The 72,089-nt window shown below is 40.9% G+C and overlaps 1 pseudogene; it reads left to right on the forward strand.

Annotated features, from left to right (window-relative positions):
* Positions 1 to 30,215: 30,215 nt before the first annotated feature.
* On the forward strand, positions 30,216 to 31,383 carry LOC130858229 (tissue alpha-L-fucosidase-like; annotated as a pseudogene).
* The last annotated feature ends 40,706 nt before the right edge of the window (positions 31,384 to 72,089 follow it).

A 72,089-nucleotide genomic window follows, 5' to 3' on the forward strand; every position in this document is an offset into this window, starting at 1 on the left:
CCTTAGAGTCAAGCTGTGACTGCCAAGCTCAAAACTCAACCTATAACCTCACTGCTGTGAAAATTCAGACCCAAGTCGCATGACCTGGGCAGTTTAGATACTTTCTCCAAGCCTCCCTCTCCTTATGTTTAAATGCGGATCATCTCATAAACCCTTTCTACTCGATAGGGTTGCTGGTGAGAAAGAATATTCTAGAATAGTATCTCGACATCTACGTGGCACATGATAAGGGCTTCGGAAATGTTAACGGTCATTATTATTATTATATAATCACATTAATATGTTATTATTGAAGGTTACCAGCCACCCTACAGCCATCCTAGGTGCTGGCCATACGGAAGTCCTTGCTGTTCCCAGACCACCCCCCTGAATCAGGCCTCTGCTCCCATTGCCTTCACCTTTGGAATGCCTGTTACCCATCTCCAGGTGTCTGAATCCTATCCGTCCTAAAGGGCCGTCTCCTAGAAGTACTTCCTCTTCTGACGTGGCATAAAAATCTCCTTTTAGGGCAGGGGTTCTCAAACTTTAGCAGACATATCAATCACTTGGCGGATTTGTTAAAATACGGATTCCTGGGCCTAGCCCTGAAGATCCTAATTCAGTAGGTCTAGGGAGGGACCCGAGAATTCACATTTCTAACCAGCTCCCAGGTACTGTTGACCTTGCTTATTCACACTGTAAGTAGCATTGTTTTAGGGCCCTGAACACCTTACAACTTCTATTGAAGTTATTTGAGTACAAATTTCTTTGCCAAGGAAAGTCTAAGTTCTCAACAGAAGGGCCACATCTACTTTCCCTTCTATCTGGAGGAGGCAGGCCTTGGGCTGGGACTTGAAGGTTGGCCAGGGTTGGGACCCCTGCAACGAGGAGCCCAGGACCAGGAACAGGAAGTGGCTTGGTTGTGAGATGGTGAGCTGATGGGATATGAAGGCACAAGGGGAAATAAGCCTAGAGAGATGTGTCAGGTTGGATTTTGAGAGGTGGTATGGAGGAGAACCTTGAAAGGCAGGCAGACGACTGTACATTTGAGTTTCCAACATACAGAAGCCAAGGGCTGAACTGCATGGTGTCATGACAAGGGTGCCATCCTGTTACCAGAGCTGCGTGGCGCTCTGACTTACTCTTGGCATTCCTAGCAAGGTGCATCTTCTAGAGGCCCCACAGATGTTTGCTCTTCTAGCTCCCACAGTCTGTCATTCTGCTAACGCCTCTTGTCCATGAAAACATGGACTGTGGCTCTGGATGTGCCACCTGATCCTGCATACCTAGACCAGACCAGAGCCTTGAGGCCACTGTGACTGGTACCCCCTCCCACAGATTCTGGCTCATTCCTTCTCTGAACACAACTTGTGCGGGTTTGTTTGGAAGTTCCTTGACCAAGAAGCCAGAAACATCATTGCCTCTAGAAATTAGGGTCTTTTCTCACTTTCAGCATAAGCTTGGTTTAAGGAGATAATCATGGGGGGGGGGGAGAGAGAGAGAGAAAGGGCCACCTCAAGGCAACAGATCTGGGCTCAATGAGAAGCCCTTGGTGCTGTTCTGCAGGTTTTCTGCTCTGCCTGCCTCACAGAGTACTGATGAGGTTAAATAATTAATGTCTGTGAATGTACTTTGTAAGCTCTAAAGCACTGCAGGAATATAATTAATTATGTTTATAATTACAGGTAATGTAATTATAGTTGTAATTACTTTGTGGGTGGAAGCAGAATAGATCTATCCCATGCCCGTTCTCTAGTAGGATATCCTTGGTGGGTATCCTTGGTGAGATCATCAATTTGTCTATTTGAGCTTGACTCACTCTCTCTGACTTTATTTTCAACATTGGGGATATATGTGAGACTTTGGCTCAAGGACTTCTGGCTGTGTTTTAGAAAATGGGGAAAAATGCATAGAGTGAAGCTGGGAGACCCAAAACCTCAGTGGTAATATTCTTTGGCACTTATCTATCAGATAAAGTTAAGGCAATTTATTTATAAATTTACCTATACGTAGGGATCCTATAGCTAAACATAAAAAACACACATACACACATGTAATTTGTATAATTGATATACGTTAGTAATTACTCAAAGTGGCAGTTATTTCCAGAAACCCACTAGAATCCAATACAATCTAAAATGACCATCCTATTGCTAAATTATGTCTGCTGTATATATCAAGCAATGCTTATTCATACTAAGCTGAAAAATGTAATATGTTATTCTATTTTGTTTGTTCAGCAAAATGAATAAGCTTGATAGAAGTGACAGGTAGTTTACTTCCTCCCATTAACATGCTTAATCTTAAAAAGTGATGGCGTTTGGGCTCATATTCTGGAGGCAACAGCTGTATCTGTGCCTGGGAGAGATGTACCAAGGCTAGGAATTCTCAGAGGTCATCAGAGAAATCTGTACTGTTGAGACGTAAGACCACTAGAACCATTGCCTGTATTTTTCCCCATTTGAAAGATCAGTATAATGGCAACATATTTAACAGGGAAAATGCTCCTGGTGCCTCCCTCCTTGAAACGGCAAGATTCTGCCCGAGAAGCTAAATCGTATTTCTTTGGCGTCTCTGACCTTCTGCCTTTGTTCCTATGCACTGTTAATTGTTGTTAATTTCTAACACCTCATTAATTATTTCCATTAAAGATGTGGGAGAGGGAAATGCCCTTCACTCATGGGTGGTCACACAACTAAACCATTAATAATTTTAAAAAGTGTGTTACTTTAAAAGTGAAAAGTGAATTTGAGCCATTTGTGTAAGAGTCGTGTGTTTCTGATGGCTGGGGTGTGACACTCTGAAATCCTGCCACTGGCAATGTGGGTGGGGACACCCAGAAGGATATAGTCATGGCTGAGGAAGAAGATGAGGCTCCTTTTGCTTCCCTAATGACTGTAACATTTGGCCTCTAGAGCATAATGTACTTTTCAGAGAACAACTTATCTTTACAACTTTTTCTTCCTTTGCAAAAGGAGCCCAGAGGTTGAACAGTTTTCTCCAATGTCACAGCCCAAGTCAGTCACACAATTAGTACTTTACGTGGAGTTCCTGACTCCCACCCCCGTTGAGCCCACCAGACCATGCCGGGAGGTCAGCACCGGGGATGTGACGACTTCCACTCCCACCTCAGGCTTTCACAGAGATGGAGCCAAGACCATTTCACTGACATTGGGCTGTCAATCTTTGAAAAACTGCCATGATTGACATTTAGTGTTGAGATTTTTATTTAGTGCCTATCTTGAAAGCTGAGGCAAAAGGTTCTTCCCACAAGTTTCTAGGAGTGTTGAGAATTAAACATTATATTGGAAAAGAAGCATCGAATATGGTCTCTAGGTTTGACCAACCAGTGGAAAATTGTAGGATGTGGACAAGATTTGGGAAAGTGGACGAAAAATTATTTTATGGGTGAAGATTTCAACAGTGAAAATCTAGACAGCTAGATTAAAAGTAGATTCGTTGCAAGGATAATATTGTGAACTTAAGGGTGGATATAATTCTTCTAGTTGAACCCCTTGTTTTGCTAATAAGAAAATGGAGATCCAGAAAGGACCGGGAGACCCCTTAGCTGTGAATGTGGGAAATAGGAGAACTGGTTACTTAGGGGCTTTTATGGCTTCCAATTTTGATTCTGCTCTTCATCTGGACTGTGACCTCAAGAGCAAGGAATGACATCTCTCTTTCTCCTCTTCTTCCTCCCCTCTGCCTTCCTCTTCTTGTTCTTCTATGCCAGCATACTGGGGAGATTAGAGGGAACAATTTTCTACTTCCTGGAATAGACTGACAACTATAGCAGGCAGCTTGGTGTATCAGATGACATCATGGACAAAAGGCCAGGTTGGAAGTATAAACATCAGGCTGGTTTTGAGAAACCAGGACCCTCTTCCTTCTCATCTGTAAAATGAGGCACTTATATTTCAAGTCTTAAGTCTTATCAGGCAGTTGGATTCTAAATTTCAAATTCCCTTACAATTTCTTTCTGTTGTTTAAACAATGTTTTTTAATAGCTCTACAGGATGGGAGGGGAGTTTGGGGGAGAATGGACACATGTATACGTATGGCTGAGTTCCTTTGCTGTGCACCTGAAACTATCACAACATTGTTAACCAGCTATACTCCAATATAAAATAAAAAGTTAAAAAACAAAACAAAACAAAAAAATAGTCTATGGTTGACACAAAATTCCACATTTAATTTATTTCCTCTTCTGTGAATGGACATTTAAGTTGTAAGAAGTTGTTTTTTGGCTTCTTTAGAAATTATGCCGCAGTAAACAATTTCGTACAAATGTCTTTACATATATGTGTAAAAATTTCTCCGGAGTTTCAATTTTACCAAATATTACCAAATTAACCTCCAGAGTAACCATACTAACTTACCAGTTTCATTCCCTCTACCTCTGCTCCCATAAACAGCTACATAGGTTTTACCGTCTTAACCTCTAAATTTAGCTAACAGGATCCAAGTTCTGATTTTTAGGGCTCTAGGTCCCCAACATCTCTGTTCCCATTGCATCCCTCCAATTCTTCCTCCTCCATCAATCACAGGGGTCTTTTCTTTGGTAAGAGGTGAAGAGGAAGAGCCTAGCTTATACTCATGTTTGCTCCCTATTCTTTTGCCTCTGCCCTAACAATAATGTCTTTATCCCTCCAAGGGGCTGTGCTTTTGAAATATGCAAGTCAGGAAGAAAATGCTTCTTCTATTTTATGCAGTTTCATCCCTTCCTTGCACTAAAGAGCAAGAGACATGGTCAACGGCTTGAATAGGGGAGGAGGAAGGTCAAAGAGGAAAAAAAAGTGTAAAAAAAAAATCAGATAATACTTAGAAAATTTTAGCTTTCAACATATGCATTTAACAGATTGCCTTTATTAAAAATAAAAAAAAACTGCATACAATCTGAACTGTCTGAGAAATCTAGTACTTAGGGCCATTGTTACTATAACATTCATCATTTGTATCTTGGATTATGGGATAGTATTTCATTATTTGCATGTGGGTCTTATATTTCCTATAGGAATGGCAATGATCTGGAATTAGGTAGACCAGTAAGATGTATGCCCAGTCAGGGAGAGGAAAAGAGTGAATTCAAGAAACATTTTAAAGGGGAAGCGATTAAACAAAGGGAAGAGTGAGGAGGAGAAGCTCATGATTTTGAGGCAAGGAAACAAGAATGCTTGTCCCTTCGATAAGAAATGGGAGATGAGTATAGCTTGAGATGACAGGTAGAAGTTGATGGATTTGAATTTGGATGTAGACAGTGTGTGCATCCCCAGGAGAAAGTTCATCCAAGAGATATTCCTTTTCTTTAAAACTGAAGCCAAGGGACTTCCTAGGTTGTGCAGTGGTTAAGAATCTGCCTGCCAATGCAGGGTACATGGGCTCAATCCCTGCCCCAGGAAGATTCCACATGCCGTGGAGCGACTAAGCCCATGCGCCACAACTATTGAGCCTGCACTCTAGAACTCGTGAGCCACAACTACTGAGCCCATGTGCCACAACTACTGAAACCCATGTGCCTAGAGCCCATGCTCCTCAACAGGAGAAGCCACCACAATGAGGAGCCAGTGCACCACAATGAAGAGTAGCCCCTGCTTGCAGCAACTAGAGAAAGTCCGTGTGCAGCAATGAAGACCCAACACAGCCAATAAATAAATAAATAAAAGTAAATAAAAATAAATTTATATTAAAAAAAACTGCAGCCAAGGTGGTACAGCACTTTTACTGTATTTCCATGTGATCCATAAAAATACCCTCCTACTGTGCGGAATGTTGTTTTCCTGCCCACACCAGTCATCTTCCTTCAGCCTGCCATGCAGCAGCTTTCTACTTACTCGGTGCTTTCCATTCCCATCACAAGTCCTAGACATCTGAACTTTGCGTGAATGTGTGTGAGCATGTGTGTGTGCACGTGCATGCACACCCCCACACCTCCACACCCACACACACAAATAAGCCTGCAGACTGGAGACACTGGATTCATACTTTTCCCCAGAGGAAGGGCTAACTTCCTTCCATGTCCTTGGAACAGGCTTCCTTGACTTTACCAGAAAGCCTCCTTGAATGGGGGGCAGCCCTGCCACAGTCCTTTCGCATGTCTCTGGAAAGTGAATTACCCCCAACCAGGAATATTCTCCTGGAGGGTCCAACTTGACAGTTGAATGCCTCCCAGCTCCTCCTTCTTATTAAGCCTCTGGTAATATTGCTATTCCTTGCCCCCTTTGAAGTTTTTCAAAAATAAATTACTCAGCAAATTTTATTCCATTTCCCTCCTGTCACCTTCTGCAACATCAAGGCCATAGATACCTTCACTGTACCCTCAGTTCAGCCCAGCCAGAGGCAAACAAAACAAGGACATTTCTACCCAGTTTATTTGAAGCACTATCTTAAACAGACTGCTCTGAGTCATCAGTGATGTTCTGTTTCTAGGACAAAGAATAATTGCTCTGACCTCATAGTCGCTCTTTTCAAGGACTCGGGTTTAAAGGTTATGAGGAGCTATTCAAACTCAATTGTATCTAGTTCCCCTCTCACTTTTCCCACTGCCTTAAATGTAAGATGGAACTAGTCATAGACCAGTTCAAGGAATACATGCTTCCAAGATTATAAAATGAAGATTCATTAATTCCCTTATTTATGATTTCAATCAACATTTCTTGAGGACCCTGACAAGCTAGGAACATACGCTAGGTGCTGAAGGTCAAAGACATCCTGAAAGACACGTTCTGAAGTGGAAGCCAACTGCAAGCAACTGGTTATAGCTAACTTGAAATAAACTGCCCATCTTTTGTGTTGTTGTTTTCTCTACTTTTCTTCTTTTGTCTTTTCTATATTTCTTTATTTTTCATTCTTTCTCTCTCGATCTTTTTTCTTTTGTTTTCTCTATGTTCCCCTTCTTTTTTCACTATCTCATTCTGCCATGTTATTTTCAAAAGGCTGATCTTGTCTTCTTTTGTCTCCCCTACTTGTTTCACAGTACCAATATTTATCAATGGACGAAGGACAAACCACCACTCTGCCCAACTAAGGGTCGTTTTGCAATCTTAGGCATCTGAGATTATACCAAAAGGATGAAAAAAAAATGTGTAAACCATTGAATGAGTGGATAAAGCTATTGGGAAAAAAGATAAAGGTGTTAAGAAGGACCATGTTTTCTGAACAAAAAGCTCCTGGATTAATCAGTATCGTCTGTGTTTTACTGTGGTAGTAAACAGCCTCCAAATGTCAGTGGCTTAATCCAAAAAAGTTTATTTCTTGCTGATGTCCAACATGGGGCTGTGGATGACACGGCTCCACCAAGTCATTTAGGAATCCAGGATACTGGGCCCTCTGTCATCTCAACAGATGCTTCCAAGCTCACTTCTGCAGAGAAGGAGAGAGCTGGAGGGTCTTCTGACAATAAAATGCTTTGGCCTGGAAGTGACACACAGTACCTCTGCTCACAACAGACCAGGCACACGGCCTAGCCACCTGCAGAGGAGCTGAGCCATGTAGCCTCCATACTCCTGAGAGGAGAGGACACCTAAGTCTTTGTGACCCTAGGAGTGTCCAGCACAGCACTCAGGGTCAGCAAGTTTGAAATGAAGACCACGGAAGTCCCAAATGTCCGGCTGCTGTGCCTGAAGGACAAGTGTAGAACAAATAGCTAAGTTAGGTTCCTCAGCAACAGACCTAAGTCCTAGCCCGTCTGGTTGCTGTTTTACAAATGCATCTTTCTGGCTACACAAACTCTTCCCCACCTCAGGCAACCTCTCCCACAGATCCTTGTATATGAAGGCAGCATTTTTAATAAACCTACGTGTGTCCTTTTATCCAATAAAGCATCAATCACAGATTACTAAAATAATTCATCCCTAAGTTTGAAATATTCCTTTTAATTTACTTCTTTAATTAAGGGAGGTGTGGGGTTTGTGAGGCTTGGACCATTAGGAAGCATAACGTTCTGAGCTGAGACTGGGAGGCAATCCCTGGCCTGTGACAGCGTGATGGAGCGAGGCTGCCAGTGAGTCCGGCTGTCAAGGATGACGGGACAGCTGCATCTACTGTGGCCACCAACCTGAATATGTAACCGAGTGCATCACCTCCCTCAGACACATGCTCTCAAAGTGAAATTAACTTTATGGGGTACGCAATTGTAAAGTCTTTTTGGATGGTTTTATGTAATGACCCAGGAGTTTGCAGACAAGTGACTTTGGGGTAGCTGTAAACTAGAGTTAGCCTATACTTCTGGACTTCCTAAAACACCAAAGATTGAGATCCTAAGGGTCATTCATCCAAGAGTGGGTACATGCTCATGACTGATCCCTTAATGAAATCCAGTCTAGAAGAGGAGAAAGCTGACAAAATCAGCTCAACACAATGGAAATTAAGAGCTGAGACTCCAAATCTAGACTGATTCTTTGCATCTTGGCTGCCCAGTTATGAGCTTTGTTTAATCTTGAGCAAACTATAGGTTGTCTTTAAACTTTAGTTTCCCATAAAATGAAGATGAAAATAATACTTGTCTCAGAGACCTGTTGTAAGAATTAAATGAGGTGATAATACTTAGCATAGTGCCTGGTTCATACCAAGAGGTCAGAAAATGTTGCTAGTAGCTATTGTATTACTGATATTTTTCAGGGTAGCAAGCATGTATGGAGTGTGACTTTAAGCAAAACACTGTGCTAGACACTGAAAGGTATGCTTGAATGAATAAATCAGAGTCTGCCTTCAGGGATTTGCAAATGTGTACATGTGCATGTATGCGTGTGTGTGCGTGTGAGAGAGAGAGAGCTAGAGAGAGGGAGAATTGGAAGATGTAGGGGTAGAGTGAAGAGAGAATAATTGGGAGAAGAAAAATACAAGGTAACAAAATAAAAATAAATAATATTTAATTGTGGGCTTACTCTGTAATAGGTACTTTACATAGATAGATTTTTATATAACGAATCTCATTTAATGTTCATCCAACCCTATGGGTAGGCATTATTAATGTTCTCATTTTACTTTTAAAGAAAAGAGGCCTTAGAAAGATGAGGTCAGTTGCATGTGTCAGTTGCGGGTGACGCATGGGGTTGGGGAATTAGAGAGGGCACAGGGCTGTGTGGTCGACTTGACTGGAGCACAGGAGAGGGCTGGCCAACTGGAACATGAGGTAGTAGGTGCTCCAGCGAAGTCCTGCTCATCAGCACAGGTGGTCATTGCCCACACGGAGTCCGAGGCCATCTCTGATTTTGTCCACACAGTCATTAGTGGCATGCTGTTTGACCAAGAAACAGAAGACTGCCTTGATGCAGTCACCACATCTTTGAGAGGCTGGAAGACTAAAAACACATATGCAGCTTCAAATCTTGTGGCAAGCCCAGGACATGCCAAAACAGCCATCAGTGGCAAACCAGCCCCACATGGCAGCCGCTGAAGGCAAAAACTTCATGGTGATCCAAGGCTGACCACTGGGTGGAGCCTGGCTGGACTTGGTAACAAACCTGAGCACAGTGGTTAGAACCCAAACCAACGTCTGTATCGCTCCACCTCCTGTTTGTCTTTCCAACACTACAAGACCAAGATCATCATCAGTATCAGAGTTTTTACTCCACCCCCCCCCCCACTAATATGTTTTATTATGAATTCAGAGGTAAAATATAAAAGTATAAAGAAACTTGGAAACTTCAGATTCTTCTAGACTTTTGCCCCATTAAACACTTTGGGAGGAAAGGTAATCTCCACGTAAAATCTCCATTAAAATAACCTTGTGGGCTTATCTGAAATTAGCACTTCCAGAATTCTTGCTCTGACTCTTGGTTTAGTTGACCTACTTGTGTCTTGATCTTATACTTGATAAGTTCCTCTAATCAGATAAGAAAACAGTTGAGCATTTCTGGACTGTAGACCAACCTTAATGTTATTTGAAAATAGGAGTTGGGCTTGGGGGTTAGGTTTTTCCCTTTTTATTTGTGTATGATTTAGTGTTCATCCTGCACTAGACACTAAAATGCATTGTTTAATTATCTGAGCTCAACACACCATTTTATAATTCATTAGTCAGTTGCTCTTTGCAAAAGCTTATTTCTTATGAAACAAAAGTGGGAATCATGCAACTGGACTATTTATCTCTCTTTAGGGGTTGGGGGTTAATATCTGATAGCTCATAACATCTTTATTATAATGCATTTATAATGATTTACTGGAATCATTCTATGGCTAAGTATCTAATGTCAAAGCCGGGATCTGGCATGAAATAAAATGCTGTATCCTTGGGTAGCTCTAGGGGAAAAAAGGCCTCATCCAATATTTTCTGTGTAATTCTACAAACTGTAATAAGGGTAGGGGTAATTGCTTTAATGTCAATTAAGCTATTAATAATGCCTGTCTTGTCATTCCTAAATATAGCAGAGTCTCAATCATACATTACTGTCCCCTACAAGACTGTACAGAAATGAGATCACAGCTTCTGCATATCAGGAGGTGTCTAGCATCCAGCCTTTCCTCCTTTACATAAAAGAAAGTTTGGAGGTTGATTTACTTGTTTTTGGTGAAAAATTTCTACTTAGACACATATATGTATTTATAAGGGCAAGTGTTAGCAATCCTTTGAGCAGAGACAACCCATCCTTGAAAACTGTTCCCTGTTCTTGTTCTGCTTCTAGATGATCACAGTAGGGTGCTCCTTAGCAGGACCAGTGTTCCAGGGGCCAGGTCCCTGATTGATGGACCAGACAGTCTCATAATAACCGGCCAGGCATTTTAGAGTTGGGAGCATTCATTCTAGCTGCACGCGGTGCTCGGCTATGTGCATGTTGTTCCCAGGCAACCTGGATGCACACAAGTTCCTCAAGGACAGACACACAGCAGGGTAAAGCACATGAGACTGTCACAGAGTAAAGGGTCCTGCGGTCCATCGGCAAATTTCAGCAGATACGGTCAAGGGTAAAGGCGTATTTGGAATAGGGACTAAGAACTGAACTGTGGGCTCTTGGTGAATAGAGATAATGTTGCCAACTCGCCCAGATCAGCTCTAAATCAGAGCCACTTATCTCACAGCAAAGAAGGACCCAGATAAGACCTCCTTCTGTAGTTGGCACTTATATTTCTCCTGGGCTAAGATTTCTGAGCAGCCACTTCCTTTTGCCCCCCTTGTTGGCCATCTTGGTGAAGTGAACTTCTACTTGACGATATTTAGAGCTCATTAATTTGTCCCAAGGAAGCTTATTGTATGGCAGTTTAATGACAGAAAACTGTTTTAATGCAAATGGACATGTAATCCCACTAAGCCACTCTGAGGGTGTAAATTTAAAACAATTGCTAGCAGCTGACACCAGAGTTTAATAAGATGGAGGGCTAGTTCCCAGATCCTGGTACGCCCAGAGGACCCTGCCTGGACACCCAGCCCTGGCAGTTTTAGTGCAGCCGGCGGTTACCATGGTGATCAGAAGGGGGGAGCTTCAGCAAGCCCCTCTGAGGTGATGAGGCTCCAAGCTCTGGAGGAGTGGGTGGGAGTGCAAGGAGAGGGAGAGCTCTGTGCTGGGAGGAAATGAAGGGTGAGTGGGTGTCTTCTGCTCGTTATCCCTCAGGGCATGAGGCGGGGGAAGATGCTACTGAGACCCAGGAGGCAGCTTTTGCCTTGGCTTATAAATGCCTGATCCGGGCAAATCACCACAGAAAGAGCACAAAACATTGCCTGGGACCCCACTTTTTCAGCAGGTAAAGGGGGAAGCCTGCCTCCGGAAGGGGGACAGAAATGAGACTGAGTAGGGGTTTGTGAATATTTGCTAGATTATAATGCTGTTGAGTACTACATCATTCTCCGGAGAGCCCTGAATAAGGTTATTATGGGTGAAGTCATTTTTGTAATAAAGTTGGCTCTAACTCTGGGTCATCAATCACAGGTTCTGGTACTAAAAAAATTACTAAACATGCCTCCGTTACCACATACTGTCCTCCTTTTAAATACTTTGATTTTACTACAAATCCTCCATTGACTGAGATGGGGGAAATACACACAATGAGCAAATGATTCCTTCAGTCCCAGGCAGCAGCCCTGGCGGCATCTGGGCCTCCTGGAATGATTTCCTGAGGTGTGATGTTATTTATGGCGTTCTTTCTCTATCAAAAAGGCAAACAGCATCCCGAGTGACCCTGGAGCATTTGCATCATTGCTTCTCTTGCTAATTGATTCATCCCCTGGCAGGGCCTGAGACACGGGCTGTTAGCTGGACGCTCTCTCTCCGCGGCAGATCCTGTGGATTAAGGTGCATGATAAGCAAAGATGTTAATAAAATTGTTAAATGTCAAAACTGCAAAACCCACACCCATTCAGAGTCCATCAGCTCTCCTGGAATGATTCCGTAAAATACCATCTCCTCCCCTTGTCCTTTTCTCAGTCTAAACTTCATAACCTTTGTTAAGAAAGAAGATTAAGAACTGTTATTAACAACACTGATTGTTTAATTTCTTTCATAACTTCTTCCTTCCAAGGAAGAGTCCAGCACAGAATGAAAAGGAATGTTATCACATGAAGTGCATTTCAGATGTAATAAAGCAGAAAGGAGAGGGTGGCCCCAGTGGCAGTTGTAAGAGGGACAAAGTGTGGATCTCTATAGCTCAGTGGCTGCAAAGCAGAAAATGAAGATTGTAAAAACGTCACATAAAGAAAAAATGCACAGTGGATTCGTTTTGCGATGCCCATAATTCAGTAATGCCTTTAAGTAGCTAGAAGAAATATAATAAATGTTTTTCCACAACATTGATCATACTGTATCAGAGGAAATATTAGTGTGCAGGGAGCCATGATTATACTGGTAGTAATTCTCGGTGCAGAAAACTAGTAGAAGATGGGACCCTTTATAGGCCCAACTTTTATTGGCTGCAGTTATTTACCTTTAAGAATACGCCTAATACATTGTCCTATAGCTAAATATTTTTGTGAAAATTCAAACCAGCAGTATCAGTAAATCAGAAATCCTGCCACCATTTTATAGAATTTATATAGATATTTTCCTGTAGATGCTCTGATATGTTCCAGAATACAAAACCAGCCAATTGACCATGTAAACATTCTAGAATGTCTGTAAAACAGATTCTTCTTCTGTATTCTGAACCTGGATAGGAGCAGACAGGTTTGTGGCATGTGATTCCATCCAAATGCCACCTGTATATATATAACATCTCCCTAAAGAAATTAAACGGAATATTAGATTATATACTGCAGTAAAACTATACCCGAAGCTATAAGCCAGGAGAGGATATGCATGTTGTGCAACTGTTTTGTTTTGTTTTCCTGAAACACCGAAGAAAGCTTTTCAAGGCACGACTTTTCTTTAGGGAAAAAAAAGAAGGGAACTGATCCCTCATGCCAGCCTCTTGCTCCTCGGACTGGCAGGAGCTGGTAATGCGGTGGCCGTGGCCATCTTGGTGTAGGAGGTCCCAGCCTGTCAAGGGGGAGTTTCCACCTTTGCTCTCAAGGGACCCCATGCTTAACTCTAGAAATCTTTGAATCTGAGTCCCAGGGTGCACAAGATAAGAGCCTCCCAGCCAGACTCCTGCAGAACTAAAAGGAGAGGTGAGACCTGGGTGTGTTAATTATCCATGTATTCCCCACAAAGAAGCAAGAAGCCAGAGGCATCTCTAAGTGAAGACACTGGGAGAGCAGTGATAGGAACACGCATTCTTTTGCTTCAGAGCCTGGATAATCCCCTTTGCAGTTCAAAGGCCTTGTAAAAGCAAACAAACCTGGCTAAAGCCTGCAGATTTTCCTGCTGTTTCAATGCGCATCTTCCCTAACTCTCACCGACACAAATGGGAATCGTTTCCCAGACTTGCCTTGCGGAGAGCATCCCCATCTCTTTGTCCTGGTGCTCTCTGCTGAGTGCTCCTCACAGGTTTCACGTGCATGTGCTCCTTCAATCCGACACATCTGCTGTGTGGTTCTTTCTCCTCTGGTAGGGCACAGCGGGGGTACATGAGCTGAAGGGCATTTGGAGATCTTTATGGAATTATGTCTTGATTATCTTATTGGAGTTGGATAGATATTCAGCTTGTTTGTTTGTTTATTCCCTCCTCTAACAAGGAGGATTTGAGAGGGTGCCTGTAAGTTCTTCCCATCTTGAGAACTTTGAAGAGGCAGACAGATGAAGGGAAAGAACCTCCATAAGAGGAGGGAGTCTAAGACTGAGAAACAGCTTGGCACAAGATGATGGTTTCTCTGAAGCAGTGCTGCCTGGGAAGCTGGGAAGCAGTCACCTGATGTGCTCAGCACTGACACGGGCATAAATAATTCACAGGCCGAGGTGACCTAACAAGCTTCTGTTGAGAGTTCTTTCCCAGCATGACAGAGGGGGAAGCCTTGCCAGCATTCTCCTACAAGTGGCACTGTTCTAGGTACCCCAGCAGCAGCTAGTCTCAGATTTTTTTTTTAATGAAAATTATTATTTTTTATCGTAGTTAATTGGCTGGCAGTTGAGGGATTGCAGTTTAAAACAAGAAATTAGGGGGAGGCTAATTATCTCTTTGAATTCCCTCTTTAGATCTATTATTACACATGGACGTATTACCAAAACTTATTAAAGATCAGAGAGTGGTCCTGTTCTTTCTTCTCTCTCCTTCCTTCCTCCCTCCCTCCCTCACTTCCTCCATTCCTTCTTTCCTTCCTTTCTTCCTTCCTTTTTCCTTTCCTTCCTCCTCCTCTTTATTTTCCTTTCCTTTTCTTCTCTTTCCCCTTCTTCTTTCTCTTCATCTCCAATGACTGGGAAAAAATCGTAATGAACTTCTTAGAGCAATTCCACAATGATGAAAATGTTCAGGGTCACAGATGCCTTCCCTGGAGTATTTAACAGTGAAATCAGGTACAGCTTTCATTTCTGCTGTGTCTGCAGCATGCATGCAGTCTCATTTGTGCTTGAAAAAACATCTGAGTGTGCTTAGGATGGTCAGGGAGACCTTTGGAGAGTAGACCCACTATAATTTTAGTAAAATTAAAAAACATCAAAATAACTAACAGAAAAACAGACTTTGGAAACTACTTAGGAAATAAACAGAGTGAATGTTGCTTTACTTGGCATCCAGCCTGACTTATTGACTTACACTGAGGCCAGGTAAAAAATGTAGACCACATTTGACAATACGGAATATTTGATTATAATTTAAAACTTGTTTTATATTTTAAAATGAGATTCACTTGTAATTATCTCAACAACCGCTGGATGTCACTGTTGCATACATCTGGGCAGTAAAAACTTCCCACTTAGACAATCTGAAAGGAGCATTTTAAGAGCTGTCGTGTTACCTCCTTGACACTCTACTTTTTGATTGAACACATGCTATCACGCTCAGACGACTCTCTCCTCCATTCAGTGTAGTCAGCCCAGTTCTCAGTTATGATACTCTACTGGGAATTCTTCTAATTTATACAGGATGAGATTCCTCAAACAATTATTTTCTTCACTATATTTAAAAGACTATGTTACTTTTGTAATAGTTCCTAACATTGTGTATTAATTATAACTAGCACACTCTGGATACCAAATGGAGTGAAGTGAACACGTAACCATAAAACACCCTGGATTTATAAAGTGCCTTTTTTCCCCTCAAAGTGCTTACAGCAGTTTCATATCTATTTGCTCATCTGTCTTCCCAACATCCCTAGGGGGTTACCTGCTTTAATGCTTTTATGAGTCTAAGTTGACCTGTGAAATAAATTGAATGAAGTAATTATTTGCACTGGCATCCCAGGAGTAGAGCAAAAGCAAACACTGAAAATGTGTTCCAGGCAGCTAATTATAGTTTGCAAAAATAACTCGTTGAAATTTTGGTAGTTCTGTTTTTGTTTTTTTTTTTCTTTTTCAATTACTTTAAAAAATTCTTAATTCCTGGACCTTTTACCTGTTCTTTTAAATATGCATTAAAAAATCTGGGCCATCTTGTGCAGCTGACATTATGTAGAAATTAGATCTGGAGACTTTTCCAAACCTGAAAGAAGCTTGGCCCGGTAAAAGTGCTAAACTAGAGCATGACCAATAGAAAGAAATGGGAGAACCAATTGGAACAGTAGTTAGATTTCTCTATAGTTAGAAGTGACCATGAGCTTCACTTTAGCTGTTCAGTTTCAGCTTTTTCTTTTTCCTAAAACCTTGGAGTGGTTTTCTTTAGCTTCCTCTCGTGCCTTTGCACTAGGGAAACCAGAGCTGTTCCTGGAGGACTATTGGCCTAGATTTTAGTGGGGGAGGTGGGGAGGGGAGGCCCCCTCTGTTCTAGTGAATAATCAGAGAGTTGTGTTGCCTGCCATCTATGAGATGCTTTGATCCAAAATTTCAGTCATTGTTTCCACATTTAGGGGCTGGAATGAACATCAAAGAAGTGGGTGTACGGAATTTACTGAATTCCAAAGAAGTACAATAACATACAGAGGATATAAGCAAATCCCAGTGGCAAAATTTGCTGCCAATTCTTGCACATAATAGAGGCCCTGAAGTGACAGTCTATCTTTGACAAACGCATAATGATATCAATGCCAAGGGAAGGAACTAGCATGCTGAAAGGTGAATAAAAGAGTTGGGAACAATTCTGTGGACTTACACATTTCCTTAGTGTGTTTTCACACAACAAGGAAAGCAGATGACACAAGTGCATTAGGTAATAATTGGACAGGGCTGCAAACTCACCAGCAGTTTTAAACTGACCTGGCTTTTTCAGGATGCAGCTCTAAAGATGAAAATAAAATGTGATTAGGAATTACTCATCTTCTAGAGGGGAAAAAAAAAAAAGAAACAAGGAAAGTGAAAATAGCTTGCTTAGTCTGTCTTGGCTAGTTCCAGATTTTAAAGCCCATATGTTGTTTGCTATAACTTCTTCGCCTCCCAGGGCCAATGCATTCCAAACGCTTCAACTAGTGCACTGCACCAAGTAGCTAGGAAGTTAGAGCTCATTTGTATCCACAGTCTTTGTTCAAATATGGATTAATTTTGGTTAATTTCAGTGGGCACACATAAAGTAAAGTGCACAGAACTGAAACCACTGAAGTCAGGCCATCGTGTGATCATCTAAAAACCTACTTTTCAAGCTCCTTTAAGTTTTATTTTTGAAATAAAAACAGTAAAATGACTGTAAAAAGTTTCCAAAAGCATTGACATTATGAGCAATTGCTAACCAAGGCTATTCCCAGAATGATGAAGCAAATTTGGATAGAATTCTAGAAAAGCTAACTGCCCTGCAGTGCTGGCTATAAATATTTCATTCAGAAGGTGATTTGATAAGCATCCTGTGGTATGTGGCTCTTGCCTCCAGGGCCAGGTATCTATGTAGAGGCATATTGTGCTGCTGTCACCAAGGTCAGCGTTGGAGGGCAAAGCAGATTCTTGCCTGTAGGCTTCTATCCTTTTACTATGGAGATAAGTACTTAAGGCCTTCTGGAGGCTGCGTTAAAAAACCAGACTGGGTGTGGATGTTTAAAGGAAGGAGTCTCAAAAATGCCACAGTACATGGAAACAGCTTACAGGGTTCATGAGCACAGTCCGGTAATGAATCGGGTACGAGTAAGACCAAGATGTGTGTGTTCATTTGAAACCCTCCAGGGTTGAGCAAAAAATTGTGCCAGCTGCACATAGTGCCAGCATTTCTGTCCTGTGCACTAGGCAATCAGAGCATATTTGCTTACATACACCAAAACCGTTTCCAACACAACCCCCACAGTTCTTCAGTGTTTCTTACAAAATTTCTCCTACAGCCTTGCACTGCATAATAAAGGAGCTCATAGAAGGATCCTGCTCTGTTTATTGTGCGTGTTAAGTAAATGCAATTATTTTCATTATTTCCAACTCGATAATGAAATGACTGAGTGCCCAGCAACATTAGAAAATGGACAAACACGTATTCAACTGGCTGGATGAACCATGGCTTTCTGGTATTAAAAGTGTAATATTTATGAGTTAATTTAATCATAGAAGAAAATATTGAGTAGGTGACTCAGTAAAATGATGACTGTGTATTATGTTTTTGCCATGCAGCTGGATAAACATATTCAATGACAGACCTTGGTAAGAACTGCAAAGATGCTCTTGACAATGGCATGAGTAAATATTAGGTGCTGCCTAGAATTCACGGCATTTGAGGCCTTGAGCAAAGCCAGGTGAGTTTTAGCAGGAAAACATGAAGAAGCCATGTATGCATGTTAGGGTTATATAAACATTGGGTTCTTTCTCTGCTGCCCAGGAATGGCTCTAACATTCGTTTTCATCTACATCGCGGACAGATTTTTTTTTTTTTTTTTTTTTTTACACACATTATGTTTACACTTCTGGGCATGCACTTTAGTATCAAGACCCAGCGTTGTGTATAACAAAGGGAGTCCAACTCGAGGATGGAAGATGCCTTAGAGGACTGGGGCAGGGAGGGTGGGGGGGACTCGAGGCGGGGGGGAGTCAAGGAAGGGAGGGAATACGGGGATATGTATATAAAAACAGATGACTGAACTTGGTGTACCCCTCAAAAAAAAAAAAAAAAAGACCCAGCGTTGGGGGAAGCTCCTGGTAAGTTTTTCAACAACATGGACTTGGAGGGAAAGAAATACTTTGTCTAGGCTACAAAGAGCTGACAAGATTGTATTTTGTAGTGACCCAATGCAATCTATGTACAACAGTAAATTTAGAAATTCCTTTAGATTTATTCTTGAATTTCCTTAGGACATATGGTTTCAGATTCCAAGAAGGACCATAAGAGAAAACGATAGATGGGCTGACATTTTTTTTTTGGGGGGGTACACCAGGTTCAGTCATCTGTTTTTATACACATATCCCCGTATTCCCTCCCTTCCTTGACGCCCCCCCCTCGAGTTCCCCCCACCCTCCCCGCCCCAGTCCTCTAAGGCATCTTCCATCCTCGAGTTGGACTCCCTTTGTTATACAACAACTTCCCACTGGCTATCTATTTTACAGTTGGTAGTATATATATGTCTGTGCTACTCTCTCGCTTCGTCTCAGTTTCCCCTTCACCCCCCGCCCCCTCCCATACCTCGAGTTCTCCAGTCCATTCTCTGTATCTGCGTCCTTGTTCTTGTCACTGAGTTCATCAGTACCATTTTTAGATTCCGTATATGTGAGTTAGCATACAATATTTGTCCTTCTCTTTCTGACTTACTTCACTCTGTATGACAGATTGTAGGTCTATCCACCTCATTACATATAGCTCCATCTCATCCCTTTTTATAGCTGAGTAATATTCCATTGTGTATATATGCCACATCTTCTTTATCCATTCATTTGTTGATGGGCATTTAGGTTGCTTCCATGTCCTGGCTATTGTAAAGAGTGCTGCAATAAACATTATGGTACAAGTTTCTTTTGGGATTATGGTTTTCTTTGGGTATATGCCCAGGAGTGGGATTACTGGATCATATGGAAGTTCTACTTGTAGTTTTTTAAGGAACCTCCAAATTGTTTTCCATAGTGGCTGTACCAACTTACAGTCCCACCAACAGTGCAGGAGAGTTCCCTTTTCTCCACACCCTCTCCAACATTTGTTGTTTCCAGACTTTGTGATGATGGCCATTCTGATTGGTGTGAGGTGATACCTCATTGTGGCTTTGACTTGCATTTCTCTGATGATGAGTGATGTTGAGCATCTTTTCATGTGTTTGTTGGCCATCTGTATGTCTTCTTTGGAGAAATGTCTGTTTACGTCTTCCGCCCATTTGTGGATTGGGTTATTTGCTTTTTTGGTATGAAGCTGCATGAGCTGCTTGTATATTTTGGAGGTTAATCCTTTGTCCGTTGTTTCATAGGCAATTATTTTTTCCCATTCTGAGGGCTGCCTTTTAGTCTTGTTTATGGTTTCTTTCGCTGTGCAAAAGCTTTTAAGTTTCATGAGGTCCCATTTGTTTATTCTTGATTTTATTTCCATGATTCTAGGAGGTGGGTCCAAAAGGATCTTGCTTTGATGGATGTCAAAGAGTGTTCTGCCTATGTTTTCCTCTAGGAGTTTTATAGTGTCTGGCCTTACATGTAGGTCTTTAATCCATTTGGAGTTTATTTTTGTGTATGGTGTTAGGAAGTGTTCGAATTTCATTCTTTTACATGTTGCTGTCCAATTTTCCCAGCACCACTCATTGAAGAGGCTGTCTTTTTTCCATTGTATACTCGTGCCTCCTTTGTCAAAGATAAGGTGCCCATATGTGTTTGGGCTTACTTCTGAGTTCTCTATTCTATTCCATTGATCTTCCTTTCTATTTTTGTGCCAGTACCATACTATCATGATCACTATGGCCTTGTAGTATAGTTTGAAGTCAGGAAGCCTGATTCCACCAACTCCATTTTTCCTTCTCAAGATTGCTTTGGCTATTCGGGGTCTTTTGCGTTTCCATACAAATCATAAGATTTCTTGCTCTAGTTCTGTGGAAAATGCCATTGGTAATTTGATGGGGATTGCATTGAATCTGTAAATTGCTTTGGGTAGTACAGTCATTTTCACAATGTTGATCCTTCCAATCCAGGAACATGGTATGTCCCTCCATCTGTTTGTGTCGTCTTTGATTTCTTTCATCAATGTCTTAAAGTTTTCTGCATACAGATCTTTTGCCTCCTTAGGCAGGTTTATTCCTAGGTATTTTATTCTTTTTGTTGCAGTGGTGAATGGGAGAGTTTCCTTAATTTCTCTTTCTGTTCTTCCGTTGTTAGTGTATAGGAATGCAAGAGATTTCTGCCCATTAATTTTGTATCCTGCTACTTTACTAAACTCATCAATGAGTGCTAGCAGTTTTCTGGTAGAGTCTTTAGGGTTTTCTATATAATATCATGTCATCTGCAAAGAGTGACAATTTGACTTCTTTTCCAATTTGGATTCCTTTTATTTCTTTTTCTCCTCTGATTGCTGTGGCTAAAACTTCCAAAACTATGTTGAATAATAGTGGTGAGAGTGGACACCCTTGTCTTGTTCCTGTTCTTAGAGGGAATTCTTCCAGTTTTTCCCCATTGAGAACGATGTTGGCTTTTAGTTTTTCATATCTGGTTTTTATTATGTTGAGGTAATTTCCTTCTATGCCCATTTTCTGGAGAGCTTTCATCATAAATGGATGTTGAACTTTGTCAAAAGCTTTTTCTGCATCTATTGAGATGATCATATGGTTTTTATCCTTCAATTTGTTGATATGATGTATCACGTTGATTGATTTGGGTATATTGAAGAATCCTTGCATCCCAGGGATAAACCCCACTCGATCATGGTGTATGATTTTTTTAATGTGCTGTTGGAGTCTGTTAGCTAGTATTTTGTTGAGGATTTTTGCATCTATATTCATCAGTGATATTGGTCTGTAGCTTTCTTTTTTTGTGACATCTTTGCCTGGTTTTGGTATCAGGGTGATGGTAGCCTCGTAGAATGAGTTTGGGAGTGTTCCTCCTTCTGCAATATTTTGGAAGAGTTTGAGAAGGATAAGTGTTAGCTCTTCTCTAAATGGTTGATAGAATTCGCCCGTGAACCCATCTGGTCCTGGGCTTTTGTGAGTTGGGAGATTTTTAATCACTGCCTCAATTTCCATACTTGTGATTGGTCTGTTCATAGTTTCTATTTCTTCCTGGTTCAGTCTTGGAAGATTGTATTTTTCTAAGAATGTATCCATTTCTTCCAGGTTATCCAATTGATTGGCATAGAGTTGCTTGTAGTAGTCTCTCATGATGTTTTGTATTTCTGAGGTGTCCGTTGTGACTTCTCCTTTTTCATTTCTAATTCTGTTGATTTGCATCTTCTCCCTTTTTTTCTTGATGAGTCTGGCTAATGGTTTATCAATTTTGTTAATCTTCTCAAAGAACCAGCTTTTAGTTTTATTTATTTTTCCTATGGTTTCTTTCCTTTCTTTTTCATTTATTTCTGCTCTGATCTTTACGATTTCTTTCCTTCTGCTCACTTTGGGGTTTCTTTGTTCTTCTTTCTCTAGTTGTTTTAGGTGTAAGGTTAGGTTGTTTATTCGATCATTTTCTTGTTTCTTAAGGTAGGACTGTATTGCTATAAACTTCCCTCTTAGAACTGCTTTTGCTGCATCCCACAGGTTTTGGGTTGTTGTGTTTTCGTTGTCATTTGTTTCTAGATATTTTTTGATTTCCTCTTTGATTTCTTTAGTGATTCCTTGGTTGTTTAAGAGTGAATTGTTTAGCCTCCATGTGTTTGTATTTTTTGCAGTTTTTTTCCTGTAATCGATATCTAGTCTCATGGCGTTGTGGTCTGAGAAGATGCTTGATATGATTTCAACGTTCTTGAATTTGCTGAGGTTTGATTTGTGACCCAAGATGTGATCTATCCTGGAAAATGTTCCGTGTGCACTTGAGAAGAACGTGTATTCTGTCATTTTTGGATGGAATGTCCTATAAATATCAATTAAGTCGAGATGGTCTAATGTGTCATTTAAAGCTTGTGTGTCTTTATTTTCTGTTTGGATGATCTGTCCATTGATGTAAGTGGGGTGTTCAAGTCTCCCACTATTATTGTGTTCCTGTCGATGTCCCCTTTTATAGCTGTTAGCATTTGCCTTATGTATTGAGGTGCTCCTATACTGGGGGCATAGATATTTACTATTGTGATATGTTCTTCTTGAATGGATCCCTTGATCATTATGTAGTGTCCTTCCTTGTCTCTTGTAATAGTCTTTACTTTCAAGTGTAATTTATCTGATATGAGTATTGCTACTCCAGCTTTCTTTTGACTTCCATTTGCATGGAATATCTTTTTCCATCCCTTTACTTTCAGTCTATATGTATCCCCTGGTCTGAAGTGGGTTTCTTGTAGGCAGCATATAGAAGGGTCTTGTTTTTGTATCCATTCAGCCAGTCTATGTCTTTTGGTTGGAGCATTTAATCCATTTACATTTCAGGTGATTATTGACATGTGTGTTCCTATTGCCATTTTCTTAATTGTTTTGGGTTTGTTTCTGTAGGTCTTTTCCTTCTCTTGTGTTTCCTACTTAGAGAAGTTCCTTTAGCACTTGTTGTAAGGCTGGTTTGGTGGTGCTGAATTCTCTTAACTTTTGCTTGTCTGGAAAGCTTTTGATTTCTCCCTCAAATCTGAATGAGATTCTTGCTGGGTAGAGTATTCTTGGCTGTAGGTTTCTCTCTTTCAGGACTTTCAGTATATCCTGCCATTCCCTTCTGGCCTGCAGAGTTTCTGTAGAAAGGTCAGCTGTTATCCTTATGGGTTTTCCCTTATATGTTGTTTGTTGCTTTTCTCTTGCTGCTTTTAATATTTTTTCTTTGTGTTTAATTGTTGTTAGTTGGATTAATATGTGTATTGGTGTATTTCTCCTTAGGTTTATTCTGTATGAGACTCTCTGTGCTTCTTGGACTTGGTTAATTATTTCCTTTCCCATGTTGGGGAAGTTTTCCACTATAACCTCTTCAAATATTTTCTCAGACCCTTTCTTGTTTTCTTCTTCTTCTGGGATGCCTATAATTCGAATGTTGGTACGCTTAATGTTATCACTGAGGTCTCTGAGACTGTCTTCTATTCTTTTTATTCTTTTTTCTTTTTCCTGCTCTGTGGCGTTTATTTCCCCCATGCTATCTTCCAACTCACTTATTCATTCTTCTGCCTCAGTCATTCTGCTGGTTATAGCATCTAGAGTATTTTTAATTTCAGTTGTTTTGTTATCCATTGCTGTTTGTTTTTCTGAGTTCTTATGAACTGTTTCTTGTACTTTATTTTGTTATTGAGATTTTGTATCATTTTTACTATCATTACTCTAAATTCTTTTTCAGGCATTTTTCCTGTTTCCTCCTCATTTATTTGGTCTTGTGGGTTTTTTTCCTGCTCCTTTGCCTGCATGATGTTTCTTTGTTTCCTCATGGTTGTCCAAACTTTTGGGGTTGCTTGTCCGGCTATGTCAGGCTCCCCGCAGTCCTTTCTGTTGTCCGAGGCCTTCTGCTGGTGTTCAGCTGGTTCTCTGTGGGAATTATTGCGTCCTTCCATACATTCCCAATGCATCTGTGGAGAGGGATGCACTCCACGTCCCTCTGCTTCGCCGCCATCTTTTCTCTCCAGTCACCCAACTTATTTTTGATACTTGTTAGACACATAAGCCAGAAAGACCTGTACACACTTGTAGGTCTCTTTGGGGTTTTCTTCTTGCCCCCGAATATGCCCAGTACGGGTCGCCCAAAGCCTTGCGACTGCGGACCTGCGCCGAGCTGCCCTGTCTGTTCTCGTGCAGGCCCCCCACGTAGCCTTCTGTCAACGCTAGACTTCTCCCTATGACAAAGTTTCCTCTAAAGGGATGAATTAAAGCTGGTCCTAGCAGGCACTCTGACACGAATAGGTTACCGAGATCCAGTCAACCTTCAGGACAAACTACTGGGTTGACATTTTGAAGAGAGAAGATCAGCAATAATAATAGTCACTTAATTTAAGCATTTGATCCAGGGCAAAGAGAACCAGTGTGCAAGAGAGGATCACAGAAATATGTCTTTGTGGGGTTTTTTTTTGCCACAAGATTGTCATTTTACCAATAAAGAAACTATCTTTTTTTCAGCTTTATTAAAACATAACTGATATGTAACATTGTGTAAGTTTCAGGCATACAACATGTTGATTTGATACACATATGTTGTGAAATGGTTACCACCATAGTGTGAGCTAACACCTCTATCACCTCACGTAATTCTCATTTCTTTTTTGTAGTGAGAACAGTTAAGATCTACTCTCTTAGCAACTTTCAAGTATATAATACAATATTGTTAACTATAATCACCATGCCATACATTAGATCCCCCAAACTTTTTCATCTTATAACTGAAAATTTGACCAACATCTCCCCATTTCCCTCACCCCAGCCCCTGTTAACCACCATTCTACCCTCTATGAGTTTGGCTTTTTTAGATTCCACGTATAAGCAATATCATACAGTATTTGTGTTTCTCTGTCTGACTTATCAATATTTCACTTAGCATGATGTCCTCCAGTTTCATCCATGTTGTCGCAAATGGCAAAATTTACTCTTTCTCATGGCTGAATAGTATTCGATTGCATATATACCACATCTTTTTTATCGAAGTATAGCTGATTTACAATATTATATTAGTTTCAGGTGCACAGCATCATGGTTCAGTATTTTTGCAGATTATACTCCATTATATATTTCAAGATAATGGCTATAATTCCCTGTATATACTACATCTTTTTCTGTTCATCTGTTGATGGGCACTTAGGTTGTTGCTGTATCTTGACTATTGTGAATGATGCTACAATGAGTATAGGAGTACAGGTATCTCTTCAAGATCCTGATTTTATTTCCATTGGATATATACCCAGAAGCAAGATTTCTGAATCACATGGTAGTTTTAATATTTTGAGGAACCTCTGTAACTATTTTCCATAGTGGCTGCACCATTTTACATTCCTACCAACAGTGTGCAAGGATTCCATTTTCTCCACATTCTTGCCAATACTTACCTCTTATCTTTTTGGGAATAGCTATCCTAATATGTGTGAAGTTATAGCTCACTGTGGTTTTGATTTGCATATCCCTGATGATTAGTGATGTTGAACATCTTTTCATGTACTTGTTGCCCATTTGTCTGTCTTCTTTGGAAATGACCTGTCTATTCAGGTCCTTTGCTTATTTTTTAATTGGATTGTTTGGGGGTTTTGCTATTGAGTTGTATGAGTTCTTTCTATATTTTGGACATTAACTTCTTATGAGACACATGACTTGTAAATATTTCCTCCCATCACATAGGTTGACTCTTCATTTTGTTGATTGTTTCTTTTGCTGCTCAGAAGCTTTTTAGTTTGATGTAGTCCCACTTATTAATTTTTGCTTTTGTTGCTTGTGCTTCTGGTGTCATATCCAAAGAAATATTTTCAAGACTAGCGTCAAGAGGGTTTTTCTCTATGTTTTCTTCTAAGAATTTTATGGTTTCATTTTTCATGTGTAAGTCTTCCATCCATATCAAGTTAATTTTTGTGAGTGGTATAAGATAGGGGTCCAATTTTATTCTTCTTAATGCATCTACCCAGTTTTCTCAACACCAGTTATTGAAGAGACTATCCTTTCCTCATTGAGTATTCTTGGCTCCCTCATCAAATACTAGTTGACTGTATATGCAAGGGTTTATTTGTGGGGTCTTTATTCTGCTGCATTGGTGTCTATGTCTATTCTTTATGCCAATATAATACTGTTCTGATTACTACAGCTTTGTAGTATAGTTTGAAAGCAGAAAGTGATGCCTCCTGCTCTGTTTTCTTTCTCAGGTTGTTTTGACTATTTGGGATCTTTTGTGGTTCTATACAAATTTTAGGATTATTTTTTCTATTTTGTGAAAAATGGCATTGCGATTTAATAGGGACTGCATTGAATCTCTAGATGACTTGAGTAGTATGGACATTTAAACAGTTATTAACAAGAAATATCTTTCCATTTACTTGTGTCTTCAATTTCTTTCATCAAAGTCTTATAGTTTTCAGTGTATGTCAAAGTCTTACCTCCTTGGTTAAATTTATTCCTAAGTATTTTATTACTATTGACGCTATTGTGAATGGGATTTTTTTTTAAATTTTTATTTATTTATTTATTGGATGCATTGGGTCTTTGTTGCTGCACATGGGCTTTCTTTAGTTGTGGCGAGTGGGGGCTACTCTTCGTTGCAGTGCATATGCTGCTCATTGCAGTGGCTTCTCTTTTTGCAGAGCACAGGCTCTAGGCACATGGGCTTCAGTAGTTGTGACACATGGGTTCAATAGTTGTGGCTCATGGGCTCTAGAGAACAGGCTCAGTAGTTGTGGTACATGGGCTTAGTTGCTCTGCGGAATGTGGAATCTTCCTCGGGAAGAGATTGAGCCTGTGTCCCCTGCATTGGCAGGTGGATTCTAAACCACTGCACCACCTAGGAAGTCCAATGGGATTGTTTTCTTAATTTCTTTTTGAAATATTTCATTGTGAGTGTATAGAAACACAACTGATTTCTGTATCTTAATTTTATATGCTGTAACCTTACTGAATTCACTGATTAGTTTTAAGAGTTTTTTGTGGGGTTTTTAGGATTATCTATATATAAGATCATATCAGTTGAAGGAAATATATTTTTAGTTCTTACTTTCCCATTTGGATGTCTTTTATATCATTTTCTTACCTGATTTCTCTGGCTTGCACTCTAGTACTATGTTGAATAGGAGTGATAAGAGTGGGCATTCTTGTCTTGTTCCTGATCTTAGAGGAAAAAATTGAGTATGGTGTTAGTGGTGGGTTTGTCATATATGGCCTTTATTATATTGACATATGCTCTTTCTATATCCAGTTTGTGGAGAGTTTTTTCATGAAAATATTAAATTTTCTTAAATGCTATTTGTGCCTCTATTGAGATGATCATCTGATCTTTATCTTTCATTCTATTAATATGGTGTACAACATTTATTGATTTGCGTGTTGAACCAATCTTGCATCCCAGGAGTAAATCCAGTTTGCTCATGGCGTATGATCCCTTTAATATGCTATTGAATTTGGTTTGCTAGTATTTTGTTGAGAATTTATGCATCAATACTCATCAAGGATATTGGTCTGTAGTTTTCTTTTTTTTATAGTATCCTTATCTGGCCTTGTTATCAGAGTAAAGCTAGCCTTATAAAACAAGTCTGAGAGTGTTCCCCCCTCTTAATTTTTTTGGAAGCGTTGGAGAAGAATTGGCATTAATTCTTCTTTAAATGTGGGGTAGAATTCACCAGTGAAACTATCTGGTCCTAGGCTTTTCTTTGTTGGGAGGTTCTTCTTACTTGTTATTGATCTGTTCAGATTTTCCATTTCTTCATGATTCAGTCTTGATAGATTGTATGTTTCTAGGAATGTATCTCTTTCTTCTAAGTTATCCAATTTGTTGGTATATCACTGTAATAGTCTCTTGTGATCCTTTGTATTTGTATAGTATCAGTTGTAATGTTTCCTCTTTCATTTCTGGTCTTATTTATTTGAGTCCTCTCTCTTTTTTCTTTAGTCTATCTAAAGGTTTTAAAATTTTGTTTATCTTTTCAAAAATTGAGCCAGGTTGCGAGGAGAAAAGTTGTAGCTTGAAGACTTCATCTTGGATAATGTCTCTATGCTCTGATGCAAGTTGTCTTACATGTTGTCTTTGCTTCGTACATTTATATTTTTATCTTTGTTTCATGCCTGAGAATTTCCAAATGCAACAACAAAAACATGAAAACATAGTCCTAGCTATCCCCCTATTCCCCTGTTCCTCCTATTCCCTTTATACCCCAGTTTCCAAAATTGAATGCTGTTTCTGTATTAAATTTTTTTCCAAGTATGCTCTATGACCAATACCTGAACACAAAACTCTTATTTCTTGGGTACTATGTTTCTATTCTTTAATTATTGTCTCTAGTATACATGGCATGATGTCTTGAAATACACCCAAAAGAGGTCAGTTAGCAAATTTTCAAAGCTATACAAGGAATCACTGTAAATAGACTTGATGCTATACTTCTCTTAGTACATGTGGAGGGAGACTATATATTACTCCAAAGAGAAAGGAGTTATTTAATATTTTGTATACATAAAGTATTTAGGACAGTATCTGCATCATAGTAAGTCTTTTGTAAATCTTAGCTGCTGTACTACTACTAGTACTAGTACTATTGAAAAGCCTAAGGGTTATGTTGTGATGAGGGGTCAGCTGGGCTGATTTCATTAGGTCTACCAACCCCTGGCATGGACCTAACACATGTGTGGTAGATTAGATACTTGCTTCTCACCTATGAGGGACCTTTGACCCTTTGGGGAGACCATCGTTGTAGATCCACACTTTTTGCCATTGGCTGCCCCTCAGGAACTGTCAGAGTGTCAAAGTGCAACCCTGGGATGTAGCATGCATGTGGGCTGTTGCTCTGAAGCCATGCTTCTCAAACTATGCGTGGTGAAGGATCAGTTTCTTTTTTTATTTCCAATCTGTCACAGCCTGATATTTCGTAAATTGCAATAAAAAATAACTTACAATGGAATAAAAAATCAATACACACAAAATTCAAGTCCCACTTTTTAATTAGATTCAACAGACATAAACAGGCTGCCACATGGCTGTCAACAAGTCTCGGTGCTTCCTCTCAATTCTGTTCTTGTCTCATCTGTGAACAGTAACCAGCAGATTACAGACTGTGGGCCCCACTTTGAGCAGCAACATCACAAAGAACGATGAAGAACCCCAAAGGCCTGTCATTTCTATACTGTTTTCCTTCTGTAGAGCTCAAAGGGCTCTCATCAAAGCAGGGGATGCTACGGGTCAGCAGGCCTCAGGCCCCACCTTCACTGGCACAAAGCTGGTGCCCAAGGAGTAACTGAGACTCCACAAGAGAAAGCTACTTCTGCTGGGTTCTGGCCATTCTCTCAGCTGGGAATTTATGCACAGCTAAGCAGTGGGCTGTTTAGCATGGATGCACAGGTGTGGAAACAGTCTGTGATAGGCAGGTTTATGGCAAATAAACACATTGTATGATATACTGTAATCAACTATATAAACAACTTGAAAATTGTCTATACTTCATATTTCCAGCATTTGGTTTTGTTAATCATATGTCTTCTTGACAGCAATTAAATAACCTTGAGAGAAAATGTACACCTGCTGTCTCCCCTGGGGAAACTACATCTTTTTTGTGAATGACATAAGTTCTCCATAAAACATAAGCAAAGATAGGAGAATTGAATTTGGAGATATGTCTCCTTCCTCTCTTGTTTTATCTCTAGTTGAATTGGAGGGCACGGTTTAATATAGCTTTTTCTGGATCCCTATTCTAAGATTCTTTTCAAACACAAATATTTCCCAGATGAGGAAATTGGAGACAATTAGATAAGTGAGGTTGTGACGAGTATCACTTAGTGGGGAAGGTGCCACATCTGCCTCACTTGGCCTGTGTTTTCTCACACACACACACACACACATACACATCCCCACCTCCTGGACCCCAGCGCTCTCAGTTCTTCCTGATTTCTGCAGCCCATCTCATCTACTTTTCATGAACACCATACTGGTCCCATTTTCCTTAAAACAAAACATAACAAAATGTTTTCTTTGCTTGAGTCAGGTTCCAAACAAGCTCCATTCATTAGGATTGGTGAATTAAAAGTCCATTTTAATAGACAGGTGTCCCCACTTTCAAGATGGGGTGGTGGGCGAGCAGCTGCTGCTGGGAGAGCCAGGAGGGTGCTCAGGGCTCAGCATGGACCAGGCACTGCTGCACCCAGGGTGGGCTGAGTCTGGACTCCGGGCTGGTTCAGTGAGGCAACATCTGGGGCATGAGTGGCCTGAGGCATGTTCTGGGTACTGGCCTGGGGCAGCAAGTGGTTCTAATGGCACTGGCAGGGTGAGCAGATGCGCCAGGACCAGTGCTTCAGGCGCAACAACCACGTGCTAGGCTTCAGCTATGAGGATTTTGGACCATGGCTCACTGCGCCGTCTTCCAGTGGGCTGATGTCTTCCAGGCTCCATGTCTTGACCACAAAGCATCATCAAGGTGTCAAAAACTGGCTGAGCCCTGTGTCATGGAGCTGGAACTTGGAGGACCTGAGTCCCCATTGTGTTTTGGTGAGCTGATGAGTTGAGAACAGCTGTCCTGAAGAGGAGCATTACAGCTATGGACAATATCACTCATTCTTAAAATGGTTCCATCCACTCTATCTACTTTTAAGAAAAATGGCTTCAAAAACACAGCATTTTTCAGTGTGAAAACAATGCCATAGCTATACGACCTAGTTAACAGGTAGAAACCTGACCTGATTTGATCTGATGGAGAGTAAGAATGTCCTGATACTTACTGGAACTCTACAGATTTTCTTTCTTGACTCTACAGTGATAGTCCTGTCAAGGGCTAGTGGTAGTGATTGATGATGGGGTCAGAAATACTCCTGTTATCATGGAGGATACTGCAACTATCAAGATAAATTCAAGCCAGGAAGGTTGCTAGATCACAAGCAGGAGATGTGCACCACCATGGACAAGGCATCCTAGGACTATCATTGGGACATGGTCATGTCTGACATCACAAGTGAATCTGAAAGCATTTCAGAACTGGTTCAGACAAGTTTGGGAGACAACTATCTTCTCAACATTGGATCAGCTAAAGATGGGCTGATTATTATAATCTTCTAAGAAAGGTGTCTTGCTGCTGAGAAGTGGGTGAGCATAATGGGGAGGTTATCAGTGCATCTAAACCATTAGGGGGTGCAGTGGGAAAAGAACAAGGTAATTGTATGGTATACCTTGAAAAGATTAGCTATTTATGTCATTTTACTGCACTGGTAAAAAAAAATGTAGTCTTAAAGCTTCAATCCCCCTCAACTACAAAGGTAAGGATGCTGGGATCCAGGAACATCTGAAGTGGTCCACAGATCTGGGTAAAGCCCTCCTCCTTACTTCGATCTGACCCTCTGCTCTCCCAGCTGAGTTTGCTTGGACTGTAAAGCTGACAGGAGTGGAATGATCATTGGAGTTCAAGAGGAAAGTGTCACTGCTTGTTGCTTGCTGCTTTGATTTTCCTTGTGTAGTACCATCATTATAATAAACTAACTTCTCTTCCCCATCCAAGGATGGCTTTCCCAACACATTTTAATCAAAGGAACTGAGTGCATTACACCAAGGACTCAATGGACCAAGGATCTGAGCTCCATTGCTAGCATACTTCACTCTGGACAGCAAAAGAAGAGACTGAATGATTAAGCTCTGCGTCCATCCATTCCTACCTTTAGGAATTATCTACAATAGAAACTTCCCTCCATCCTCTGTGTTTGAGAAACTTACTTGATTACTCAATGACTATAGTTAAAGAATAAGCCAAGTCACCCTGTTGCTTATGAGAGGAGGTAGAAAGAGTTTGGCAACTTCAACCATATGTTATTTATTTAGCATCAGTCATCACTAATCTCTCCCCAAGCAGCATTCCTCCCCGCTCCACCCCGCCCCTGCCTACTGCAGGAGGGGAAGGAAAAGCCTTGCTAGGCTGCTTATGTTCACTCTTCAGAAATTTGTAATGTAAGCTAAAAGCTCTGAAATTCACTATGTGTTTACAGTGATACTATTAAGAAAATGAATTTATTCTACCCTGCCTTTTCAAATATGATCAAATAAATACATTTGCATGTCAACAAAATGTATAGGTCTCTCTACCATTTCTTTTTCTGTTTTTTTTTCCTTGCAATTTTGTTCGTTTGCTTGTTATAGTTGAAGAAATTGCTGTTTGTCCTGGGGTTACCAACAGTCTGGATTTTGTTGATTGTGATGTTGTTTAATGTGTTCCTCTGCCATTGTAAGCTGTAAATTGGTGGTTAGATCTAGAGGCTTGATAAGATTCAGGTTCAATTATTTTGTCAAGAATATTTCACACTTCTAGAAGTGTTTTGCACTTCTATTAGGAGGTATATAATGCCTAATTGTCTCTTTTTGGTGATGTGAGTAGCCATTGGTGGTCATTGCCCAGATCCATTAATTCATTAGGAGGATGCAAACAGTGATATCCTAATTCTGTCATTCCTTATTCACTTATTAGTTGAAAAAATTCTGTAAAGAGAAAGTTCCCCTTGATTCTTTCATTACTCCAAGACTAGTTTGTTGTTGTTGTTGTTGTTTTGGGGGGGTCTTTGTTTTGTTTTGTTTGTTTTTAAAACACAATAGATTGGTTCTCTAGCATCCTCCAATGGTGATTAATGAGTTTAGGTTTTTGGTATCATACTGAACTTATGGATTTAAATGTACTTGATATGTTTCAACCCATTGCATTCATCATCCCCTACTGATGCTCAAATAATCCCATCTCTGGCCAGTTGAATCCTCTTTAAGCTAGTACCCAACCCCTTTGGACAGAATCCTAGTAGTTTTCCATCACTTCCTTGCTACGCAGTGTGATGATATAGTCCAGATTCATTTAATAAGCTTCCTGCCTCACACCTGGAATCAGTCATCTTTCTAAGAGGTTAGGTTCCTTTTGGTGGGAAAAGTATTTAGAGACACAATCAGGGTTCTGAAGGTGCTCATTACTGTTGGGTTAGCCATTTTTTTGCAGGCTTTTTCAGTGGACAGAACTAGAAAATGAGTACTTCTAAAGCATAAAACATATTATAAATTAGTATTGCTACCTCAGACTCATTTTCAGAACTACATGATTTTTACTTACTCTCATTGATCTTACATTTGTGTCTGCTCTCACCAAAGCTGCAAATTCCAGTTCTCTATGACACCAATATACATACGTTTTTGTTACCTACACAAGTTTCAGAACAACAATACTAATACTACCACAATATGATTATTGAATCAATAGACACAAAAACCAACTAGAAGACATAATGGAAGAAAAAAACATATGTCTGATAGCTAAAAACAAAATAAAATACTCAGTATATGTTTAACAAGAAATGTTCAAAACCTATATGAAGAAAATTATAAGCAATCATGAAAATATAAAATTAACTTCTTTGGAAAGATGAACTGTGTTCATAGAAAAACTCAAAATCATAAAGAGCTTAGTTATTTACTTAAACAATTTCATAAAATTCCAGTAAAAATGCTGTCAGGTTTTTTTCCTAGAGCTAAATAAATTGATTGTATAGTATGTTTGGAAGAATAAACATGAAACAATAGCCAAGAAACCCCTCAAAAAATTGTATAATATTAAAAAGTCATAAACCTCTGCAATTGAAATAGTTTGGTATTAATGCATGAATAGCTAGACAAAGTATAAAATTCAGAGATAGACCTAACTGCATAGAAAAATTTAGTGTATGATAAAAGTGGCATCCATAATTAGTAAAAAGTGGCATATAAAAATTTAGTATAAGTTGGAAGCAGCATCCCTAATTAGTGACTTTTTAATAGTGATATTAGGATAACTGGATAACCATATGCAAAGAGATAAAACTGAAGCCATTCCTTATACGTATACCAGGATAAATTTTAAATGGGAAATTTACAGGTAAAAGATAACATGTTAAAAAAAAAACTGGATGAATTACTCTAAAATCTGGCATGGGAATAACTCTCTAAATTACAACTGAGAACCCAAAAGTAATAGGTACAAAGTCTGACACATACAGTTACATAAAAACAAGTGCTTTACATTTAATCCACAGGAGTTACATCAGGCCCATTTTGCAGATGAAAAATCTGAGACTCAAGAGAAATTATCGTGCCACAGTTTACAGTTAGCAAGTAGCAGAGATAGGAAATTGTAAGTCATTGTACACTGAGCCACTTAGACTTCTGTTCACCCTAAGCACATTGAGAAAATAAGAATATAGACATTTTCCAGATCCCACTCACAACTGGGAAATAAAATCTTATTAATACTAGTAGGCCACGTTCGAGATGGTAGAGTAGAAGGACGTGTGCTCACTCCCTCTTGCAAGAGCACCAGAATTACAACTAACTGCTGAACAATCATTGACAGAAAGACACTGGAACTCACCAAAAAAGACATCCCACATCCAGAGACAAAGGAGAAGCTGCAATGAGGTGGTAGGAGGGGTACAATCGTGTTAAAATCAAATGCCATAACCACTGGGTGGGCGATTCAGAAACTGGAGAACAGTTATACCACAGAAGTCCACCCACTAAAGTGAGGGTTCTGAGCCCCATGTCAGGCTTCCCAACCTAGGGGTCCAGCAATGGGAGGAGGAATCCCCAGAGAATCAGACTTTGAAAACCAGCGGGATTTGATTGTATGACCTCCACAGGACTGGGGGAAACAGAGACTCCACTCTTGGAGGGCACACAAAAAATAGTGTGCTCACCAGGACCCAGGGGGAAGGAGCAGTCACCCCATAGGAGACTGAACCAGACCTACCTGCTGGTGTTAGAGGGTTGCCTGCAGAGGTGGGGGAATAGCTGCAGCTCACCGCAGGGACAGGGACACTGGCAGCAGGAATTCTGGGAAGTGCTCATTGGCGTGAGCCCTCCCAGAGTCCATCATTAGCCCCACCAAAGAGCCTTTAAGCTTCAGTGCTGGGTAGCCTCAGGCCAAACAACTAACAGGTTGGGAACACAGCCCCACAAATTGGCAGACAAGCAGATTAAAGTTTTACTGAGCTCCGCCCACCAAAGTAGATTATAGTTTTACTCAGCTCTGCCCACACAGCCTTACCCATTAGCCCCTCCCATCAGGAAGCACGCACAATGCTCTTAGATAGCTTCCTCCACAAGAGCGCAGACAGCAGTATCAAGCAGTATCAGCAGTATTTCATTCTGTGGAATTGAAAATCACTGCCACAGAGAGACAGAGAAAATGAAAAAGCAGAGGACTTTGTACCAGATGAAGGGACAAGATAAAACCCCAGAAAAACAACTAAATGAAGAGGGGATAGGCACCCTTCCAGAAAAAGAATTCAGAATAATGATGGTGAAGATGATCCAGGACTTTGAAAAAAGACTGGATGCAAAGATCGAAAAGATGCTATAAAAGTTTAACAAAGACCTAGAAGAAGTAAAGAACAAACAAACAGAGATATGCAACACAATAACCGAAATGAAAAATACTCTAGAAGGAACCAATAGCAGATTAACTGAGGCAGAAGAGCAAATAAGTGACCTGGAAGACAGAATGGTGAAAATCACTGATGTGGAAAAGAATAAAGAAAAAAGAATGAAAAGAACTGAAGACAGCCTAAGAGACCTCTGGAACAACATTAAACACACCAGCATTCACAATATAGGGGTCCCAGAAGGAGAAGAGAGAGAGAAAGGACCTGAGAAAATATTGGAAGAGATTATAATCAAAAGTTTCCCTGATGTGGGAAAGGAAATAGCTACCCAAGTCCAGGAAGCACACAGAGTCCCAGTCAGGATAAACCTAAGGAGAAACACGCCAAGACACATAGTAGTCAAATTGACAAAAATTAAAGACAGAGAAAAATTATTAAAAGCAACAAGGGAAAAATGACAAATAACATACAAGGGAACTCCCATAAGGGTAACAGCTGATTTCTCAGCAGAAACTCTGCAAGCCAGAAGGGAGTGGCACGATATATTTCAAGTGATGAAAGGGAAGAACCTACAACCAAGAATACTCTACCCAGCAAGGATCTCATTCAGATTTGATGGAGAAATCAAAAGCTTTACAGACAAGCAACAGCTAAGAGAATTCAGCACCACCAAACCAGCCCTACAACAAATGCTAAAGGAACTTCTCTAAGTGGGAAACAGAAGAAAAGGACCTACAGGAACAAAAAGAAAACAATTAAGAAAATGGTAATAGGAACATACATATCAATAATTACCTTGAATGTAAATGGACTAAATGCTCCAACCAAAAGACACAGACTGACTGAATGGATACAGAAACAAGGCCCATATATATGCTATCTACAAGAGACCCACTTCAGACCTAGGGACACATACAGACTGAAAGGGAGGGGATGGAAAAAGATATTCCATACAAATGGAAATCAAAAGAAAGCTGGAGTAGCGATACTCACATCAGATAAAATAGACTTTAAAATAAAAAATGTTACCAGAGACAAGAAAGGACACTACATAAAGATCGAGGGATCAATCCAAGAAGAAGAGATAACAATTATAAATATATATGCACCCAATACAGGAGCACCTCAATACATAAGGCAAATGCTAACAACTATGAAAGAGGAAATGACAGTAACACAATCATAGTGGGGGACTTTAACACCACACTTACACCAATGGACAGATCATCCACACAGAAAATTAATAAGGAAACACAAGCTTTAAATTACACAATAAACCAGCTAGATTTAATAGATATCTATAGGACATTTCATCCAAAAACAGCAGATTACACATTCTTCCCAAGTGCATGTGGAACATTCTCCAGGATAGATAACATTTTGGGTCACAAATCAAGCCTTGGTATATTTAAGAAAATTGAAATTGTATCAAGCATATTTTCCAACCACAATGCTATGAGATTAGAAATCAATTACAGGAAAAAAACTGTAAAAAACACAAACACATGGAGGCTAAACAATATGCTACTAAATAACCAAGAGATCACTGAAGAAATTAAAGAGGAAATCAAAAAATGCCTAGAGACAAATGACAATGAAAACACAATGATCGAAAACCTATGGGATGCAGCAAAAGCAGTTCTAAGAGGGAAGTTTGTAGCAATACAATGCTACCTCAAAAACAGGAATAATCCCAAATAAACAATCTAACCTTACACCTAAAGAAACTAGAGAAAGAAGAGCAAACAAAACCCAAAGTTAGTAGAAGGAGAGAAATCATAAAGATCAGAGCAGAAATAAATGAAATAGAAACAAAGAAAACAATAGCAAAAATCAACAAAACTGAAAGCTGGTTCTTTGAGAAGATAAATAAAATTGATAAACCTCTAGCAAGACTCATCAAGAAAAAGAGGGAGAGGACTCAAATCAATAAAATTAGAAATGAAACAGGAGAAGTTACAACAGACACCGCAGAAATAAAAAGCACCATGAGAGCCTACTACAAGCCAATAAAATGGACAATCTGGATGAAATGGACAGATTCTTAGAAAGGGTTAACCTTCCAAGACTGAATCAGGAAGACATAGAAAATATGAACAGACCAATCACAAGTAATGAAATTGAAACTGTGATTAAAAATCTTCCAACAAACAAAAGTCCAGGACCAGATGGCTTCACAGGTGAATTTTATCAAACATTTAGAGACGAGCTAACACCCATCCTTCTCAAACTCTTCCAAAAAATCGCAGAGGAAGCAGCACTTCCAAACTCATTTTATGAGGCCACCATCACCCTGATACCAAAACCAGACAAAGATATTACAAAAAAAGAAAATTACAAACCAATATCACTGATGAATTTAGATGCAAATATCCTCAACAAAATACTAGCCAACAGAATCCAACAACACATTCAAAGGATCATACACCATGATCAAGTAGGGTTTATCTCTGGAATGCAAGGATTCTTCAATATATGCAAATCAATCAGTGTGATACAGCACATTAACAAATTGAAGGATAAAAACCACATGATCATCTCAATAGATGCAGGAAAAGCTTTTGACAAAATTCAACACTCATTTATGATAAAAACTCTCCAGAAGGTGGGCATAGAGAGAACCTACCTCAACATAATAAAGGCCATATACAACAAACCCACAGCAAACATCCTTCTCAATGGTGAAAAACTGCAAGCATTCCCTCTAAGATCAGGAACAAGACAAGGATGTCCACTGTCACCACTACTATTCAACATACGTTTGGAAGTCCTTGCCACAGCAATCAGAGAAGAAAAAGAAATAAAAGGAATCCAAACTGGAAAAGAAGTAACACTGTCACTGTTTGCAGATGACATGATACCATACATAGAAAATCCTAAAGATGCCACCAGAAAACTGCTTGAGCTAATCAATGAATTTGGTAAAGTTGTAGGATACAAAATTAACACACAGACATCTCTTGCATTTCTATACACTAACAATGAAAGATCAGAAAGAGAAAATAAGGAAACAGTCCATTCACCATTGCAACAAAAAAGAATAAAATACCTAGGGATAAACCTAACTAAGGAGGTAAAAGACCTGTACTCAGAAAACTATAAGAAAATATGAAAGAAATCAAAGATGACACAGACAGATGGAGAGATATACCATGTTCTTGGATTGGAAGAATCAACATTGTGAACATGACTATACTACCCAAGGCAATCTACAGATTCAGTGCAATCCCTATGAAATTACCAATGGCATTTTTTACAGAACTAGAACAAAAAAATCCTAAATTTTGTATGGAGACACAAAAGACCCTGAATAGCCAAAGCAATCTTGAGGGGAGAAAAATGGAGCTGGAGGAATCAGACTCCCTGACTTCAGACTATACTACAAAGCTACAGTAATCAAGGCAATATGGTACTGGCACACAAAAAGAAGTATAGATCAATGGAACAGGATAGAAAGCCCAGAGATAAACTGTGGTCAACTAATCTATGACAGAGGAGGCAAGGATATACAATGGAGAAAAGGCAGCCTCTTCAATAAGTGGTGCTGGGAAACCTGGACAGCTACATGTAAAAGAATGAAATTAGAACACTCTCTAACACCATACACAAAAATAAATTCAAAATGGATTAAAGACCTAAATGCAAGGCCAGACACTATAAAACTCCTAGAGGAAAACATAGGCAGAACACTCTTTGACATAAATCACAGCAAGATCTTTTTTGACCCACCTCCTAGAGTAATGGAAATAAAAACAAAAATAAATAAGTGGGACCTAATGAAACTTCAAAGTTTCTGCACAGCAAAGGAAACTATAAGCAAGACGAAAAGACAACCCTCAGAATGGGAGAAAATATTTGCAAACGAACCAACAAAGGATTAATCTCCAGAATATATAAGCAGTTCCTACAGCTCAATATCAAAAAAACAAATAACCCAATCAAAAAATGGGCAGAAGACCTAAATAGGCCTTTCTCCAAAGAAGACATATGGATGGCCAAGAGGCACATGAAAAGCTGCTCAACACCACGAATTATCAGAGAAATGCAAATCAAAACTACAGTGAGGTATCACCTCACACCAGTTAGAATGGGCATCATCAGAAAATCTACCAACAGTAAATGCTGGAGAGGTTATGGAGAAAAGGGAACTCTCCTGCACTGTTGGTAGGAATGTAAATTGATACAGCCACTATGGAGAGCAGTATGGAGGTTCCCTGCAAAACTAAAAATAGAGATACCATATGGCCGAGCAATCCCACTGCTGGGCATATACCCAGAGAAAACCATCATTCAAAAAGACACATGCACTCCAATGTTCATTGCAGCTCTATTTACAATAGCCAAGACATGGAAGCAGCCTAAGTGTCCATCAACAGATGAATGGATAAAGAAGATGTGGTACATATATACAATGGAATATTACTCAGCTGTAAAAAGCAATGAAACTGGGACATTTGTAGAGACATAGATGGACCTAGAGACTGTCATACAAGTGAAGTGAGTCAGAAAGAGAAAAACAAATATCGTATATTAACACATATATACGGAATATAGAAAAATGGTACAGATCCACTGGTTTGCAAGGCAGAGATAGAGACACAGATGTAGAGAACAAACATATGGACACCAAGTGGGGAAAGCGGGGGGAGTTGTGGGGCAATGAATTGGGAGAGTGGGATTGCCATATATACATTACTAATAAAAAAAATATCAAATTGTAACTTTAAATATATGCAGTTTATTGTATGTCCAAAAAAAAATAATAGTAGGCCAGTCCCGTTGTTTGATGTAGACTTCATGTTGAGTTGAGAAGAGCTTTAAAAGGCATAGGAATCTGGGGAGAAAGAGCGACTTCCGTGTACTTTCAGGTCAAACCTTAAATACGGTGTGACATTTAACATGGAGATTTATGCCTCTTAGCTTTCATTCTCTGTCCGCAGCTCTTGCATTAGCACCCCCATCTCCTGCTTCCTCATATCTCTGTGCAGTGAAACAGTGCATCAGCCCTAAGAATCCTGTCTTAAATATATGAAAGTTGAAAGAATCTTCAGATATTTTCATTACTGTCAGCAAAGACAGTGTCTTCGCTAAGTTATTTTAACGGGACTAATTCAGCTAGTTGTTGGGTTTATAAAGAAAGAAGGTGACAGCTGATTGAAGGTTTCACTTCCCAGCTGGTATTTTGTGTTTGTGTAAACTAAGCAATTACTACCAACCTTTATTTCTGTTCTTCCTGTCATTTAATTTGTTTAACATTTTACTTTTTCATTTCCTTCCAACATGTCTCATGCCTAGTCAACAAATACTGAATTTCTCTTTCTGTTTCTTCAAGAAACTTTTAAAGCCAACTGTGGTTTCTCTCCATTAGGAATGTGGTTATTTAAAGGGTCTTGTGAGAACAATGCAATTCATTTGTTCATTTCATAAAGATTTATTAAGCATCAACTAATGTATCAGGCATTGTTCTAAGTGTTGGAGATATAAGGAGGATAAGGCAGACAAGTTTTTGTTTTCAAGCATCTTACCTTCTATAGAAGGAGACAGAAGAAAAGCAATGAACAAACACAAAGCCAGATAATATCAGAGTGATTTGTTCTGTGAATAAAACATTAAACACAGTGATGTGAGAGGGACTGGGGCAGGGAACTTCCTTAGCGTGGATAGTCAGAGAAGTCCCTAAGATTTGAGGTACATGAAAACCCAGGCAGAAAGATTTCTAGGCAGAAGGAATAAGTGCAAAGGCCCTGAGGCAGGAATGCAGGTGTGTATAAAGACAAGGAAGAGCAAATGTAGCTGGAGGGGAATGAACTACACTGAACTGTGACCTCCAAGTAGTTAAGGATTTGCTTATTAGTTTATTCATTTATACTCTACCTTGTTCCAAAAAGGATTAAAATTAGCTCTTTGAATGTTGCTGTTTCTTAGAGTGCTTTAGACACACTTTTTATTTGAGAAAAATAAAAGTGAGGCCTTTAACAAGTAAAATCCAACAGCTAGATCTAGGACAGGACATAAAGACGATGGATGCAGGATGTTCACTTTTTTTTAGAGGCTCAAACACCTTGAAATGTCATTTAAGAAATTAGCTTTAGAGAAGATTGTTGCACTGAATTTAATTTCAAATCAACAGGCCCATTATATTCTCTCATTAATCATGGCACATGCTATTTACCAAACTCCTGTAAAAACAGATTTCTTTTGTACACATTACAAAGAAATGTTACATAAAATTAAGCACCAAGTAATGACTTTAATTTGCGGTTACTTAATAATACACAGATGATCACGCGGCTGTAAAGGAAGCCACTAGGGACATTAACAGATATGCTGGCACAGAGGAATTGGAAACAGGCAGACTGTGAGCTCTGGTAATAAAGTCCCGAGAGTTAGTGGACATTAGGTGTTTTGACTCCAATAACAGGCGGAAACCTGCTGAAGGCCTTTGCCCAGAGAAGCTTGTCTGAATGAATTTTAGGTTTCTTCATTGGCTTCTAAACTATATTTTACTTCTTGCCCAGCAAAAAGGTTTTACAAAAGAATGGAATTTTCATTTAACCTGAGCTTTGCTGAATGGCCTTGACTCAAAAGCTCTTCTTTTCAACTTTGCAAGAAGCTATAATTGTCCAAGTTCTATGAGCCACGTTACTTAGCTCATTTCTTGGCACTTAATGATCCCAAGCTAAGACACTCAGACTTTACATTTTTGGAAGTGAAAATAAAATAGAGCAAAGCCCTAATATTTGAAAAAAAACCAATGTTACATTTTTCTGAGGTCTGCAGGCTACGTAATCAATCATATAAAGACACACAAAAATGAAAATTCCCTATCCCATGTTGTAGCAGATGGGCCAGAAAACCAGTGGACCAGAAGAGTTGTGATTAAAATGTATTTAAACTTTTAGGAGGGAGGAATGGAAAGTTGGTAGGAGACTGAAGTGGCTTGCCTTTCTCTTACAGAGCTTTTCTGATATTTTCTCAATTACACTTCTTGCACCCATCTCAAAGCCATGTAAAAGGGGATTTATGCAGTGAAAGATTCATGGTGCCAAGCCTCAAAAGAGAATTTCAGTTCCCTGATTAGCAGAGTCTTCTAAAGGTCATTTAAAGTGCCCACAAATTCATAGTGTGACTCTTATTTGTTGTTTAGTCTGTCCATGTGGCTCTTTTTCTTTGTACATGAAATGGGTATCAAAGAACTATTTACTTCATGGTGATGTTTAGCTTTCTAAACAGGTGACAAACATCCTCATCATCTAGGTTGTGGATTATATCGGTACCAACATTGCTTCTGTCAGCCATCTATGGCTGGTCTCTTTCTCAAGGATGCTGAGTTAAGGCATTCTTATCATTCTTCCTGGAACAAGATGGGAAGGAAGAAGTCTGTATGACTACATCCAGAATAAAGGTTCACCAGATTCCTTACCAGGCTTTGGGGCAACAAGATAATGCACTCACACAAACCGGCATACACCCCATTACGGGACTAATGATGAGCTGAAAATAAAAAGGAAACTTAAAGAAGGGAAGCCTCATAAAGGGATTCATCAACAACTCCAAGGCAATATCATGCTGTGCTTATATTTTTTGCAAATATTGACTTTGAAGAATTAAACATGGGACTAAACTCTATGTCATTGTTCCTGTGAAAGAAAGTGTCTATGTGATTCTTTCGGAACCAAGGCAATGCAGAACACTAGAGGCAACAGGGGCCCCGTACAGTGCTGTAACTTTCCTCCCCTGTGGAGAGGGCATGTATGTGCCGCTACTGAAATGGTGTACCACATGCAGAGAGATGTGTGTCTCCCCACACACATGGAATTTGAACGGGAAGAAGGAGGGAGTTAGGAAGGGACCTCTGTTTCTTCTTCCTTTGAGTTTACAAAGCTGTCATAGACTTCTCCAGAAGTAGTCTGGGACAGGGAGAAAAGTATGAGCCCAGGCGAGTTGAAAATGGGCATGGGATAGGGAGAGAGAAAGTAAACAGAAGGTTCTGGAGCCCAGGCAATTCAATAGCGTGTCATACAAGTCAGAGAAAGAAGGGGTGATTTCTTTAGAGACAAGGCTGCATTGGTTCTGGAAACCATGGTCCCTCACTGGGCAAGTCATGACTGCTTCAAACAAGATCATCCAGGAACTGACCAGGAAGCAAACTGACCAGTGCTTTGATGTGAGCTATTTGTATTATATAAGACACGCATGTGTTCTTTCACATTACCTTCTTAGAGGAGACTGTCTCAGGCCAAATCTTGACTTCCTTCTGATGGCATGTTTACCGACCCTGTACATTTGGATTTGGGTGCATAATACATTAGGTGATTGATTATTCAGCAAATATTCACTCCTGCCCCCAACTCCTGCCCCTCCATACCTCCATGAAGGGCTGTACTTTCCTGCTCTATTGATATTGGGCTTGGCCTTGTGACTTGCTTTGCCCAGTGGAATAGTAGCCGATATGACAGAAGCAGAGACTGGAAATATGCTGGTGCAGTCGGGCTGGCCCTTCCTGTGTTTCTGCCATGAGAAGAAAATACCAAGGCCAACCTAGTGATCCAAAGAGGATGAAAAAAAGCACATACTGCAGATTTTGACCCAATCTGTAGCTTGAAATCAAGGCCAGCTGAACTAAGCATGGACCAGTCAAGCCCCATGCAGGAGTGAGAATAAATGATTGTTCTTTTAAGCCACTGACGTTGGCAGTGGTTTGTTGTATAACATTTTGTGGCTATAGGTAACTGACACGAACAGAACTGCCGACTGAGCAGGTAAAGGAGACAAGGAATGTGTGTTGTATAGGGTTTATAGGGCACAGTGGGTTAGTGGTTTGGTGGTGTCCCTGAGCCATGAGTGGTGGGTGCTAAGATATAGAGCATACCCTTAGTGCACGGTAGCATGATGCTTTAGCTGAACATAGATCAAGGGTCAGAATTTGGTTGCATAGATTGATTTTATACACACACACACACACACACACACACACACACACACACACACACACACACCAGTATGTACCAGTGACTATTGTGGGTACAACTTTGTATGAGTTGGTATCCATGAGAACTCTTATTTTTGGAACAAGGAGACAGAGTGTGCTAGTGTTGTTCCTGGTGGCGGTTTCTTTGTTTTGTTTTGTTTTACGTGGCTTTGAGAGGGGCACAGAGACACGGAGAATTGAAGACATGGCCTAGCCTCTGCCTGCAACTGATTCCCTGGGCTGGGTTATCAGTTGATAGGAGAAGCTGAAGGAGCTATTTTCATGAGAGACTTTGTCACCTGGACCCCAAAGTGGCCCCTCCTGTGCACATTGAAGTGTGGCACAGAATCTGGGTGAGGACCACCTGCCCTTCCTGCTCTGAGGAACCGAGAGAGCTCTGGCTCCTTGCATGTTGGTGAGTGAGGGAGATGTTGCCTGTGTTACAAACACCGTGTTCCCATCATGGGCGTCATCTATTACTGCCATGGTGAGGTTCCCTCCTGCGTGTCATGAGTGGAGGAATAGAAGATGTTGGAGTGCTTGGGGACTTGCATGAAATCTGTGCGAGCTAGAGGAGATACTCCTGGGGGAGTCCCAGGAATATATTGGGAAGTCTTGTCAGGGAGGCTGGAGCCAGATGAGGCTGAGAGAAAGTAATTTGAGATGAGGATGTTAATGGGACCTCATTTGAATGCACATGTTGATGGGCCGCAGGGACATTCCGGTTATTTATGCATGTGCTTGAAAGGTCTAGTTGGCCCAAAGCTCACTGTTAGTGAAGTTCTCTTGATGATGCTGGGGTTCTTTCTTCTGTCTTGGTGATGCTGGGGGTCTTTCTTCAATGGCACATTTGCCTCGACAAACAACCCAGCCCTTCTGGAAGGAGAGCATCACCAAGCTAGTGCCCCTGTGGAAATTCCACTGCATCACTTTAGGATGATAATTACACAAAGGAAAATAGAGAAGAGAAATCAAAAGATGACTGAGAAAGGGTGATGTGGTTGGTGGATCAGTATATTTAGCAGGTATCTCAATACACATTCAGCTGAAGATCTACCGAGTTCTAAAATAGGAAGTAGTACCAGACTACACCAAGAAAAGAGCTTTTCTCTCAGATGCAGACCCCCCTGAATCCTCTGTATTGCTTTCTGTGTCTACATTTCAAATTCCCAGTAGAATTCTCATGTATTGGGTGGGCCAAAAAGTATGTTGGGGTTTTTCTGTGACATGGTATGGAAAAAACCGAATGAACTTTTTGGCCAGCCCAATATTTGGGAGCTTATAGGTACACTTCAGCTCTGTTACTCGCTAGCTTTATGACCTTGGGCAAGGCACTTAATTTCTTCCTCTCAGCTTTATTCATTCATTCTTTCGTTCATTTGTTCATGCATCCATACATCTAACACTTACTGAAATCATACTGTGTCCAGGTAATCTGCTAGGCAGTAAAACAAAAGATACACAACCTCTAGCCACAAGAAGCATAATACACTAGTGAGGGAGACTGCAAAAAAAAAATCCAATAAACAAACAAATAAATTTTAAAGTATGAAGAGTATTATGAAGAAAACAAAGAGCTGAGATGGAGAAAAAGGTACTTGAATTAGATAAGATAATTATCTAATGAGAAGCTTTTTATAGAGGTGTCGTAATCTTGGGAATATGCTTATGCATAAAATTGGGATAACAAGAAAGCCTTCATTGGATCATAGTGAGAGAGGCCTAATTAGATAATGCATGTTTAACACATTTGATTTAGTGCCTGGTACATAGGAAATGTTCAGCAAATATTATTTCTTCTATCCTTAGCATATAGACTTAGTAGATAGTACATAAACTTAGCAGATAGAACTTAACACACGACTTTGTACATAGCAGGGGCTCAATCAATATGTACTGCTGATGGGTTATGAAAAGAATATGGTGGCATGGTGCCCTCACCGTCCACTGTTTCTGGCAACATCAGAAGAGCTAAAATTGCTCTCTTAAGCACATACATGTGACAACAAGGAATACATCAGCCTCTGGACCCCCAGAGTGTGTCCCTGCAGGATAATATTGTTCCAGGCAGAAATCAAGAGAAAGTTGGTGCTGATTTGTGCTGCAGTTGCTCACAGTATAAACAGAAGCCACCAAGGCTGTCCACTCAGCACTTTTTACCAGTCACAGAAAAAAAAAAAAGTTTTTCTTTTTTAAAGGAAAGATGGAAGAAGGGCATTTTTAGTGCAGGCTGCAGCTCTTTACAACATAAACTGCTCAGCCCAGGGGAATTGAAATGGATGAAGTGTATGCAAAGTCAGCTAATGGATGGAGTTTGGGTGAAAAAATGATAAAAGAAATTGCTTGATTTTTATTTTTCTATCCGTAGCGGTGCTTGTTTTTAAAGTGGTCAGTGATGCAGGTCTCATTGACGTTGAGCATTTGGGGGAAGAAAGCAGTAGTACCTCTGTGATCAAACAGTGTATAATAGGATTAAGTATAAAACTTATTTGCAAAATAACATTTCAATTGGATACTGATTGTATGAATTTCCAGGACCCTTGTTTATTAGACAGGAGAAGTAAACCTACCACATTTGCTTGCCCACCAGTAGAACTGGGGAGAAATTACCTTCAGCTCAAGGATGGTATGTTGGACAGATTACTAATGGAGATACACCTTGGAAAGGGGGGAGAGTGCAGACTGAGTGATAGACAGTCCCATTCTGGTCTTGGCCGGTCACTTGCAGACCTGGGCCTCATTTGTACCTCTCTGGGCTTCCTGATTGCTGTGCTCATTGAGGTTACGGGTATATTGGGATCTAGTGAACCCTCAGTGTCTAAGGTCTGGGGTCTCGAGCTGGTTTTCAGTCCAGGACTCATCCAGGGCAGCCTAAGGGCCTCTGACAGCATACCCCACAGTCCCTGTAGATAGCAGATACCATGAGCTTCTTAGCAAGGCACTGAGTGCTCCCAGGAAGGTGCTCTTTACTAAATACCTCAACTGTCCGCTGCAGAACACACTGCTGCCCGTTGTGAGTAGAGGGCTGAAGAGATGCTAGAGACTTATTCCAGGGGCCCGAGGAGAGTGAGGTGTGGCCTAAGCCTGGGCTGAGAGTGGAAGATGGGGAGGAGAGGAGGCCGGGTGGGGCTCTTGCAAGGCATAGTTCCAAAGGCAGCTCTGCATCTCTTTCTTCACACCTACTGGTTACTTAGGCCCATTTAAATATGCCCTTTAATAGAGTCCATGCAGGTGACAGGGCAAGGGCTCTAGCACTGAGTGAACATTCTGCATGTTCAAGCACCTTTCTTTTGAAATCCCTACAACAAAAACATTTGAGTGGATTTGAAATCCATTTCCATTATCAAAAGACATTTTCAACATTTACATCGGTCAGAGAAAATAAAAGAGTTCTTCAACTCTTTAAAGATAATTTCGACTGTTGTAAATTTTTGAATGGCTGTAAAAAATGATTTTAAACTTTTTATCACCTACTTGTGGGAACAAAGTTTTTCATCAATGGTGACTATCAAGAATTTGAAGAGAGATCATTAAAAGACTTGATCAGGACTTACTTGTAGCTATTTCAAAGATAAAACTTAGTGTAAAACAGTTGTGTGCAAGAAAGCGAGCTCAACTTTCTCGTTAAAAATTTTGGAAAAGATTTTATTTTTGGCTTTTATACAAATTCAGTATTCAATATCCATTTCTAATGCTCTATATTTTATTTTTATTATCATAGTAAGACAATATAAAGAAAATGTAATAAATATTTTCACCTAGCCCATGTAGATATCTTCAAGTACCCTCCAGTTTATTCCAGTGTGGTGAACAAGTATTATCATATTAAAAAATGTTTTGGCTTCAAGCAGACATCAAAACACCTGGACACTAATGCTGGTTTGCTGCTAACCTTCTTTGACCAAATCGCATGAACAACTTGGACCTCAGTTCTCCCATCTGTAAAATGACTTGATTAGATTAAATTACTCCTAAGGTTTAACTTGGACAGTCTATTTACTTCTGTGGTCAAGTTATTTTTAACAGTATCTTTACTTCTATCGTCATGACAAGGATTTATTTCTTATGTGGATACATCTTAGCAACTGATCATGATTTTTGAATAACTTTAATACAAAATGGTCAGCTACAAATGAAAGAAACTTGTATGGATAGCACAGATAATGGGATTGGGTACGACTTTATGACCAAAACATTTATTAGTGAGGAAAATCTAGCCATCGCCTTGACTCCAAAGAACTCAATGTACTATGCTAACGCCACAAGCCTATTTGCTGAAGCTAAAATTTCTGCAAGCATTTCCCTTGTTCCTTTAAGTTGGGGAACACAGATCAGTTTGAAGGAAGCCATGGTATCCATCCCTTTGTAGTCAGAAGGCACTGCTGATATGGACTGTGCCCACGTTGATCACTTTTACATCCTAAAATTCTAGCCGTCTCTTTGTACCTTTGAAAACAACTATCTCAGATTGAGAGTGAGGCTGAGGGTCTGAAAGGCAACCACTACTTTTTTTAATCAACTTGTTTTGAGCCAGAATCCTACCTTACCTGCCTTCTTGTTCCCAGCTTCCTGCCCCTCTACAAGCAGACACAGAATTTTTTAAAAAATAAATGAGCCAGATACATTCAACAGCCAAGAGCAGATAAAAGCTCTACTGCAGGCCCTAAAATCAATATACTTTAGGAAGAGGTCTGGAAAAGTATATCACTGAATATCAGAAAACTTTGAAGCATTAAAGCATCCATTACAAAGGAAAGGGTTCAGAATACCCGAGCACATGCTATCTGATCACATATACCATTGAATATGTAAGTGCATGACTCCTAACTGCTCACAGGCACTCTTAAAATTAGAAATTGTGCAGCCTGCAGAAGTCTGAGTCGGAGAAAAAGTTGTAGGTATGTATAGTGATGCCTTATACTCCCTCTGAGAAGCATAGCCAGTTTTTCTAGGAAGACTGACTATCAAAAGCTACATGAAGAAATGATCTAACATTGTCAGCTCATTTGTTCTAAGGATTAGTGTCAACATCATAGAAAACAGGCAGTATAGATTGGAAACAAGAGTTCAGGGTTTGGTCTTTGGGTGAAGAAGATAAAGTCAGAAATTAGTAAGGTCTTAAAAACAATGGGGTCTCTTGGGTTCCAGCAGGAACTCAAGTTACATAAAAGGAGCATTTAGTAAAGATGAAAGACACCATAGAAAACCATCTGTAAAATTCAAGAGCCTATATTGTAAAGCCATGGGAAGGAAATAACATTTATTAAGCACCATATGTAGGGCACTGTGATATGTGCTTTCAAATCCTTCCAGCTAAGTATAACTATAGCATCATTTCCTTTCTAATCGGTGAAGAAACTAAGACTAATAAAGAGGTTAGGAAATTTTTTACAGCTCATACAGCTGGTAGATGATCAAAACCTGCTAAGCTCAGACTTGGTGTTGACTTTACACATGCATGTGATGGATGTGCCTATTTTTTGGCTTAATTAAGGGGAAATTCTCCAACATCACAACATCTTCCCTACCGGTCCCATGGAGTCCCACAGTTGCAGCTCTGTTTCTTAAAATTTTAGGAATTTTTAAAATTTCTGATCTAAATTCAGTCACTCAAGGTATAGGGCACCTTAAATGGTTCCCAGGCATTTATTTGAAAGGGAAGCATTTCTTAGTGAGCTCTACCTGGAAGCCAAGAACGAGTGCTGCTGAGGGGGTCGTGCCACTACAATACTTTTTTTCTACGCTTTTTTTTGGCTGCATATTCTGATTCACTCTTCATATGACAATTCTGTAATATTTACTATAGAAAGAATAGAAAGATAATTTAGTCTTCCCTCTAACAAGAGTGATCAAAATTTGATAGTTTATTATTGATGGGTTAGAAAAGTTCTTTTAAACATCAAAACTTAATGCTGTAAATGCCTTATCTGTGACTTTCCACTGCAGTTACATTCCAAAAACAGGAAATGCTCCAAGGAGAAAGCGAGGTTCTGAAACCAAGCTATTCTATTTCATACTGTGGCCAGGGCCAACTAGAGGCAAATTCACAGCATAGCTGAAGAAGCTGAAACCTCAAGGTCTTTTCCAAGCCTTGCCCACAGGAGAAAGTTGTCAGTCTCCTGAGCTAGGAGACAAAGAACACTGCTTCAGCCTTGGGGCATCACTGCCCTTGCCTGAGGTGATCCTGGGGCTGCTGGCTAGGCTGGCGGGCTAAGCACAACCTCTCCATCTACCTGGCCCCTGATGACAGCTTCTTCTGGCAGGCCACCTTGAGCAGCCAGACACATCCCTGCCTTCAGTGACAAAGTATCTGAACCAGGCGCAGCTCATTACCGCTTTCATCTGGGCTTCATGGCCACCGGGTGCCTGGACTCCTTTCTCCAGGTCAAGCCTGGAGAGGGAGAAGAAGGTGAGGACCTAAGACTGGGGGGTCATAGAGGGCGAGACGCTCCCAGCTCCATGAGAGGGCTACAGTCTCCAAAAGCTATGGCCTCAGATAAGAAGCACCTCTGAGGCAAGAAACTGATAGGGACTTTACGGATACGGCATTGCCAATGAAAAGCGGAAGCAAAAAAGTCACTTTTTGAAACCATCAGTCATAAATACATTTTGATCAACCATGCTAGAGGAAATAAAGAACTATCTTCTTTCTAGAAAATATGACAAAATTGTTATCATAGAAAGAGGCAATCAAAGAGTGTAAAGGCAAAAATGTAGGGGAATAGGCCTCGTAGACCCGTATCAGACAGGAAAAATATAGTGTTTTTTTCTGGATTTTTCGGAAATTTTTGATATTTGTCAGTTTTATAAAATTTCTGATTTAAAGCCATTCCTTTACACGTTCAAATTAGTTTCCTTATTCATACCTGATTTTACATTCATCTTTTAAAATTTCTATTAAGAATATTTTCATACTGTGAAAATTTCACCGTGTGAAAGAGTGCCGCATAAGTTGAAGCTGCAGGTGCCACAAATGAGGATCTGTTCCTGGAACTTCTGCTGGGACACGAAAGGCCATGCCCAGCATCCCTGTGTTCTCAGGGGATACCTCTGCTGATAGGGATGATAGGAATCAGTGCCTAGTTCAGTTTCATGGAAAGAACAGTGGACTGGAGTGGGACTTCAATTCTATATCTGGATTCACTTTGTTCTAATCATGTGCCCCTGGGCAAGAGACTGTAATGCTCTGTGACCACAGTTTCCCATTAATAAAATGGGATTCTAAATAAGAGTCCCACCTCATCGCACAGGGATGTCTTTCCTGCACGTAGTATTACAACATAGATGTTAAAACCTTTGTAGAAGAAGAAGACTGACAAAAAGGAAATAGCCATCGCTCTCATTCCTTGCATATTCCTCTGGCTGGCAGCAGACTGAGGTTACTGGTAGCCTCTTGGTAAAGCTTTACCACCTTAATATGCTGTTCCCACACCACCTTTGAGACCAACTGAAAACTGTCATGTCCCTTTCTAAATTTTCCCAAAGTGTTTTTGGTGGTTGTGGTTGTGGTGGTGGTGAGTTTCTTTTTCTCTTTTTCTTTTTTTATGTATGGAAGAAGTGGAAACACTCATTTCCCGCCTGTTCCCATTTCTCTGTCTTTTTACCTTACTCAACCCTTCCTCTTCCATATCCTCATCAGCCTCCAACACCATCAGTAGCTCAGTGCCACTGCCTCCGCTTCCTGTCGGGTTCTGACCTGCCTATCATCCTCTTCCGGCTCTTCCAGGGGCTTGGGAAGCATCCTGGAATTGGGCTGATATTCCACTCCCCCAGACTGGGCAGGAGATGGTGGAAGAGTAACAGAGGGTTGACCTTGTTCGGATTTAGGGAGGGTCCCGTGGTGATGGCGCCCTCAGTGCTTCGTGTCCCTCACTGGCCACCCAGTGGGGTCACTCGGGCCCCTCTGATCCCTGAAGCAGAAACCCCCGACCTGTATTCCCTTCCTTGACACACCCTCACCCCACCCCAAGCTACTTTCGGCTTCTGAAATGTGCAGAAAATGAGCAGATGAAACAAAGGGGAATAATCCGTAAAGTCAGTGGCTAGTCAGCCACACTTAAATATCTAAGAAAGGAGAACGACACCCTCAAGGGTGTCATCCACCAACGAGAAGGGCAATGAGTTGGTCTCAACTGGAAATTTTCTGTGTCTCTGTAGATTTGTTTCTCAAGGTAAATCACCAGTCTGTCTAGCCACATTTGTTAACAATGCATGTAACTCTTAATGGCATCTCAAAAGCATACTTACTCTCAATTTCGCTTCTCATTCGTTTTTATGATGCTAGAGAAATTCAGATTATATAGGCTTTCTTTGTGCTGAGATGGTAATTTTATATCACTGTAGATTAATAGCATTTTTAGTGATATTTGGTATCACTCATTTGTCTCCTATGGTCGTAAAGATATATATTTTTTCTAATTTGGCTTTGCCAACAAATAAAAAATAAGAGTCTTTTTCTGTTGAATGAGCGAAAACATCATTCTGATCGTGAAGAATTATTCCCTTTTAACGTACCCATAATCCACCATCTAATTGTTTTTGTTATGGCAGCAATACAGTTTCTACAAGAACGTGTGTGCGCGTGCCTGCGTGCACGCACACAGCTTGGCCTGCAGATGAATCTCTCCTTGTTGCTACTTGATCTTCACTCTGAGTTCTGATTACTGAGCCTCCAGCTCCTCTGTTTAGAGCCTGTTCATCCAGGCACCTCTGCTCAGGAAGGCTGAAACCTCCTGCTGCTTGCCCCTCCTCTCCCTCAGACCTGGACTCTTGCAGATCTCTTACTTTGGGGAGCATATTGATCAATGTCTGGAATTCTATTCGAAGAACCAGTCCTGCAGTGCTCACTTGGAGCAAGTACCCATTCCAAGGATGGTTATTCTGGAACAGAAAGGCAGTCAGACTCGGTTTAGCGATCAGCTTTTAAGACCTTCCTCCATCTGCTGAAATGTGCACTGCAGAGTTTCACATAAAATGCTGTTTAGTACCTCAGTGCAGATTCATAGAACGACCCACTCTCTCTCGGTTTACCTCCCACTCTCCTAACTACCTAGTCACCTGTTCTATTGGAAAATTTTAATCATCTCTCTGACATTAGCTTGGCAATTTCAGCGGCCACTTCACAATCTTTCAAATTCTTTCTGCTCCATTTCATTCCTATTTCTTTTCTGCTTGTGTTAATTATTTTTTGCAGCCAGCATACGTGTTTGTCAATAATGCATTACATTTTCCATGTGTCAGTTCCTCGGCCCATCAAAGAACTTTGCTTTTACATTCCGAATCTATTTTCCCCTCTCCCGACTCAGCTCATTTTGCTCTGGGCCTGCCTCTACTCCTCATTCCCAATCCATTGGAGGTTGTGAGAAACTCTCCACTTGCAAAGCAGTCCCCCCGCTTAATGGGGTCTAGTTCTCCACAAAGCATTAAGTTTGGGGCTGCAATGGGCTGCAGGTTGTCCGAAAGCCCCATGACTCCTTCCATCCGAGGTGCTCTCACCTTCTGAGATGCCCACATCTGGACTGTGCAGAAAACAGTTCTCCATTCTCAAATCAAGGACTGGGACATAGATTCCCCATTAAGCTTGAGGAGCATGAAAACCACTCCTGACCCCACTAGCTCCATCCCCAATGTGATGCCTTTGCTTAATGAAAAAAGCCTTCTCTTAATAGCCACACAGAGGGAAACACCTAGCACAGTCCTAGGCGTGTACCAAAGCTCTGTAAATGCCTATACAATCGAATGTGTTGCAAAAGGCTTGAGACCCGCAGGCTGCATTTTGGGGGTGGTGCAGGGGGAGGCGTGTGGCTCCTTTAAAAAAAAATTAGTAGTGTTCTCCCCTCTGTCCCAGTATAACCTATTCTTGGGAATGTTCTAATGGTTGACATTTCCTTTCATGATTAATATCAAGAATACCTACAAGTTGTCATAATCCTAAGATTCTTCTTTTATCGTTGCTTCTGAGAATTACTGACTAGTTCCCTCTCACAGGCCAAGGAAACACCATTTTAGGAGAACTCGCTCTGCTTCTCAGATTGAATGTGCTTTTGGTGAAGGGCACACGCCAGGAAGTTTCTTTTCTTGTTTTGCTTTTGTTTCAGATTCCCTTGGGGGTTACACACATCCTGTTCTAATTCCCCGGTTCCTTGGGGAAGCACTCGGCCTGTGACGTATGGGAAGAGGAGGGGTGCAGGCCCCGGGTCCCATGGACAGGGAGGAGATGGGCTGAGGCTCCTCTGTGTCTGGGCTGCCCGCTTGGTCTTCTCTTTTGCCCAAGTCCGTCACTCACATGCACCGGAATCCTCTGAGTACCACCCACTGACCCTTGGTAAGATTCCATTTCTTACTTCTTTTCACTGTGACATTGCTTGGCTAGCTCCTTAGCTTTTTAACTGCCTGGGAGTCCTTCATGCTCATGCTATGAGAGAATGCTGGCAATGGCCAAGCTGGAGAAAACCGAAGTATGGAAAACGGGAGTGCTAGGAGGGGAGGAATCCTGGCTCAGACTGAAAAACAATACGCTCCCGCATGCTTCAGCATTTTAGGTCATGGGGACACATCTTCCACTGTCAGCTCGTTTCTAACGATCACAACAAATGATCATGTTCTGCTAATTGTCCCACAAGGAACATTGCTTTTCAAGTGTTCTTGCGTGTGCTCTCTGACAGTCATGCTCATCAGCGAAGATGTTGACAAAGGCTGATGAAGGGAGAAGGAGACAGGGATGAGGTAGTCGCGTCATTTTGGTACCCACCCGACCCCCTGACTGCTCAAGCAGAAACAGAGTCCTCTCCTCAGCAGTCAGGTCCTCTCTCTTTATTCTTACATCTTCTTGGAAATACCTTTCTTGGACTTGAAGACCCCTGAAGATACTATTTTTCACATGAGGACTTCTGCTGGAGCCTTTAATTCACAATAACAAGAAGATGAAACATTATTGAGCCACCTCTGGACTCAGGGCCCTTGTATTGGAAGTTGGAGCCGGGTGGCCATTGAGGAAGTGGGACGTCTGCACGTCTCAGCCTGCACAAAATGTGACCTTTTGATCACTCGTCCTACTCAAGATACCTATTGGATCCTTACCCTAAAATAACATGGCAGCCTATCTAAATGTCAAACCCTTACCCTAAAATAACCTGTGATGCCTTAAAGGACAAATATCTCCCCACCTGCATCAGAGTCAATCACATTTCTCGCCTGGCAAATTTAACAACCTTGTTAAAGACTTTTTCTCTTTCCCAGAATACTCTTTCAGTTTTACCTGAATGTGTGTCTCCTGAATTGCAGTTCTTAAGACCGCCAAATAAAGCTCTTTGTTCTTTGCAGCCTTGATACTGATTATTGTTTGACAAAATAAAAATGAATTGTTAGTTTTAGTTCTTTTACTAACTCCTTGAGTCAGGGTAAGCTAAAGAAAAGTATAAGAGGAAATGTGGACAAATTCTCTATCTTTATTTATAGGTAATATCTACAGTTAATCATGCTTTAAGAAAATATTTCCTTGGAACAGTCACAGAGAAGGGTTTTGTTAAGAAAAGTTGAGAGCAGGGGAATTCTACATCACACTCTACTGAAAAAAAAAATTAAAGCTTCCATAAAATTCAGATAACTTTAGTAAGTGATAATCTCACCCAGTTTCCACATGTGTAAAATGGGGATTATGAAATTACCCGTCTCATGGGCTTCTTGGGACTACTTCATATAATTTTTAGAAGAGTACCTAGTCCATAGTAAGTATTCTATAAATGTTAGCAATTATTATTATTATCAACTAATAAAATTCCCAGTTGCTCTTATACTAGATGATCCATTAGGGAGAGGTTGCAAACTAATAGTCCGTGAATAGGATGCCATCTGCATGAAGAGAGTTTTAGAAATTTTTGTTTTAGTTGCTGCATTTTAAAATTGAGAGATTTCTCATACACACAAAAGGTATTTCCAATTTTGCTTTGAAACAGAAGGACCTGCGACATTGGGCCAGCATCCTGCAAGGCAACCCGGGGCAAGAGCTAAAGGGCCTTTTCCAGGGACGTGTATCACCAGTTTGCAAAATCCACACTGTGTCCTCCTGTCGTCCACTGAGCCATTTGCATTTCCCTCTCCTGTCTTACACAGTATCAGGCACTTTCAAAGAGGCTCTTCTATTTTGTTTTGCACAAACTGTAGACAGGAGGTTAGGCAATACTAGCCACATTTTATAGTTGAGGAAACTAATAAAAGAGTAGGTTAAGTGAATTGAAAAATGCTTCACAGTGAGTCTTTTGGGAGACCACCCTCTTCCCCAACAGCATGCTGCTTCCTGAACCCCATGGACAAACTCCGTCCTCAGATTTCCGCAGAATGGTCTTTGCTGTGATTTGTAAGCAACAGGGTGACTTGATGTGCCAGTTTCAAACGGTAAAGTTAAAGTGTGACCTAAGGCGTCTGAGGAATGTCCTCTCCACTCTGCTAATAAACGGGGCAGCCTCTAATTATTTGCATGGAGTTTGGCTCCCAAGATAATTCCGTGTCCGCGTGGCTCTGTTTCACCTCTGCTTATTTCCATTACCTTGCATATTAGCTGTGTCAAGTTGATGGGCCTGCTGTTCCCCAGGGTGGCTGTTATAAATACTGGTGCTACAGGGAAACGCTTCCAGTCTTCTGGAACCTCATTGTAAACTAAGCAAGTTCTCCATAATGATCATTAATGATGTATTGCTTGCATATAAATGTTGGATATTAATCTTTTGTTTACTTTTTCTGTGCCATCAGACTTTTTAGAGGTTCTTTGTAATGCACTCTTAAATGATGACCAGGAGCAGCTTCTCCATTTGGGACTGAGTGACTTTTTTAGCTGACAATGCACAGTGGCAGGTGAAGTCTTGATCTTGGAGCCCTGGCTGATAGACCCACTTCCCTTGGCAGATACAGCTACCTAGTGCCCATTGAGGTTACATATCATTAGTGCCCAGGTACAAAATCTCACCTGAGCTATTTTGTAAGTCTGCCAAGACTGTCTTCTGGTTTATAAGTTTTATGAATTGAGGTCATGCCAAGAAGTTCCTGCAGGGTGACTGGAATGAGTCTAACGGCCAACCCTGGAAGGAGGGACATGGTGGTGCTGGTACATTCTGTCCCTTTCTCACAGGAAGGACTGGACCCATGCTGTAGTGGGTCTCAGGGTTCATCTGGTCTGGATCCTTTGATAAACGTCCTTCTGCCAAGGTCCAGGTTCCAAGTACTGGATTAAATCTCAGAGAGTCTCTCATTACTTGGGACAGACTCTTCTTCCTCTACTGAATTAGACTGGAAGGAATGCCTGCTGTTTGGTTTAGTTTGACCTTATACCATGGGGTTGTACAGAAATAGATTAGCGTCTGTGCAGGCAATGACGAGGTGCCAGTGTCTTCATGGCACAAGGCCATGGAGCGTGGGCTCAGGAGTAAGACAGACTTGGATTTGAGCCCCTGCTCTGCCACCTACTACCTATGAAATTTTAAGCTTGCTTTTTCCGTGTGTATGTCACAGACTGTGTGTTTTTGTCCCAGTATTATTGGGATATAATTGACATCTAACAGTGTACAAGTTTAATGTGTATTTAAGGTTTCTTACATTCTATTTAAGCCTTGGTTTTTCTCTTTAATAGGAATACTAACTACCCACTTCAAAGGGTTTCTGTGAGAATTAAATGACAAAATATCTATAAAACATAGCCCAGAGTCTAGTACAAAGCAGGTGCTCAGTACACAGCTGTAATCATTGTTTGTTTGTTATTCTGTGGGTCCACGCTGATCTCCGCTATAGAGTCCCCTCCTGACCTTACCTATCCTGGAAGAGCGAGGCTGTTTACTGGGCTGTCACCATGTGCCCATCCCTGCCCCGCCTGTCTTTGTGATCAGAAATTAAATGTGATAGAAGCAAAGAAGATCCTGCCGGGTTTCGTTACGTGCAGGATGAGAAAATGGCCCTGTGCCAAAAGCATAAATTCACCAGAGTCTCTTACGGTAAAGAATGCCCACTAAAACCTGTTAGAGGCAGACATGCTTATGACACGCAGACTCATGTCTGAGGAAGGTATGGAGGAGCTCATGGGAGAAAGTAGGATAGATATGAGGCCAGTAAGGTGGGCATGACATGGTCTGGGGTCGTGTGGAGGTTTGGTAGGCCCATGGTTTCTCTTGACAGCAATAACTGTAGTCACGGGTGAGCCAATGTAATTGCCACTGTCCTTCAAATTTTCATCCTCTCTCACTTGAAGGGTATGAAAAGCTATGACTCTGCTCCCTGGCATCATTCTCTTCCTGCTCGAATTCATTCCTCTATGGTGCTGCCAGAATGATCTTTGTAGAACACAGTTCCAGTCATACCCCTTCTCTGCTCAGTGGTCTTTGCTGGTGTCCATTGCTTACCCAAGTGAGTCTAGTGGCCAGAACCAAAGGATCACGCCTTAGACCTATGCACACCATTGCCAGTTCCTTAAGCCTTTGATCCCAGGTGAAGCTGGTGGTCCTACACTAGAGGACAGTGCTAGCAAGAGGTTGGAAAACTCAAGGAAGACTTTCTATCACTCCCTCTAAGTGTTCACCCAGTGATCTGGATTAGAGACAGCTTAAGGGGAGACACACATGAATTTGCCCCCTTTCCTGGAGATTAAATGTTTTCACAACCAAGGAAATGTTTATAGCTTCATATACCTGAAAAGCTGTTCAGTCCCTAACGTTGATTCTGGAGTCTCCCTGAAGATCCACTCTAAAGGACTTGGGACTCAGCTTTTAAAGTTGATTCCTTCTTCCCTTTGGAACCAAGTCTTCGTCTCTGCTGCACCAGTGCCTCTAATGTGCCAGCCTTCTACTTTTCTTTAAATGTGTGCTTGTATATCTGGTTGGGATTCTATGTAATTCCTAGAGGAGCCTTCATTATGCATGGCTTTTTAGTGTTCTCTGAATACTTAAATCACATATAAATAGAAGTTGAGGTTGCTCATCTTCAGAAAAAACTGAGTTTTTCTTTGATAAGTAAAGCAACAACTCCCTTAAACCCAGGAGGATTTGACTCAAAGGCAGGACAGGTCACTTTGGCAGAGGTAGAAGGTACCTGTTCTTTCCCCCATGTTTTGCAATCTCCTAGTCCCCACATCCGCAAACTGGAGAACTCTGCCTCCCTCCTGGGGATTTAGGAGATTGCCTGGAGGGCTACAGCAGAGGTGGTGGTTGTAGCAGCCTTCCTCAGGCCCTCTGACTTTGTTCCAGAGAGGGCCATCGTTGTATGATATGTTCCCATTTTAATACCCCAAACCAAGAGGGAAACATTATATCCAGCCCTTCCTCAATGTTGATCTCACAAAATGCATGGATTGGGAAAGCATTTTTCAAAAGAAATGCTCCTCGCGGGCCCAGATTTACCTGCCTGACACAAATCAGGAACTTTGTCCCTGGTTTTGAGTAAGCCAAAGTGCCTTGGCTTCTGGTACACAGGAGACCCTGAGAGTATGAATGTCCTTTGGCAGGGTAGACTGTTTTAGTACCAGTTACTTATCGAAAAGCTTTATTTATAAAATATTTTGTTTCAAACATTGAATGAAAGGGAGTACTTTAATTCTATATCATGGCAAGCATTTCATAAAGATACAGAGAATAACGATAATATTTCTCCTTATCCAAGAAGAGGGCCTGTGAAATAGCAAAAAAGTCTTCAACTACTTGCTGGGAATGGGAGAACTCGATGATTCGACCACAGGATTTCCATTTGCACAACCATCAGCTTGTAGAGTCAATCAATTATGAGTCTAGCAAAATGGTTCCTAAGATTATTGACCTATGTCCCAGATCAGTTTTTTTAATACAGGGCTGTTTTGCTCCTGTCACCCCTGTTTGTCACTGGAGATATGACCTAAGAAATGCCTGTCATAAAAACTTGTACTCAGAAACATTTCTTATTAAGTTAGCAGTGTGAAAAATGAAAATAGAAGCTAGTGATTTCCTACAGCCCCCAGACTGCTTTGTTTTTCCAACAGAAATGTAGCAGCACATTCCTCCAAAATGTAGACTAGGACCCTTGGGTATTTTACAAGTGAACAATGGCTGAGTCATTTAATTTAAGAAACACAGCTAGCTAAGCACTCATTTATTTGTGCAAAAAAAATAATAATAACTCAGAGGGCTTTTATCATGCTTGCCCAAGATCCAGATATCTGAAGACTCTATAAGTCCATAAATATCCTCTGACATGATGGGCCATTACAGCTCTTAAAGACTCATTGCTGTCTGTTGGATCAAACTCGTGCTTCATGTTGAAGCCTGGGAAGAAGATTTATATGTCAACCATTCCAAATCATATCTCTATTTAAAACTCACTATCTTGGGAATGAACTTTCAACTATTTTTGCCTGCCAGTATGAAGCATTAAGTTCCCCAGCCAAGAGAGTCCTAGGAACATTTCAGTTCTCTAGGCTTACATCTGTGCACACCTGCAACCAAACCTCTTCCCCTTTTCTCCTCCCTGGGGGATGGAACTCAACTTGGTAGATAAGTCTCAGGGTCTCGGACCTGCCACTTAACTCCAACTTGACCTGAGTCACATAAATCATTTAATCTTTTAGAGAGATGACTGTTGGAATGAAGAGCCACATGTCTTACAAAAGGTCATTTATTAAGTTTTTGCTCATGACCAGAAGGAGAAGCAAGGTAGTGCTGCCTCATTAAATGAAACAGAAGACACTTCAGGAAGCCAGGAGTAGCGAGCAGGGTCATGGGGGAGAGAGAGCTTAAAGAAAATGAGAACTCTGAAGAGAGTCTTGTGTTCCAGCCTTTCCCTCACTCCCCACACCCAATAGCTCATTCTGTCTTGTTGATTCCACCTCCAAAGCGTCTCAAACCCAGGCCCTCCTTTCCATTCCTTCTGTTACAGCCTCAGTTCAGGCCACTGTTATTCCCCTACAGGACTGTTTTGTCTCTCTGTTTGCCTACACTGCTGAGAGCAATATCTTTGTATGATGTGGAACCAATCGTATGGCAAACTGGGCCTTCCACAATTGGACGGTGCTTCTTCCACTCTCTTGATGTTCCCCACTTCCTGTCATTTCCTGAAAACGTCTTGGTTCATTCCTGTCCCTCTCACATCCTTGAACACCCTCTCACATCCCTGCTCTCGTTGTTAAAATCCTAAAATCTGAAAATTCACAGCTCCTGCCTCATATGCCAAATCCTCAAAACACTGTCTTTTTAGAACTTGTCATATTGATCTCCTGTCTTGTTCTTTATTTATTTATCTGAGTACAGCTGCCTTTTATCCAGATTGTAAGCTCTCTGAAGGCAGGGATCATATCACACTATATCCAGCACAGGGCCCTAAATGTAGCTGATGCTTGGTAAATATGCATTGAAGAAATGAGTATTTGGGCACAAGTAAGTGAATTTGACAATTGATTTTTGAAAGGGAAGAGTTAATGGAGTCAGACAGAATTCAGAATTCAAGACAGTAAGGTGAGAAGGGGTGGTAGGAAAAGAGAAGTCTGTACAAAATGATATTACAAAAATATGCATGTATGGAGTTTTTATTTATGGAGGTTGTTCTCATGTACTACTAGCTTCTCTCTTCCTGTTTCTCTTGTATCTGTAGCATGAAGAAATCCCATTTCTTATCATTCTCCTATCCAGCACTGAAAAGGCCGTTATATGTATAGTAAGGTCTTTGCCGGTGGTTGCCAGAGGGGAGGGGGATGGGAGGATAGGTAAACAGGGGAAGAGGATTAAGTGGTACAAACTTCCAGTTATAAAATAAGTCATGGGGAATATAGTCAATAATAGTGGGATAACTCTGTGTGGTGGCAGGCGGTAACTAGACTGATCTTGGTGATGATTTCATAATGTATAAAAATATGGAATCCATATATGGTACACCTGAAACTGACACAATGTTGTAAGTCAATTATATGTCAACAAAAAACAAACAAACAGCTAAACAGCAAGGTCTTTGCTGCTCTCTAAGCCTTACAAATCTCAGGTTTGTTTAGTTAATGGGATTGGCATGGAAATATTTCTACAATCTAGTTTCAGTTTTGCTTTATCCAACATTACTGCTGATGCATTCTGACATGTCAGCTATTTTTTTCAATCTTTTTCATCTTCAGAACCTTTTGGAATTATCTCTAGGTCAATTCAAGTCTCATATTTTCACTACATTTCTTATTTTCCCTGCAAATTAAAATGCATTTTACTCTGTCACCTTAAAAAAAAATTGAATGCCAGCATCTAATACCATTTACATTCATTCAGAACCTTTTCTTCTCTCCTGTTTCTCAATGTCACCAATTTCCTGCAAGCACAAAATCTTTCCATTTGCATCACCTTCATCTACATGTTGAAACTCTGCAGGTCCTATGGTCTCCAAGGACCTTCAAACAGCATTGGCAATAACCCTGTGATGACAGTCTGGAGTTGTTCTCACTTTGGTTTCCTTGCTAATAGCCAACAATTACCCTTAGGAGCCATCTGCCCCTTTCTCCTGTCTTTGACCCACATGTACCACAATAGCTGTGACCCATCTCTCACCATATCCAACAACTACTGTGTAAGTTGCCGTGCAATTATTATTATCAACAAACCAGCTTCTAGCATAGTTTCTGATTTACTCTCTCTCACATCCACCACTTTCCTCTATTTATCCCAAAGGATACCCATTCCTTGGCTAAGGCTCCTTAGTGATAAGGAGCCCTGCAACATCAGATGGAGAGTGAGTCCAGCCTACTTCTACTCCTCACCGCTTGCATGTCCTCCACCCCTTGTGTCCTCCTCTAAGTCTTTTTTACTTTTATATGCCTTCTGATGCTTTTCTATAACATCTCAACTCATTTCCCTTTCCTTCTCTCTACATCTCTAATTCATTTCTCTTTGTCTACAGAGTTATTATTTGTAAGAATAGTTAAAAATTATTGAGCTCTTACTATCAGCCAGGCAACAGACTTTGCACTTTATTTGGATTATCTCATTTATTCGTTGTTATAGTTTTATGAGGACAGTACTACTATTTTCATGTCCACTTTATAGAGTGGAGAACTGAGGCTTTTAGATGAATTAATGTGCCTGAGTTTAAAGAACTAGAAAACAATAGCAGCAGACATGAGACCCATGCACTTGCGTTGTGTCCGTTGTGCTGTAAGACCTTGGTCTATGAAGCCAGGGGCAACTCACTGATTGCTGGTGCAGCAGCTCAGGACGGAGATGCTGACATCTTGCCTCCAGTCCACTAAGTCCCAGACAGTCTCCCTGGCAGAGTGCCTAGTGACGGCTGCCACGGAAACGACCTTTCTCTGCACCTGCTCAGGCAATTTCCATCTGGGAGGAGGGCTCCCTGCAACCTTGGCTAATTCTGGTCTGATCCCTTCTTCAACAAACCTGCCTCAGGACAAGGGACACACCAAGGGGCATTAGGCAGCAAGCAGCCACCTGTGGTCCAACTTGCCCTTGGAGAAACAGCATTGAAACAGACTCACATACCTCCTAACAAGAACTCCTGCCTCGCCACACGTTTCCTTCATAGCCTCCTAGAAACATACAACTTATCCACGTCATCCCCCACGATGCAACCCTTGCCTGCAACTTAACTGGACTGCTTATTCAAGGACTGATGAAAAATGTAAATAGAGTAAAAATTGAATCCAGACACAAAAGAGATTCCCTGCAAATTCTTTCCTGTCATCTCTTTCTGGTCTTTGCTTAAATAGACTATTTTCTTAAATGCGTTACTTTTATTTACCCAAATGAAATCTTCGAAATCAATTGAAGTATTTGAAGGTGAATAAAACATCCTGTATTATTGCCATCATCTCGATCAGTTCTGCATATGAGGTAACGAGCCAAATATCAGATTGGTTTTAGCTCCAGCTCAGCTGCTGAACTTCAACATTTAGGATGTTTCCTCCTTGTAAACCTTAACTGCCACCACCAAGCCCACCACCTATCAGAAAGGTTTTGAAGAGCAAGGTTTACTAGATTCTGTCAGGTATTATAATCCTGATTTTAAAACAACTTCTCTGATAAGATCCTCAGAAATTCTTGAACTTTATGTAGAGCGTTAGAAGCTACATTTTTTCTAAATATCTTATGATTTTTACACCAACTTAATTGTATCACTGGCATGGTCTTCCTTAGTAGAATTCAGCACCTAAAGCCACGTTAACCTGGAGATTTAGCACCACTGCTTTTGTGTTTTCAAGCCACTGTTCTCCCACCACTTTTCATTTGAAGTACAACCACCTGGACACCCAGTGCCAGCACGTGCTTTCCCTGCATCGTGCTACGTGGGAACAGGGCAGAGACGGCTGATGGAGGAGGCAGAGGGGGAGCCAGGGCGGAGCACATCTGGGCACGTGGGGGTCGTGTGATAGAATCGGCTGGCTTAGGAGGAGGGGCAGAGTGGATGAAAGGAAGCAGCAGGTCTGAGGCAAGTGATGGTGGAGGGAAGACAGGTGGCTGCCTGGCAACGCTCTCACGGTTTGCCTGTCCCCAGAGTCCAGGGTCCCGTCTCTCCTCTCCACCAGCTGTGCCTACGGAGTTTCTGCTTTTGGTTCTCTTTCTTCCCCTAGTAATAAGTTCCCTGCCTCTCTTTCCTGCTGTGGCTGCACTAAGTCTCTCCTGCTCTTTTCCCCTCTCCCAGACCTCGCCTTCGGCCATGCTAGTGGTGCCCTTTTGTCCTCGCTGCTGGCTCCAAACGCGTTACTATTGCCAAAAGCTACTGCCTATGGGGGCTGTGACCACACTTCTATTTTGTTAAGGAGGGTACAGGAGGTTTGTGAGTCTGTAGTGAGCTGGAGCTTAAAATGTGAACTCCTGGCTGCCTTCTGGGTGCTGCTCCGCATTTACTACACACGCAAACGATGTGGTTAGTGTCCTGGGTCACTTGGTTGCCCTTTAGCCTTGAGAGTATATGCAACAGAGGGCTTACCTTGTAATAAAGCCCTGGAAAGTGGCTCTGGACACGTTGGTTTGTGGAGCAGGTGGGAAGAAGTCGAGTGTGAGCCCTGCATGAAACTTGTGGATCGCGTGTGCCTTCCATGCCCAGCCTCAGCTCCAGGCATGGCCTCTCCGCGCGATGAAAAGTTACCGGACAGGAATTAGTGAATGAACAAATGAAAGAGGGAATGAATGAGTGAAGGGCTGAGTAATGCTGTCTGGAAACAAAGAAGGACTGGAACGTGGAAATCCAGGGAGCGTACAGGCAGTGAAGGAAGGGCACTAGTTTCTGGGCTCCTGTAGCTCGTGCCCGGCACTCAGGGAAGCCACACTGCCAGCGGCAGCTCCCAGGAGCTAGGACACTGCACCAAAGGTAGAGAAGCATATAAACAGGCTGCACTGCTCCACGGCTTAAGATAAATATTCATACTTAATGCTGGTTCTAGGGTATGAATTTTTAGACTAGAATTCTTTAAAATTTATTCCAGTTTTAAACTTAATTGGGTGAAAATATTTATTGGTGGGGGAGGGGATGCAATTACCCAATTATCAAAGCTAGAATGAATCCTAGGAGGGACACTAAAACTATCTTTAAGTACTGAGAGGACTTTATTACAGCAACTCTTCAAACAATAATGAATGTTACGTGTTCCTCTGTCTTGTTTTTTTACAATGGAAAAGGAACACACGATTTTCAAACAGAAAACAGATTTGCATGTGTGAAGACATAAGAAAGGGCTTCGTGCCAATGAATTCTCTTCGCAAACCCCCACCACCTAAAATTGCTTTCTCGTTGAGCGTTAGGATGAAGGGGGTGGGGTGGGGAGGGAGACTCTGGTGAGGTTACAGACAGTGAAAGGGAGATGTGGGAACTAGCATTAAAAATATGTTGGCATTTTCCCCAACAGGGTGTGCTGACAAGTATAATCCTATTACTAAAATCACATCAGCAATGACATAAATGAAATAAAAACACCATCCCCTGAGACCGGAGTGGCTATTTGTCCACAAAATCTCATTGCGTTGTATCAGTCTGTCCCTGCAAAAATAGTACAGAGTCAAAAACAATGTTAAGGAGGCTTTTAAAACACATCATTGAGATTACAGCACCTTTTAAAATAAACAGCACTGAATACCAACACAGGTAAAATGTCATTGTGAGATGGGGATCCCATATTCAACGGCCTGCTTTATGGCTTTCCAGTGTGTGATAAAATCTGTTCACCAGATGTACTATTTGTCTCCTGTGTAGCATACTTGAGCATCCTGTAGGCCTGAGGCCCATTTATTTCATGTAATTGCCTTTCCTGTGCACACCTTAGGGCACCCTAATTCTCCATTTTATTTCAGGCACTGTACAGGGTACCATCTGGTAGTTTAAAACTCATCCCGTTTTATTGCACTACCGCAGTGGCTGTATTCAGCTGTACTGCAGGCTTTCGGTGGGAAGGGACGTCTTACTACCAGCTATTTATTTTTGCCTGAAATAAAGTCGCCTTGAACCATCAACATGCAGGATTCACACGTTGATCATCACTGGTCCATACGAGTTTGACAGAGGTTCCCGGGCAACCTGCAGACTCGAAGCAGTTTCAAATTGCTTCACGCACAGCTGTTAACTTATGGAATTGGGATTCTAAATTCTTCGCCTACTTCTGCATGTAATGATATCTTTTTAGTATCTCATTTGTATTATTTCAGTTCAGACGAGCACAAAAATAAATGTATTCCATCACATCTGGAAAAGTACCTCAGAGAAATCGCTTAATATACAAAGCTGCACACCTCATTACGAGGTTCGTCACTCATTTCCAACCCAACCTTACCTCTGTCCCTCATCAATGTGGCTTTTGTTTCACTGTTGTTTTCATTAAATTGTTAAATCATTTTTCAAGCGAATTTGCAAGATCTTGAAAAGGCGAGTTTGGAAATAATATACTTGGCAGAAGGAAAGTAAATCTCAGAACCTCGCAGCTTTTCTGCAGCAGGTCCCCGATGAGAGTGCCTTCTCCCCAGCTTGTGCGCAAATTAGAGAGGAAGTAACGCCGCTCTCCTGAGAATTCATCTCCCGCCCCACATTAGCCCCCACATGGATGGGCCCACACAGCTGGGCAAGCCACTTCAACAAAGGGTCCCTAATATGCAAGTAACACACACCCAGCTGCACGTTTCCAAATGAGTCATTGTTCACCTGCTGGTTCCTGCCTCACAAATCCCTCTTGCTGCCTATGTTCTGTATCCCCTCCTCTCTACTCCCTTCCCTCCCAGTCCAACAGCTGAGGTCTGTGGGATTCTGGAATGGCAACGAAAAGACTGTAGCAAGAGCAGGCCAGGAGGGGCGGCGGGGCGAGGTGAGTGATGAGTTGGCTTACCAGCCACTGCTGCCTCTTGACATGTGTTATATCGGCGTTGCCTGGGGAGACTACCGGTCTTTGGTCAGAGACACAGAAAGGCTTCCAGTGCACAGTCTGCTAGCTGGCACCAGTGACCTGTGTAAATCAACAAACCAGTCAGGAGATGCTGCTGTTACTACAGGCACCTCGGCCCGTCCTTCTGGAGTTGGGTGACAACAGCTCAACCACAGTTGGGAATGAAAGAATATATAGGGTGGAACAGGGCTGGCTAGAGACCTGTTTGCAGCAAATTCTTTACGTGTTTTGCATTCGTGGCAATGACAAATGTAGCTAAATGCACCTGGCTGTAGCTGTCTACTGTGATCTAAAGCCTGTTTGAGTGAAAAGAATAACTCCCTCTGTTATTTATGGTCGGAAGCAGAGTTTACTTTGCTGCCTTTAACCTCAGCAGAAATCAGCAATGCCAGTTTGAGAGCAAACTGATGAGTTCTAGGCAACAGAGCAAAGAGTTGTTGGTTAGAGTCTTGTAAATCAGCAGAAGACCAGTGGCCAAATAGATTCATATTTATTTTCCTGGAGTTTCCCCCTTCTTTCACTCTCGGGCAATCTCATTCTATAAAAATGTTAATGCTGGTCTGAATATGAAGGGTAATTTTTTTCCCCCACAGTTCTGTCAAACATATCTTCCCAATAATTAAATGTGCATCCTTGGGCCCTAAGAGCAGTCTTGTTGAACAAAGCAACTGCAAATCCAACTAACCTTTGAAGAATGAGGGTGTCAAAGTATAAGCAGATGTTTTAATTTGCACAATGCTGAGATTTTTTGGATGCCAAATGTTCCTAAAATAGTTATTGTATCTCAACAGAGGAAGAAAGATACACTCAGAAATAACCTACAAACCTCTCAGTTACAGCAACATTTTCTCATTCAGCAGAAGTAATATTGGAAGTGTTATTAAGAAAGTTATATATTAATCAGCATCTAGTGAGAAAGTAAGATAATTCTATGATTATAATATATAAGAAGAATAAAACAAGAGAGCATAGCAAAATTTTAAATGCACACACACGTACACACAGTCTCTATAAAGTCCATAGCTAAAGCACAAAAACAAACAAACAAACAAACAAAAAACACCACTCATGCTATCCTTTGTGTATGCATTAAAGGTTTCTAAAATGATTTAGGGGATGTATGCTATTTAAAAAAAAAAAAAAAAAGGAGGATACAGATTCTAGCCATGAAATTATAGCATCATGTTTTCTAGCTAGTTGAACTTGCATTGCTTTAGGGAAATGTTAGCACACGCTTTTCACAAGTGGATGTGTGCAGGAAAGATTTATATTACACATAAGGAAAAATGTCCTGACTTTCAGAAGAGTTGTGAGAAGTCCGAATAGTTTACCCAAGAAGGCTGTGGAATTTACCTCCTGGAGATTTTTAGCAGCAGACAGGAGACTCATATGTTTGGGTTTCATTTCAGAGTAGTTTGAAATGAGTAGAATGGGCTCATCAAGAGTTTCCCAGTCTTTCTCATTCTGTCACGTGCCTGGGAACAGGCTACAGTCCAGCTGCCATTCACCAAGCCAGGCCTCTATACAGCCTTCCTCTGAATCATCTTCTCTCAAGTCCTAGTCATCGCTTACCAGATCCCCCTGATCTAAAAAGTTAAGCTAAGGAGCTCTCCTATGTTGCTGGTGGGTTGAAGAAGGAGGGAGTGTAAATTGGTGCAAACTCCACTGTGGATAATTTTTCGAAATCCACCAAAATTAAAGTGTACATCTCTCTGTCCCCACAATTACATTTCCAGGACTTTATCTTACAGATCTAGTCACAAGTTTCAAAAGGACCTATGAATTAGTGATTTATTACAGCAGTGTTTGTAATAGCAAACAGTGGGAAACAACTTAAATATCCATCAAAAGAAGACTGATTAAATAAGTTAAGGCACAAATGTGTTAAAAGAGAGGCAGCTCTGTACGTCCCTGTAAAAAGGGTCTCAAAGATACTAATAAAGGAAAAATTAGAATAGCATGTATAATATCCTCCTGTTGGTTTTAAGAAATAGAAAAGAGACTTTCCACAGTATAAAAAATAACTTTGAACTATCATACCTTTTGGATTTGCATCATATACCCATTAACATTAAATAAACCCAAATAAATGACTAGGGAAATAAAGAAACTTTTTTTCCAAGCCAAAATCCCCCAAATAAAGTAGGAGATTTATTCTGTCTCGTTTCTGTTCTTCCTGCATCCTTGTTAACAAGCCCCTAGGATAAGGTGGCATCCAGTGAGGACAGGCCTGTTTGACTCTGGTTTTCTCTTCTCCTTCCTGCAGCTTTCAATTTCAGAAGAGAGAGAAGAGGAAGAAGGTAGCAGAGCCTTGTAAGAGGGCACTAGAAAACACCTCCTTACTTCACAATGTGATTGCCATGTAAATGTGAGTTCAGTAGAGCTTCCTGAAGTTTCACAGAGGGTTAAACTTCTGCTAGGACCGTGAGAAAAGGCTAGAGAGGCCAATGGCCAAGAGATGACCACTTCCATATAGGGAACACTCTCTGCCCAGGCCCCACGGGGCATAAGGTTAGCGTTCAGCCCAACCACTGAGGTTCACGTTATTAAGGCTCTCTTTATGTCACTAAAGCCTAGTAGAAATGTAACTCAGTAACATTAACTTTGGAAAGTCTCAGCTAGAACTCTGAAACTTATTTGAAAACACAGTTGTAGAATCACTTGACGGAAAAGTCAAGCATCTGTGCTTAACACTATAGTTGGGTGCAGCAGTTGGAATATGAGAGTTAGCAAGTATGGGTCTGCCTCTGAGAGATGAAAAGTGTTCACCCTTTCTAGACTGTTTCATCATAAGGGATATACCTCCACCTCATTGAATTAATATGAGGGCTCTTTGTGATAATCTTATCAAGAGTCTACCACAGCACTGAGCACAGAGACAGGATCAAGAAACCGAAGCCAGTGGATTCTCTGCCAAAATGTTTGCCACCTCAGCCACGTCAGTTCTTTTCCAGACGGCTTCTTCACGGACTAGGCAGAGACCCTCTAGTGGGGCCATCAGAGAAACCCTCACGCCATTGCTGGCACTAGGCTGCTGAATCAGAGATACTTCTCACCCGAAGCTAAAAAGTCAAGACACCAGTCCGCAAAAGGCCAGAATCCCTGTGGGGGCCACCGTTTGACGCGGTAGAGATTATATTCCTCTGCCTAAAAATATCCTACTTGAAAGAAAGGAGCGCTCAGTTCCAGGCTCCTACTCTTGAGGTTTTTATTTAAAGAATACCCCATCTTTACTCGCAGCTGAGAGGCTGCAGATTAAAAATTAGCCACTGTATAGTAGCTGAGCAGTAACAATTTTTCATAAAGGTTTTTACTACACATTGGGGATTATAATTTCAATATTATGCAAATGCCTTTTATGGCTCTGTAATACAGAATGTGTACTGGCGTTAATGTGCATTAGCGGGCCAGCTCAGAAAGGCTCCAAATGAGCCATTTTGGTGTCTGCTTTCACCATGTATTATGAATAATACGTAAAATGTTCTGGTTTAGAACAAATAATATAAAATCTGAATTCCTCTTGATATTCATCAGTGATACAGCCCCGTGCAACTCCCAAGGAATTCTTCCATTGGACACAATTAAAAACTGGCTCTTAACCAATATGTTTCTGTTTATGGCTTCTCTTCTTGGATGGGATGTGAAAGTAAAATAGATACGTTTAATTGGGGAAGGGGTAGTTTCCCTCGTTGATCAAAATCAGGCGTTAACCAGATGTGTGTTAGGAAGGGCGTGATCCCTTACATGTCGAGAGAGTGGCCCAGGCTACTTCTAGTTTTAATGACTCTGAGTACTACAAAGTGAATAGACATCTAAACAGGGTTACAAAGCTTGTAGCATATATTTTTGACTAAATTAAACAGATCTCATGCCTTTAACACAAAATATTTCAGACACGATAACTGTTGTTCTAAAAGTATTTAAATAACATGTAAATAATATTCCTTAAGAGTTTGTTGCAAGCCTTGTGATCCAACATGAGGACCCAGGTTGAATTTTTTCTGATGTGTGTTTTCTCTGACTCTGTCAGTGTGTCTTCGTGGGTGGTTACAGATTAGAAAAGATGTTCAAAAACGAACTGGAGGCTCTTCCTGAATCCAGAGGCCTGAGCCAAACTGCTCTCCAGGGTTCTCTGAGATAAAGCTTTAAAAAATGTTTCTTTCCTTTTCAATTTCTTCAATATTTCCACATTCTAATTTTGCATGATGGCAAAGAAAGCAAGACTAAGCAATGTCACCTGTACTGAAGGTGGTAGCTGATTATAAGTAATGCAAAATTTCTATTTGCGTTGATTTATTTAGGACCTTGGGGTCTATTGACATTTTTTCTTCCATGTGGGTTTAACACCTGCCTCGTCCTTTGGCTATTTGGAGGAAGGCAAGTTTGCACTGTCC

Source organism: Hippopotamus amphibius, chromosome 8 (genome assembly GCF_030028045.1).
Source record: "Hippopotamus amphibius kiboko isolate mHipAmp2 chromosome 8, mHipAmp2.hap2, whole genome shotgun sequence".
In the NCBI taxonomy this organism is placed as follows: domain Eukaryota; kingdom Metazoa; phylum Chordata; class Mammalia; order Artiodactyla; family Hippopotamidae; genus Hippopotamus; species Hippopotamus amphibius.